The sequence below is a fragment of the Apodemus sylvaticus genome, chromosome 3 (assembly GCF_947179515.1).
Source record: "Apodemus sylvaticus chromosome 3, mApoSyl1.1, whole genome shotgun sequence".
Taxonomy (NCBI): Eukaryota; Metazoa; Chordata; class Mammalia; order Rodentia; family Muridae; genus Apodemus; species Apodemus sylvaticus.
The window spans coordinates 143,577,920-143,649,067 of NC_067474.1; the positions used below are offsets into that span (position 1 = coordinate 143,577,920).

Here is a 71,148-nt window from a genome sequence, read left to right on the forward strand (position 1 = left end):
ATGAATGAATAACAAAATAACTAAGTAAAATAGCAAATGGGTACCAGGGATTGAATTCAGGTTGTCAGTGCTTCTTAATGTGAGCTGTATTGCTGGCTCCTTTTCCTTCTCTTTTTCTTTTCTTTCTTTCTTTTTTTAATATAACGAATTTTTTTTTTAAGATATTTATTTATTTATCATATGCAAGTACACTGTAGCTGTCTTCAGACACCGGAAGAGGACGTCAGATCTCTTTACGGATGGTTGTGAGCTACCATGTGGGTGCTGGGATTTGAACTCATGATCTTTGGAAGAGCAGTTGGTGCTCTTAACCCGCTGAGCCATCTCTCCAGCCCCTCCTTCTCTTTTTCTTTTACTTCCTCTTTTCCCGAGACAGGGTTTCTCTGTGTAGCCCTGGCTGTCCTAGAACTCACTCTGAAGACCTCCAACTCAGAGATCCAACTGCCTCTGCCTCCCAAGTGCTGGGCTCAAAGGCATGCATCACCACTGCCCGGCCCTCCTCCTATGAGTTCATACATAAGGAGGCCCATGGGGTGGAGTCTACATGATGTGTGTGCACGTGAAGCCACACGCCATTGCTTGGGAGCCATCAGCTTGTCATCCTCCCTCCCCCCATACTTCCCCCCCTCCCGCAGGCTTTCTCTGTGTAGCTCTGGCTGTCCTGGAACTCTCTCTCTGTAGCCCAGGCTGGCCTCAAACTCACAGAGATCCTCCTGCTTCTGCCTCCTGAAGACTGGGATTAAAGACATGTCCCTCCACAGCTTGACAGCTTGCTTTCTGAGACAAGTTCTTTCCCCAACCTGGAGCCTGCAGATTCTAGACAGGTTGGAGAGCAGAGTCTATCTCCCTCTGCCTCCCCAGCTGGGGTTACAAGTGTGCACCACAGTTCCCAGACTTATGTCTGTGGTTCTGGGGACTGGACTTGGTCCTTGTGTTTCTAAGACAAGCACTTTACGGACTGAGCCAGCTTCTTAGGCCTCTAGAGACCAAGTTCTATCAGCCCGGCCTGACCTTCTAAGGACTCCACTGCCTCTCAAAGTTGAGCCTCACCAGGCAGGAGACAAGCACTCAGAGTCACAAACCCATCAAGTGTCATTAAATGCCATTGGAAGTATCTAGGTCACAACTCCTCATCCTGAGAATCAGCAATGAGGAAGGAAAGAATCAGGCCCTTAGCCTGTTCCCCCTCTGCCACTTCATCTCAACCTGAAAGTCCTGCCTTATGAGGAAAGTTTTATATATATATATATATATATATAACACACACACACTCTCTCTCTCTCTATATATATATATATATGATCCCAGCTAAGAAGGATTGATAGGATTTGGAAACCACTTTCTTTTTATATTCCTTAATAAAATAATTGATTCAGGCAATAATCACTGATGGATGGAACAATTAATCAAGGGAGGTTGATAACGAACGTTCTAATGGGAAGCAGGTCATTACCTCTGATGGTGCCAATGCTTGAGAACTTTGTGTGTCCCCTGAGATGCCGTGACACACAGAACTCTGCTTGTGAGGTGTTTCCCAAACAAGAGACCCTAGAGAAAGGGTCTGGGTCCAAGTAGTTTACCTGAGAGTTGAACGCAGGGGTACAAGAGAGGGCGGGTACTGGGGAGGAAGAAGGCTAACACCAGGGCTGCAGACATGGCTACACAAGCATGAAGACCTGGGTTCAGATCTCCAGCACCCACGTACAGCCGGGTGGAATGGGGTGTGCCTGTGATCACACACAGGGGAGGTGAAACCTGGGGAACTCCAGGTCATCACTGGCAGTCAGCCTAGCTACATGGATAAGCTCTAGGGTCAGCAGGAGACTCTGTCTCAGAAAAATAAGGTAGAGAGCAAATGAGGAAGACATCCAATATTGGTCTCTGGTTCTACATGCATTTACATACATGTCCACACACATCTACACACAGACACACACACACACACACACACACACACACACACACACACACGGTTAAAAATGAACTGTTTAGTGGGTTACACTCAGATAATGGAAGCTCAAGACTACAGAACATTTCAGAAGACTCCCCTAGAGAAACAGGGAGCTGGGGATTCCTCACTCTCTTCTTATCTAAGTGTCTTCCAGGGATAACCTCCCAGTCAGTCTCAGGACCAGAGAACTCCCTCGAGTGGCTGGTTCAGAACAGACAGGTGGAACATACTTGTGACCTCCAGGACTGGCCAAGGACATGTGGCCAGGCACTGCCAGCACTGCTGTGGAACCTGGAACCTCTCCAGAGGACCGAACCCCAGGCTGACCTCTAAGTACCGGAAATACAGGGCGCAGAGGAGGAAGTAAAGGGGACAATGAAGAATCTAGTAGATGCCGGGCGGTGGTGGTGCACACCTTTAGTCCCAGCACTTGGGAGGCAGAGGCAGGCGGATTTCTGAGTTTGAGGCCAGCCTGGTCTACAGAGTGAGTTCCAAGACAGCCAGGGCTATACAGAGAAACCCTGTCTCAGGAAAAAAAAAAAAAAAAAAAAAAGAATCCAGTAGATGTGTTCTGACCCTGACTGGGAACATCCCACAGTGCTCAGGATCCTCTGACAGGGTGGTCTCTGAGCTGGTTCCCACTGCGAGCAACTAGACTTGATCCCAGTGGGACTTCTCTGAGGAGTGTCAGGGAAAGCCCTCCCAAGGTTAGGAAGCTGAGGCATCCCTCCAGGACTCCAGTCTGGGCCTCTACTTTCTGGATTTCCCAAGCCATGCTGCTCCAGATTGAGTGACTTCTCAGGTAAGCCCTACTACAGAAAAGCTGAGGAGAACTGTAGGGCATGGTCAAAGTGGGTCTCAGGCAAGCAATGGTTTCCTCAGCGTCTGTGGCATCCTGACAGATTCTCACAGGAGTCTGAAACTCAATTATTACTTCTAGGCACAGTACTTGCTCCCTCTTTCCATTCCTCCCCCACCCCCGCCCTATCCCGCCCTTGCCTGGACACCCTAGGTAGGTGTCTTCACTAAGCACAAGCACTTCTTTCTTTCTTTCTTTCTTTCTTTCTTTCTTTCTTTCTTTCTTTCTTTCTTTCTTTCTTTCTTTCTTTCTTTCTTGGGGGGTGTTCTTTTCCAGACAGGGTTACTCTGTATAGCCCTGGCTGTCCTGGAACTCACTCTGTAGACCAGGCTGGCCTTGAACTCAGAAATCTGCCTGCCTCTGCCTCGCAAGTGCTGGGACTAAAGGCATGTGCCACCACTGCCCGGCTGAGTCATTGGCTTCTGCTACACTATCAATACTGGATCCTCACCGGGACTCCTTTGGGATATCCTGTGTTGCCCTGTGCCATGGAGATCTTGCTGCTTTAGATCTGCAGGGCTGGCCCCTTTATGAGCTCTAGCAGTTCATAGATGGGGTAGATGCTGGGGTGGGCCAACTCACAGCCCTGGATCTGGGTCTGCGTGGTAGCTGAGTTGGTCAGCCCCCCAGCTCTCCCGCACTCAAACCACTAGAGAGAACTCTCCAGCACTGCCTTGGCCAGCTCACCCAGTGCCACAGACAGCAAGGGGCAGGGTCAACTCTCCTACTCTCATGCCCTTGGGCTGACTCGCCCATCTCCATGCCACCAGGGCCAGTTTTCGTGTGCTACCCAGGCAAGATGCAGGGCCTGCTCTCCTGACTGCTGCAGATGTTGAGGGGTGGAGCCAGCTCTCCTGCTCTACCGACCTCTGGCCTAACATAGGCAGGCTTCATGGGATGAGGAGGGAAGGGCATCTGTCCTGTGGCCACCCCACCTCTTGGCAGATGAGGGGTGGGGCCATCCCTTCCCCACACACCCATGGGCCCCTCACTTGTCTCTCCCCACACTCCCTACCTCCAGCTCTATTGTGCTACCTGAGCAAGGTGCAGGGTGCACTCTCCTGATTGCCTCAGTGAGGAGCAGGACCAACTCTGCACAACCCTTGGCCATCAATAACATGGTCCCAGGTAGCAAGGCAGACTAGGGATATGTGCATGGACTTTGGTGGTAGTATGAGCTATAAGCATGGACACAGACCTCTGTGGCTGCTCTGCCGTGGACCCAGACATGGCCCTCAGTGGCAGCTTGGGCTGGGACTTCCCGTGGCCTCAGGTAGCAGGGCAGGCTGCTCCCATCAGGCAGTCCCTCTCCACCCTCTCTCTACCACATGTTCCCACATTCATTGTGGTGGCTTCTGCGGTGGGCTGGGTCTGCAGACTTTATCTGCTGAGCTGTGTCATTAGCTGTCACTGTGGGGTTTGGAGACAGGGCCTCCAGATGTAGTTCAAGTCAGCCTTGAACTTGGAATCCTGCTTTAGCTGCCCAAGTGCTGGGATTCCAGGTGTGGCTTTAATGCCAAGGTTTCATTTTGTATCTTTTCTCCATTTTTCTCTTGAGTTGAGGGTCTTTCCATTGATTAGGTGAGGCCTTTTCTGAACGGTAGAGCTACTTAGCCAGGGTAGATTTTTTTTTTTTTTTACTATGATTCACCCTCTTCTACCCAGGTACAGGTTGCAGGGAGATCCTCACTTCCATACCATGACTTCTCCTGTGGTTGTCAACCATCCTGCTCTCTGGTAAGTGGGTGAGGAGAGCATTCATTGGCCGATGAGGCTCCTCAGAAAAGCCCAAGCCCTGGGTGGGCGGGCATCCCTCCAGATGAACGCCCCAGGCACCTGTCTTGGAGGTCCTCAGCAGATAGTGAAGAGCAGTGTTGTTAGTGTCACCCTCAAGATAAAGTGGCCTGCTGCAGACACTTGAGAGGCCACAGAGAGGTTCATGGGAGGTGGGTGGCCTGGATCCTAGAAGTTCCAGATGTTTATGGGGCACAGGGGGAGGTTAGTGACCTGTAAGCACTGACCGCCCCACTTTGAAGTCCCGAGACTATTTCTTCCTCCCACATCCTGTGACCTCTGACAAGGTCACGGCTCACTCCCACTTGCCTGCCCAGTGCCCAGCGCACTTCCCCAGGGGCACACAGCCCGGTCTTCTCAAGTCATGTTCGATATCTAGTTAAAGCGTACATTTATCTCCGGCTTTCCCCGGGACCTTCCCTTTTGATTTTCAAGAACATTTTCTTCCCTCTGCCAAAGCAGCCCTTTCAAATCAAAGGCTCCGCATTTCTAAAGCGTGGTTTCTGATGTGGGCTTCAGTGGACTGGCTGCGAAGTTCCTGAGACAATGATAGGAGCGCTGGCTGTCTCTGTCTCTTTATCTTCTTGCTGTAAAGCTCCAGTTCTCCTTGAGGTAAAGCAGAGCCTCTGATTGACAGGAGGACGCGGGGAAAATGAAAGCCAAATTATTATTATTTCAAGTTGTGTTCTTGCGGCGTTCCCGGATGTCTGTGGTGTGTTTGTGTTCCTTGTGTGTTTGTCGTCTTTTAACTTTATTCACAGTCTTCTGTCACTTGCAAGTTAACTGTTTTTAGTCAAATCTGGATTTTTTTTTCTTATTTTTCTTCTAATCCTGTTCTGGGGTTTGCTTTTTACATTTAGTTCTTAAAATCAAAGGGATTTTGTATGAGTGTTGAATGCCTGAGGTGGAGTTTTTCGAATTTTGTATTTTTCTAATTGTATTTATTAAATAATATCTTCATCCAGGGGTCAGAATTCTTCACTTCCAGTACATAGATGGATAGATGGAATTCATCTTGTTTTATAAGATATTTTTACTTAGGGTTTGATCAGTTCCTCATTTTTCCCTGTGTGTGTGTATGTGTGTGTGTGTGTGTGTGAGTGTGTGTGTGTGTGTGTGTGTGTGTGTGTGTGTATTTGGAGGCCAGAGGAGGAGGTCAGATGTCCTCTATAACTCTCTGCCTTACTTCACTTTTTTTTTTTTTTTTAATTTCCAGCAAGGCTAGCTAGCCACTCCCAGCTATCCCAGCTATCCTCCTGTCTCTGACACTCGCAGCCACTGGGGTTGTCGACACATGTGGCCAATTCCACTTCTTTGTATATGTGTTTGAGATTCAAACTCGTATCTTCAATCTTGAGTAGTGAGCACTCTTACCCACTGACCCAGCTCTCCATCCCTGACTTCCCTCCGTTTTTTTTTCTAGGGAAAAATGTTTTTTTTTTTTTTTTTTTTCTAAATAACCTTTGATGACCTAGAATTCACTGTGTAGACCAGGATGATCTGGGACTCACAGGGATCCCCCTGCCTCTGCCTCCTGAGGGCGTCACTCAGTTTTTTTCCTTCATTGGTCCTGGTGGCACATGCCTGTAATCCTAGCGCTCTGGAGGCCGGAGCAGGAAGTTCTGAAGAGTCAGGCTTATATACTGAGGACTACTTAGTGAGTCTGAGGCCAGTCTGGGCTACATAGCAAACCCTATCTCAAAACATAAAAATAGGACTGGGGAGTGGGTAAAAAGCACTTTTACCCTCAGCCAAATCCTCAGAGCCCATGTGGTCTAGTTATTTTCTGTTGCTGTGGCCAGAAGCAATTTCGGAGGAAAGGGTTTGTTTGGCTCATGTATCCCAATCACAGCCCATCATGGAGGGAAGCTAAGAGAGGAACTCAAAGTAGGAACTTGGGGGCAGGAGCTGATGCAGAGACCATGGAGGAGTGCTGCTTACTGGCTTGCTCCCATGGCTTGCTCAGGCCTATTTTGTTTGTTTGTATGTTTGTTTTTTATAAAACTCAGATCCACCTGCCCAGGAGTGGTGCTGTCCACTGTGGGCTGGTCCCTCCCACACCAATCACTATCAAAAAAAAAAAAAAATGCCGCTGGGGGCTGGTGAGATAGCTCAGCAGTTAAGAGCACAGACGGCTCTTCTGGAGATCATGAGTTCAAATCCCAGCAACCACATGGTGGCTCACAATCATCCGTAATGAGAAAACAAAGAACCTATGGGGCCAGAGTAAGCAGGGGCCAGAGCAAGAGGGAGAAAGGGAAGGGGGAAAAGTGTCCCTCAGACAAGCTGGTGGAAGTAATTCTTCATATCAGTTCCCTCTTCCCAGGTGACCCTAGCTTGTGTAAAGTCAACAAAATTAACCGGCGCATCATCTGTAATGCCACAGCAGGATGGAGATGGGAGGAGACTCCTTGGACGCTCAAGGGTGGATGGCTGGTATACTAAGCCCCTTAGCATCAGGCAAACACGACAGGTCATCCTCCAATCACCTCGTCTGTGCACTCACACACAGGAGTGCATACAAACATATGCGCACATATGTCAGACACTCAAAAATAAATAAAGCACATTTTTTCCCCTTTCTTGCAGGAGGAGTGTGGGATGGGAGTCAGTGCTTAATAGGCTCGAAGTTTCCATTTGGTTCTGGAGACGATGGTACTGACGGCGATAAGGCGTCTTGAATGTGTTGAATGCCACCAAATTGCACAATTAAAACAGTTAAGATGGTGAAAGTTGTGTGTATTTTCCTTTCACAGAATACTGTATTTTTTTCCAGTATGTTTTATTCTTGTATAATCAGCTTTGTGGGTTTTTTTTTCCCCTTCCAGATTAACTTGAGAATCAACTTGTCACATTCTATTAAAAGTCCCTTTGATATTTTTACTGCAGTTACATCAAGTTTATGGATTGCCTTGGGGAGAAGTGACATTTTTATGGCCCTGAACCTTCCCTCAGGTGGAGGCCTCCTCACTGACTGGGATCCCTCTTTATGCTTTTCAGTGAAGTTGTATAATTCTGTTTCTATCAGCTTATTCTTGGCTATGTGACAGTTTTAGTTGCTCCTGTGAATGGAATCTTGGGTCCAGCACAGCTCTTGCTCCCATGATTCCAGCCCAGTTCTGGGGTACATGGTTGGCTCTGCAGGGACCTAGGACAGGGAGCACACACTTTGGGAGTCATTTCACCTAGGCCCCCAGGAAGGTGGCATGTGGGTCTGCCCAAGGTTTCATCGCAAAAGGGAGAGGAGAGTTGAGCTGAGGGGGTTGGCAAGGTCAAGAGGAGGGACTTTCTGGAAGGATCTTCTAGATCATAGGAACCTGAATTTGTCACCACAGGGGTCTCAAAGAGGATGGACTGAGGCTGAGCCACTCTTGAGGGTGTGACTCAAACTGTGGCACCAAGAGATCCTTCAAGTGCTTATTTTCTTAGTTTCTCAGAAACCTTCTGTCCTCACCAGCAAGTAAGGGTGAACTCTAAGGGTAGGCTACACTGTCTCCGCGGCACATGGCAGGAACTGTGTGAGTTGAGTTCATTCTGGGGCAGGGTTCCTGCTGTCCTCCAGGGGACACAGATGGCTTTGGGTCCACAGCTTGGCAAATGGCGGGGCTGGGGCTGTGCCCCCATTTACTCTTGGGCCAGGTTCCTACCCTGTGCACAGTGTGCACTCTGTTGAACACAGGGTGGTGTGTGGGCAGTGTGCAGGAAAGATGGCTAGACGGATGCGAGGCTTTGAGAGATGGAGGAGGTAGTCTACCCCTCCCCCAAGGGTCCTAACTTGTGCCCCGAAGGAAAGATGTATGAGAAGGATACAGGCTGGGCGTGCTGGCCCACACCTTTAATCTCAGCACTGGAGAGGCAGAGGCAAGCTGTCTCTCTGATTTAGAGGCTAGCCTCGTCTACACAGTGAGTTCCAGGACAGCCAGGACTATTTAGAGAGACAAAATAAATAAATAGGTAGATAATCAGGAAATAAACAAATGAGAATTTGAAAGAAAATCTCAGCTGAAGGATAAGGAGGCGCCATGCTGAGAAGAGGCTGGAAGGAGGGATGGAGGCTCTGGGACCTTTGGAGAGCTCAACTTTTTTTTTTAAAGCCAGACAGAGTGGCTCGCCCTCTATAATTGGGATTTCTGCAATAGTGAATTTGAAGAACTGATACACACCTGACAGAGTCATCCCACAAATCAGGTAACAACAGCTCCGTGCTGCCCACGGACCCCGCCAGCACCCAGCGGCCTCCTCCTTCATCTGTAAAATGGAAGGAAGAATGACTATTGAGTTGGAATTTTCTGCTCTCAGTGAGGCACGGGCAGAAGGCCTTCCTCAGTCAGGACAGTGCTGGCTGTCATTTGTGAGGACCAAGGTGCTGGCTGTCACTCGGTATTATCCTCAGCCCAACAGAAAAAGCTGGGCTTCGTGGTGCACACATGTGATCCCAGCACAGGGGAGGCAGAGACAGGACAGTCCTTAGGGCTTCCAGCCCAGCAGCTGAGCTTACTCAGGGCATTCCAGTCGCAGTGAGAGACCCGGACTCCAGAAACAAGCTGCATAGCCTCAGAAGAACAGAGGTTGACCTCTGGCCTCCGTGTGCATAAGCATGTATACACACACACACACACTCACACTCACACATGCTCTCACACACACTCATACTCACACATGCTATCACACACACACTCACACACATGCTCTCACACACACATACACTCACACACTCACACATATATACTCATGTATACACACACACACATGCTCTCACACACACACACTCATACACTCACACATATACACTCATGTACACACACACACTCACACATGCTCTCACACACACACTCACACGTGCTCTCATACACATACACACACTCTCACACACTCACTTACACATATACACTCATGTACACACACACTCACACTCACACATGCTCTCACATACACACTCACACTCACACATATACATTCATGTAGACACACTCACACACACACATATACTCAAAAAAAGCTCTCTCCATTTGTCAGATGACCTCCTGGCCTGGCCACACTCTTCTTATCTTCTTTCCCTCTGTCATGAGCTAGCTCACCCCTCAGGGATGCTTTTTCCTTAACTTTATAGCATTTCTAAATGCTACAAAGAACTCATTTATAGCCTTGAACCTGGGGCCCAGCACGCACTCACACCTTCAAGCGCCAGAGAACCAGGGAAGGACCTTGGACTAAGACTTCAGGTCAAGAAGAAACTGGGCTCTTCCATCAAAGCCTTGACATGCTGTTCCTCAGCCTCCAGACTTCTGGCAAACCTCAGACATTTTTCCTTTGCTTTTTTATATGCAAACAACAGTTTGGCTGAAAATTAAGTTCTTGAGTCACACACACACACACACACACACACACACACACACACTTCCCACCTGGTGTAACTTGTTCCATTCTGTTTAGGCACCCAAAGGATTACTTATTAGCTTTACAACCTAATAATTTTTTTAACAGCCAGTTTTTCTGGGTCGCATTAACTTTTCAATACATCTCCCTTTTCTTCTAGAACACTTCTTTATGTCTTAAAATATTTATTTTATGCTATCTTAGTTGATTTCTTCAAAGACTTCTTATGCATATATGACTCATGTTAGTTCTTTGTCTCTGTAATGAAATATCCAAGGCAAGCTACTTTATAGAGCAAAGAGGTTTATCGATTTTTACAGTTCTGAACTGCATGACACAGACTCTGTAAGGGTCCTCCTGGGATATGTCACAAGGGAAACATCAATCAGTTTGTTTCTGTGTCCTGTCTCCCCTCCCCATGCGAAGCCACTTGGATCCAGTCATTTGAATTTCACCCAAAGGACTTAATCTAATCGATTTGCACAGGGCACTCTTCATAGTCAGCCTGAGATTCTACCCTCTTCATATCATTAACTTGTCACACTATGGCTTAAACTCCCGCATGAGCTTGTGGTCCCTGATTGCTATTACTTTTGTAATGTTGTAACAAAATACCCCAATCTGGGATACTTTATTTAAAGAAAGAAAGAAAGAAAGAAAGAAAGAAAGAAAGAAAGAAAGAAGAGAAGAGAAGAGAAGAGAAAAGAAAAGAAAAGAAAAAAAGAAGTTGGTTTTCTGCTCATGTCCAAACGAGCTAAGCACACAGCACTTGTCTGCCGGCTCGCCGACTCTGGTGACGGACGGATGGACGGACGGACAGTCATCTCCAGCCCGGCACCTGAGCAGTGGGTCCTGGGACCTTGACTAGAACCATCAAAGGAATGAAAAAATTACAGCCACACACAGAGAAGAGGTCAGGTGGTCTGCTGCTGCTACACCAGCATCTTAATCCTCAGGGGACTCTGTGACTGAGCACTCTGGGGCAGTGAACACCAGAGGAGGAAACTGCAGTTGCTATCGAAGTGATCTGTAGGGGTTCAGGACCCCCAAGTTCTCAACACAAAGAGATGTATTTGCTGCAGAGAAACAGAGGGAATAAGAGACAGAAACAGGAGGTAGAGGACGAGGGAGAAGGGGAGGGGAACAAGGGAGAGGGGAAGGGTATTTGTCCCCAGGGGTAGAGACAAAAGACTACCTCTGGATGGAGAGGAGACAGACGTGGCCCACAGGCAAATGACAGATTATAAAGGGGAAAGGGGGAAACTCCAGGGTTAGGATGAGTTGGTTTGTTTTGATTGGGCATGTTAATTAGGGCAGCCAAAGGGGACTTTTGATCGCTGAACTTCAATACTTTGATAGCTGGACCCTGGTAGTCAGCCTCAGGAGGAGGAAGTGGCCAAATAAGGAAACAGACCTTAAGGGCTAGCTTTAGGAATGTAATCTAATGGATTTTTAGTAAGGCAGAGGGAACTGGGGAGAAGGGCAAGGTCTGCCAGAGTCCTGTCTGCCATGCTCGGGCTGGCTAGAGTTCCTACAGCTAGTCTATGCACGCACTGGTCAATCGTTTATAAACACACTCCTGAGGAAAGGCGACAGTGTTACCCTGGGGATAGCTTCCAGAAGCTGTGCCACATATTCAAAGCTCCCCCAACCCCCGTCCCCCTCTAATCAATTAAATTTAAAATGGCTCACCTTCCTTTCCCTCCCCCCCCCCCCCCCCCCCCGCATCCCCCTTTCCTCCCGGGCTGGGATTGAACTCGAGGCCTCACACATGTTCTGCAAGCCCTCTGCCACTTCACTCTATACTCAGCCCATCTCCTCCCCCTCTCCTGTGTCCCCCCTTTCCTTTGTGATTGGTTTTGGTGGAGTGTTATTTTGTGCTGTGTTCACACTGACTGACTTCTGTTCCGCAGTCCCTGCCATCTTCCTTCCGCCTTCTGCTTGTTGTTGTCTCCCAGCTCTCCTAGCAAGCACTTTATCTGGGCATCTGCTTTGGTGTGTTTCTGCTCCAGTGTCCTGTGTTTATTTGACTGCTTGGTGCCTCTTTTCATCTCCTTGCTTGTCCTTGCCCTCCAAGGCTCTGGTATCTGTGTCCAGATCTGGAGGAGGCTCACTGTTGATTGCTAATATTTGACTGATGTGAACTTTCTCTCGACAAGCACTGGCAAGAGGTCGGGGGTGGGGGGAGGTGGGGGGGTGGGGAGGGGGGTGGGGGAGGAGCCAAGGGCGGTTTCGGATTGCAGAATTTTCCTTTTCTGAATGCGTTCTTTGAGCCTTTGTTTCTAATTGAGAACCCTCCTTCTCTCCACGCCTTGGCTGCCTGAGTGTGATTTTTATGTTTCTATTGTTTTAAGATTAAACAAACTTGAACTCTGTATGTGCATGCATGCATGCATGCATGTGTGTGTGTGTGTGTCTGGATGTGGGTTCTCTATGAGAGTGGAGAGTCCGTGGAGGCCAGAAGAAGGTATTGGGTCCTCTGGGGTTACAGGTGATTGCATGGCAGTGGGACCTGGAGACCAAACTTGGTTCCTCTGTAAGATCAGTATGCGCCCTTAACCCATGAGCTATGGCTTTTTCCAGCTCAGGTTTCTTGAATTGGATGTGGTTTGTGTGTGCACATGTGTGTGATTGTGTGTATATGTGCACAGGTGTGTGCATTTGAATATGGAGGACAATCTTCGGTGACTTCCCCAGGAATATTGTGCCTTCCCTCCTTCCTTCCTTCCTTCCTTCCTTCCTTCCTTCCTTCCTTCTTTCTTTTCTTTCTTTCTTTCTTTCTTTCTTTCTTTCTTTCTTTCTTTCTTTCTTTCTTTCTTTCTTTCTTTCTTTCTTTCTTTCTTTCTTTCTTTTTTTTGTTTTTTTTTTTTAAGACAGTGTTTCTCTGTGTAGCCCTGGCTGTCCTGGAACTCACTCTGTAGACCAGGCTGGCCTCAAACTCAGAAATCTGCCTGCCTCTGCCTCCCAAGTGCTGGGATTACAGGCGTGCATCACCACTGTCCGGCTCCTTCTTTCTTTTTCTCTTTCTTTCTTTCTTTCTTTCTTTCTTTCTTTCTTTCTTTCTTTCTTTCTTTCTTTCTTTCTCTCTCTCTCTCTCTCTCTCTCTCTCTCTCTCTCTCTCTCTCTCTCTCTCTCTCTCTCTCTCTCTCTCTTATTGGTCTGGAGCTGGCCAATGGGGCTAGGCTGGCTGTCCAGCCTTGAGGGTTCTCCTGTCCCCAACTCCCAACTGCTGTGCCACCATGTCTCATGTTTGCAAGGCAAGCACTTTATTTCTAGGCTGCCTCCCAGCCCCTCACGCACACGCACAGGATGCCTGTGGAGGTCGAAGGACAACTTTGCAGAATCAGTTTTCTCTGTCCACCTTTACATGAATTTCCGGCATCCGTATGAGGTTGCTGGGTTTGCCCCTTGCCTTTCCTCGCTGAGGCATCTTACGGAGCCTGTTTTGCTTTCTCACACAGCATTTTTTGTTTGTTTTTTTAAACTCTGTCACGCTATATAGGTTGACCTGGAATTCACTATGTAGCTCAGGCTCTCCTTGAACTCGGAGCCTCCAACTTCTGAGTGCTGGGATTACAAGTCCGGGTTTCTATGCCCAGAATGTGAATGGTTTCTAATTCAGCATTAGTTCCTGTTTGATGAAAACCAGTCAGGATCTGGAAGTCCACCATTCCTCAGGTGGGCCTCTATGTTGTGTGTCCAGGTCCCCTCCCATCCTGCTCTGAAAGGGGAACTCCCTGCCGCTCCCCCCCAGTTTCCTTCTGTGGCTTCCCATTGTCTTCCTGGGGCTACACAACTCTGCACTCTGTTGAGGTAGCCGGCCTCACCTCCTGTGGGCTGTGCTTGGCTGACATCCTTCCCTTCTGGCCTCAGTTTCACCCCAGTGCTTCTGCCCTGATTCTATTCAACCTCCAGTCCTCAGCTGAGAAGCTCAATCCCCCAGGACACCAGACTCCCAGCAAGACTCAGCCAAGGCTACACAGAGTTAGGACAAACAGGACTCTGAGTCCACCCAGGGAGTGACTGGCCTCATGACTGTGGTGTTCACAGTGAAAGGTCACTATCCAACAGTAGCCTTGGGATTCCTGTCAGCGGGGTCCAGGCAGCTCCTGGAAGAAGGAGAATGTGGCTGGGTAGGTGGAGAGGAAGCGCTTCCTGTCTCCCACAGGCTTTAGTTTCTAATTTTTTTCTTTCTTTCTTTTTTAGGAATAGAATCTTATAATGTAGTCCAGGCTGGCCTTGAACTTGTTTTTCTACCTCAGCCTCCCAGTTTCCTGGGGGCTGTACACCAACGAAGAGGAACAGAGGATAACGCAGTGCTGTCTCATAGTTTGTACTTCTGACTTGACCATGGGCAATGGCGGGCTGTGGCTGTACCCTGTGGAGATCTCTGAGGGAACAGGGCCAAACTGCAGCCTAGAGACAGCTTTGGTTTTCCTTTGAATTGTGTTTGCACTGTGCAAACAGCATTCGGAGAGCAAAAGGCTATGCTCAAGAAGCAGGAAAAGCATCTGGCCCCATCTGTCTTCCACATCTGATATGGCGGGAGAGCACCGGACCTGGAGTCCAGTTCCAAGACTATTCTCTGTGTGCGGTTCGGGCCGGGCCACCTCTGGCAGGCTTTGCCACCTATCTCCGTGCCTTGCTGTCTCCGTTGCCTGGCTCACAAGTAGAAGAAGGCAGCTGGGGGGTGAACTGAGACAGTGCGCATTTGCAAGCCCTTGGCGGAGCGCCCGAGAGTCCAGCGCAGGGTGGGCGCCCCGTTCAGTTTCTTTTTTTATCAAAGCAGCTGCTTTAATTTCTTCTCGTATTTTCCGCCAGGCTTTCATCAAGTCCAGATGAGTGTCTAGCGCACTGTGGCCATGCTTTAACTGTAACTTTGCAGTTATCCTTGCCTATACCAAGGCAACAGCTTTGACGTTTTCCTAATTATTTTGTGGCGGAACACCTTGCCCTGGATTGATCCATCCTTATTGACGCAGCCGTCCTTCCGCTCCTGGACTCTTTCTGGTGTTATAAAAGCTTCTGGGCTGAATTCTGCACTCTGAGTTAGCAATCCTTTCATTTGTATCTAGTTCGTATCTATTCTGTTGAAGCCAGACTATTCTTCTGTTCTTAGTTACTGTTTCTGTCTCCTTTCTGGAATTGTCTGTTCATGGCCTTGGGGTAAATATCACTTAGCAACTCAGATTTTTTTTTAGTGGTTTTTAGAATCTATGAAATGCAAATGCTCAGGTGGAATTTTTTTCTATTATTATTATTTTTTATTTTGAGACTGGGCTTCTCTGTGTAATCCTGACTGTCCTGGAATTCACTCTATAGACCAGGCTGGCCTAGAATTCAGAGATCCACCTGTCTGTCTCCAGAGCACTGGAATTAAAGACCTGGGCCACACCACACCTGGCAGTTTTAGTTATTTTTATGTTACATAAATGTTAAAATTTTTGTCTTACCATCTTTGCATTTGTAATTTTCTCTGATTCTCTCACCTCTCTTTTCTTTTTTCTTTTCTTTTCCTTTTCTTTCTTTCTTTCTTTCTTTCTTTCTTTCTTTCTTTCTTTCTTTCTTTCTTTCTTTCTTTCTTTCTTTCTTTCTTTCTTTTTTCGAGACAGGGTTTCTCTGTGTAGCCCTGGCTGTCCTGGAATTCACTCTGTAGAACCAGGCTGGCCTCAAATTCAGAAATCTGCCTACCTCCCAAGTGCTGGGATTAAAAGCATGTGCCATCACTGCCGGGTTCCTCTCTCACCTTTCAACATCCACCCCTTCGTTCACTTTGTAGTCCAGGCTGGCCCCACAGAGATCCACCTGCCTGTCTCCTGAATTCTGGGATTAACGGTGTGTGCCACCATATCTTCTCCCTTCGCTCTCTCCTTCTTTCTTTTCCAATGACCTCCTCATCTCTTTCTTCCTCTTCCTCTCTTTCTCTCTCTCTTTTGGGTATCGTTGATCCCAGACCAGCTTCAAACTTGCTGAGTAGCTGGAAATGACTTTGAACTTGATTATCTCACATCTCCCTCCTGAGTGCCCGGATGATAGGAACACACCACCACACGCAGCTGCTGGGGACTGACCCCAGGGCTTTGTGCTGGAAACACGAACACTCTACCAACTAAGCTACATCCCAGACCTAGTTTAGAGTTTCTTTTATTGAATTTGTTCAACAGACAGGATGTAGGCTTCTGATCTGTGAGCCAAGTGCATGAAGAGGCGTGAGGTAAGAGACAGGGCAGGCTCTGGTTTGCAGAATGGGGTTACAGCTGCGAAGACCATTGCAGTGTAGCCTGTGAATACAGCCATGGAAACCATTGCAGTGTAGCCTGAGGATACAGCCACAGAAACCATTGCAGTGTAGCCTGAGGATTCAGCCACAGAAACCATTGCAGTGTAGCCTGTGAATACAGCCATGGAAACCATTGCAGTGTAGCCTGAGGATACAGCCACAGAAACCATTGCAGTGTAGCCTGAGGATTCAGCCACAGAAACCATTACAGTGTAGCCTGGGGATACAGCCATGGAAACCATTGCAGTGTAGCCTGATAATTAGATATGGAAGAGCAGCAGCAGGGGTTGTGGGCCTCTGCCAGCCTCATCCTAAGAACTTCCATGTGTTAGCTCCCTCAAATCTCACAAAAGTCCTGAGGCTTGATATCTATTTTATTTACCCCATTCTGAAGGAGAAGAGGATGGTTACATGGTTTCCCAAGCTCCAAAAGCAAGTCACAGACAAGCCAATATCATTTGAGATCGAATAAGGGGACTTCAGAGTTTGCCCTCTTCATCAGCTCACCATCAATGATGAGTAGCTAGTGACACTGTGGTGGTGGCCTCACTGTCAATGGAGTCCCCTCAAGGGAATGCCTCCAGGGATGGGTGAGTCAAAACTGAGCACTGGAAAACAGAAGACAACTTCAGGAGCAGGTGAGGGACCAGAGAGGAGGGACACAAAGCAGGGCAACCCAAAGGCGTGAAGAGCCTTCCCTTGGGACGCAGAGTGGCCGGAGGCCTAGGCCCCCCCCATGGGTTCTAACTGCCTACCTTTCAGTAATCTGATTATTCACCGCAGGTGCCATGTGAGACACTAAGGACGGGGAGGCAAGGCCGACACTCAAGGTCCCGGAGTTTACAGTTCTGGAAGAGACAAGAAAGAAGCTGGATGGAGGATATTTGCCTTTCATCAGTGCTCAACAGACTTTAAGATTTTTCCCCCCTGGGGCCAGAGAGATGGCTCAGCAGTAATGAGCACTGGATACGCTTCCAGAGGGCCTGAGTTTGATTCCCAGCACCAACATGGCAGACCAACAGTCTGTAATTGTACTCCTGGTCAGATCTGCAGGCACTGCATGTGCACAAGGGGCATAGACTTACATGAAGGCAGAACACTCATTGCATGTGAAATTAAAAAATTAATATTGTTTAATAAGATTGTCTCCTGCATTTTGGATCATTCCCAGGAACTTGAATTGTTCTTTATCAAAGCCCAAGGCAGCCTCTCTTGCAGCTGCAGCCTCCCTTGCAGCCACAGCCTCCCTTGCAGCGGCATGCAGGTGTGTGATCTAGACTCTTCCAGTTGATGTTTTGGCTATGAGGACATGCTGTCATCTCTGTTCTAGAATCAGCAATGGCTCTCCCATGGGTCCTTGCAGTGTGTGACTTGGAGAGATCATCTCCAAAGCTGCATCTAGAGCCTGTTACTCTGACATTCCCAATATATTCTGCTTAAATGAGCTGCTTTTTTAAAAAAGAGGTAGTCTCGGGGCTGGAGAGATGGCTCAGAGGTTAAGAGCACTGACTGCTCTTCCAAAGGTCCTGAGTTCAAATCCCAGCAACCACATGGTGGCTCACAACCATCCTTAACAAGATATGACACCCTCTTCTGGAGTGTCTGAAGACAGCTACAGTGTACTTACATATAATAAATAAATAAAAAAAAGAGGTAGTCTTTTTTTAAAAAGATTTATTTATTTATTATATATAAGTACCCTATAGTTGTCTTCAGACACACCAGAAAAGGGCATTAGATTTCATTACAGATGGTTGTGAACCACCATGTGGTTGCTGGGATTTGAACTCAGGGCCTCTGGAAGAACAGTCAGTGTTCTTAACTATTGAGCCACCTCTCTAGCTCACAAGCTGCTTTCAAGCAGGTGTGAACTAACAAGTGTGTGAAGAGAGAAAGCATCTATTTAGATACTCAGAGGAACTCAGCTAACAGCCTGGTCCTACTCACAGAACCCAAACCCACTAGAATACAGAGAACAGATGCTCCCACCTGGGTGCTGTCGGGTGGACACTCTGCTGTTACACTCAGTCCATCTCCCCACCCTGGTGCTCCCAGGAGGACACTCCTAGTGTACTCAGTCCCTCAGGGGTTCCTCACAAAGTTGACCATTGAGTCTCCCTTCTTTGATGCTCATGTTGGATGGACAGAACAAGGTTTTTCTCTCCCCTAGTGAGGCACTCAGGCTGTCACTGGCTGGAAAGAGCCTCTGTTCGTGGTACCAAGGCACAAGACTCTGGATCTTTTGCAGTGTGTGTTGTCATGTGATCCTGTATCCAGGTCAAGAGTCATGAGCAAAAGGCTAAGAGTTTGAAGCCTCATGGACATGTCCCAGGAAAAAAGGACAAGTAGGGTCAGTTCAAGGCTGCAGCCCTGGGCTGGAGCTGTCAGTTCTAAGCTTGTCTCGAAACAGGCTGGCTCAGTGCCCCTGGGAGCCAGACTTGTACCCTTGAAATCACTGTGCTGATCAGCTGTGGAGAGATAGCAGGGGCCCCTCACCCACCATTCTGCTTTAATGAAATCATATCCTGGGGGAGAAAATAACTAGGAGGGAGTTAGGGAATCACACAAATGGGTTTATCCACAGGCCCACAGCCTGTTAGCAGCCCGAGAAGCAAAGCTTTTTTTTTTTCTGTCGGATATATTTCTCTGCATTTCCCAAGGCTGGTGGATCAATAGCTACAAACAGCCAAAATAAATTTCTGTCTCTGCTCCTTGTGCCCTCAGATGGAGGGGTGGGCTACTAGAAACCCAGGCTCACATCAGGAGTTATGGCCTTTTATGAGTGGACACGGCGAGTCAGGGCAACGGTTTGCAAGTCAGGGCTCCAGTGCTTGTTTCAAAGACACAGAGACTGAGCATAGGAGAAGAGGTACCTGCACCTGCCCTGTTGGCCTCAAGGCCTCTGTGAGTGTCAGTGATTCTGAACACTGCCGTTGTTTGCAGCTGGAAGCTGTACCCGTCCTCTGGGAAGGGAAGGCCTCTGTTCAAGGTCATATAGTTAGTGCATGACAGAGCTGGGCAGAAGTCATCGTGTGGGCTTCTTACAGTATCCTTGTCTGAAAGCTTGCCCTTTTGGGCCATCTGGCCACTGCACACAGGCTGGGGGAGAGGCTGGAGTCATTCTACAAGTCTATGCAGGAAGAAGAGCCTCCTCCTTCTGGTTGTAGCACCAAGGGTGTGGAGAGAGATACCAGGCTTCAGAAGAACCTGCTCCCCAGGGCTGCAGCTCTATTTTTAGCCTCAAATCTATCAATAAATGGAGCCTGGTGGAGCCAGAGACTCCTGGCTGCCTGATACTGAGAGCAAGAGGATCATTTATTTAGTACTTCCCGTGCCGGGCATCATGTGGTGTCTCGCTAGACTGCCAGCTCCGGTCCACACACCCTTCCTGTAGTCGCCAGGATAATCCCTACCATTGCAACACAGATGGAAATCAAAGCTCAAAGGTTGGGGAAGCCCGGAACCTTCTGTGCTGAGCCATGATCCAAATGCACATTATACTCTGTAGGCCTGTGACCTCCTTGTCTGTGTCCTGTGGTCCTCATAGCTACTCTGATAAACTAGGCCCTGGCTAGTGGCAGTCTGGTCAGTGAATAGTCATGATTCTTAGAAGGTGTTGTCACATGGGAGGAGACACTAGCTATCTGGGAATGGTTTCCAGCTGGCCTGAACCCTGGGAGTCCCCAGATAGAGGGAGCCTGGGGGTGTGAGGCAGGAGAGTGCAGCAAAGATAAAGATCGGATGTGCCAGCATGTATTGGGTTCAGGAAACAGTCCACTGAGATCGGGGTACTAAGGGTGTAGGCAGGACAAGATGGAGAAAGATCCTGAAGACAGGCCCAGGGAATCGGCTGCTCGTAAAGTGCTTACTGTGTAAGCCTGAGGACCCGAGTTCAGATCCCCGGAACCCACGTAAAAGCCAAGAAACGCAGTGTGCACCTACAGTCTCAGGGCTGGGAGACAGAGATGGGAAGATATCTGGAGCTCACTGGTCAATGAGTCTAGCTGAGTCGGGGATCTTCAGGGTCAGCGAGAGACCTTGTCCCAAGGAAGAACATGGAGAGTGACCGAGGAAGACACTGAACTCCAGGAATGGGCGCACGTGATCACACACACACACTCAGACACATGTGTGTGCACAGAGGATCTTGAACATAGGAAGCTGTCAAGTCTGCACTTTATGTGGACCTCGGGTAGACCTGGGGTTTGAGGGAAAGACTCGAGAGAAGTTGAGACTTCGGAGAATGACAACAGCAGTTTGTTAACTACCCGCTGTGTGCGCTGTGTGTCCTGTTAGGAGCTTTCCAGAGATATCACGGGATTCCCAGATCAGGTGCCGATATCAGCCATTTGGAGACCTTGTTATCCCCTCTTAGACAAATGAGGAAACCGAGGCCATGAGAGATTAATGATGTTCTGATCACCACAGTGGGATTGGACTCCATTAGGATGATTCTGGAAATGCTGCCCTGTCAAGGGAGAGCACCTGTGACAGATGTTCTCAAGGGAGAGGGTGAATACCTGAGATCCAGGAATGGGAACGACACAGCAGGCTCCAGAGGTGACAGAGAGGCCAATTCTGTTATCTAGCTACCTTCCTTTCTCCTCCCTCATCCCTCTTCCCTCCTCCTCCCCTTGCTCCTCCTCTTCCTCCTCCTTTTTAAAGGTAGGATCTCACATATTCCGTTTGCCAAGAGCTCTCGGGTAGCTAAGGGTGACCTTGAGCTCACTCCACAACCTGTGATCTATATAAGTCTGGGGATCAGATACAGGGCCTCACACATGCTGGGTGAGCACTCTGAGGAGTAAGCCACACCCATAACTCTCCTGTAGTCTTTTAAATAAGTTTGTTCATACCCTCAGAGGGTGGCAGGTAGGTTCTCTTACCTCGAAGTTCCCTGGGGCTGAGGTGGACGAAAGATTATTTCTGCAGGGGTGAGGAGGAGGAGGGGAAAGGGCAGAGTCTCAAGTTCCCGCTACAGGGGTGTAGCCAGGGGTCGGGGGTCAGACCTTGTAGCAAGCCCGGGAGTGAGTGGAATCAGTCTTTTTTCTTAACTGCATTCAAAATCAGGGTGACATCAAGGGTCACTCTCACCATCTCACACACACACACACACACAGAGAGCTGTGTACAAAGGTCAACGGGATTACAGTCAACTGAACGAGCAGTTGGCCCAAACACAATTTTTGTTTGCTTTGCTTTTTAAAATGTATTTATTCATGTGTTTTATGTATATGAGTGCTCTGTCTTCATGCACACCAGAAGAGGGCATCAGATCCCCTTACAGATGGTTGTGAGCCACCATGTGGTTGCTGGGATTTGAACTCAGGACCCCTGAAAGAGCAGCCAGTGCTCTTAACCATCAAGCTATATCTCTAGCCCCATTTGCTTTGTTTTTGAAACAGAATAGCTCAAGCTGGCCTCTAACTTACTCTGTGGCTGAAGGCGACCTTGAATGTCTATGCCTCCTGCCTCTACCCCCTGAGTGCTGGCTTTGCAAGCGTGGGTCACCATCACCAATTTACCTCATGCTGGAGAGCAAACTCAAAGCATCATGCATGCTAGGCAAATACTGTGTCAACTGAGCTATCCCTCTAGCCCCCAAACTGGATTATTTTTAACACAAAATAAAGTACTATTGAATTACGTTCCATAGATAAAGCATCTCCAAGTCCCCACTGAGATAAACCCCTGAATGATATAATCAAGGAATTGGGACAGAACTCGCCTGTGACATTCCAAATGACGGATGCAGTTTCTGCACCTGTGGGGAGGTGGGGCACAGTTATTCCCCCCCACCCCCCACCCCCGTGGAAGACTGTGCTTGTGTGCAGTGACCTCCCCTCCCTGGCAGTCATAGTTCATAGTGGGAAGGGGGAGGGAGAAGAATCTGTTTAGTGGAGAAAGCTGACCAGGTATTCGGGTCAGCGTCAACAGTGAAGCTCTATGTGTCCACTGGCAGCCTCGGTCAGGGTGCCAGCATACCTAGCCATCTTGGAAAAGGGCCACCTGTCATACACACACACACACACACACACACACACACACACACATGTAGCCACCAGCAGCAGTCGCAGTCTCCGTTGGTTGTGACTGTCAATGTCCTTGCAGGATGAGGACCCCCAAATCCCTGACTGTGAACTCAGAGGACTCAGAGGTGTAGCCCTGTGTGTGACATCTTCAGAGGTCGAGGGCAGTGTCATCTGGTGATTTGTAGTTATGGCACTGAAACCTTTCAGTGGCAGCAGGTGTGACCCTGAGTGTACAGTTGTGTCTACAAGAGTCCCCAAAGGGTCAGAAGGACAGTGCCACTTGTTAACCTTGGAAGTTCCTGGGTACAGTTATGTCTGGTCATAGGACCGAGCTTCGGGACACAGAGCCTCTGGCTGGAAGCTTCCGGGGTCTGTTTTTCTGGTTTCTAGTTCATGAGTTTGGCCACTATGAATGCGTCTGTCAGCAAGGGCAGGAGCCTGGGAGTATGCCTGTCCCACCCTCACCCCTGCTTGCTTCCTGTGTTGGTCGGATTAAGAATGATCCCCGGAGGCTCATAGGAATGACCCCCAAGGCTCATGGCCTTGTTGGAGGAAGTATAGCACTTGGATTGGGCTTTGAGGTTTCAAAAGTTCACACCCAGGCCCTGGCCCAGACCCAGGCTCAGTCTTTCTCTCTCTCTCCCTGTCTGTGTCTCACGGTGCGGCTCTCAGCTCCGGTGCCCTGTGCACGCCATGCTCCCTGCCGTGATGACAATGATAATGGACTAGACCTCTGAAACCACGAGCAAGCCCTCAGCTGAGTTGCCTTGGTCATGACATGTCAGTCTTGACATCTCTTCACAGCAATAGAATGCGTGCTAAGACTCCTCTCCCTTGGGTGTGAATTCTGTCCTGTTTCCTGGAGGTCATTCGTTTGTGTCCTTCTCGTCCCTCAAGCCTCTAGCTTGCTCCCATCTGTGGCACCCCTGTTTTTACACACTCTCCCTCAGTTCCTCTGACGGTCCAGCCTTCCAGACCTGCCCAGCCACTCCTCCTACAGCCTCCGATAACCCAGGGCCTCACAAGCCCTACCTTAGTCTTTTATTTCCGGAGCCTAATGCCACAATTGTTATTTAATAGAAAATATTTGGAAACATAAAATTTATTTCTACTTTGGTAAGCTGGGTGTGGTGGCACTCTCCTTAAATCCCAGCACTTAGGAGACAGAGAGGCAGAGGCAGAGAGGGGGAGGGGGGAGGGGAAGGAATGGAAGGGGAGGGGGAGAGAACACCAAGTTGGGCAGTGGTGGCGCACGCCTTTAATCCCACCACTTGGGAGGCAGAGGCAGGGGGATTTCTGAGTTCAAGGCCAGCCTGGTCTGCCGAGTGAGTTCCAGGACAGCCAAGGCTACACAGAGAAACCCTGTCTGGAAAAACCAACCAAAACAAACAACCAAGCAAGCATACCACCATGTATGCCAGATACTGTGTAAGCCCAAGGATCCAGATGTTGCGGAGGGTGTGCTAACTGCTGACAGAGTGTAAATTGCAGCATCCTTTTGGGAGCATAGTTAGGTGTCAGTAGGAGTAGAGCCCTGGTCATTTCCACCTGGAAGTGGCCTCTGGTGCCAGGGTCACCTGCCCTCACCTCCCTCTAGTTTAAGCAGCTAAGAGCATGTGCTGTTCTTTCAGAGGACCTGAGTTCAATCCCCAGCACCCATGTCTGGCAGTTCCCACCTGCCTATCATTCCAGCTCCAGGGACCTGGCATTCTTATGGCTTCTGGAGGCACACACATACACACACACACACACACATACACGCACAGGTACAAACACTGACACACAGGTACATAGACACACACACACACAGATACACACACAGGCACACATACACACTGCATGTGCACACAAAGACATGTATTTAAAAATAAAGCAAAACCAAAACAACCTCAACAACAACAAAAACCAAAACCTTTTCTTCTGAGAGAAGGTCTAGAGAGACCTTCTAGAACTCATTCTGTAGACCAGGCCAGCCTCAAACTCGCAGAGATCTGCCTGCCTCTGCCTCCTCGGGACTGGGGTCAAAGGTGTGGGCCAACGCTGGCCAGCAGAAATAAATTAAATCTTAACAAAAGCCAAAGAAAAGAAAAAAGAAATTTAACTCCAGCAAGGAGGAGGCAGAGGTAGGTAGGTCTTTGTGTGTCAAGAACAGCCTGGTCTACATGGTGAGTCAGAGCTACATATAATGACACTCTTCTCAAAATAAATAAATAAATAGATAAATACATTTCACATCACATATATTAATTGTGGAACAAGGAAAATACAGAAAGCAAAGGCAGAATGTGAGGAGGAGGCCGCAGCAGGAGCCTTTCACCCGGGCCTTCCTCCATTGTTTTCCTGTTTGACAGTCATAGACTGCCACTTTGAAACAGCCTTTGAAAATACTACCTTTCTCCATCTTAAGCCTCTTAAAATAGCAACTTGACTGTGGCCAAGTCTGGAAAGCATTCTACTGGTGGTGAAGGTTAATGTCACTGGTAGCTGTCACCTGCTCCAGTAGGACGTGACAGAAGACACTTCCCCTCAGAAGCACTCTGAAAAAAACACTGAAAGCAGGAGGAAGCCATTAGAGAAACCTCAACTGATAAACACTATACAGGAGTATGGGTACCCCTCAAAAACTGTCAAGGTCATGAGAAACAAGGAGTGACTGGGACACTGTAGAACAGGAGATGACAGAGCCAAGGGCATGTCTGCGCACAAGCTGGAGCCCAGGACCCAAAGGTCACAGGGGATTCAGAGCTTAGCAGACAGCCCTGTGCCAGGGCTGTGGAGCTGTAGGGAGTGCTCCTTGACAGCACACAGAGCAAACAGGCAGGAGGGCAGGCCAGGAGTGCACGGAGCTTCTAGAAATAAATCATTTGCACCTTTCTTTTTCCCAGGCTGGAAATTACTCTGAAATAAATAAACTTTTAGGACAAGCATTATCCTTAGGACACACACACACACACACACACACACAAAATGCTTCTAAAAAATGGTTTTGAAATATCTAAAGCAGGAACTTAGAATCATAAATCCACAATAGTAATGTGAGATTTAAAAATACCCCACATCAGCGGGGTATTTTTAACCCATGACTGATATTTAAAAATACCCACTGAGGGCCAGGCTATGTGGCTTAGTGGGCAGAATGCTTGCCCAGCATGCCTGAAACCCCAGTTCCATCCCTAGCACCACATAGACCACGGTGTGGTGATCCGCCCTGGAAAGGAGAAGACTAAGGCTCCCTTTGGCTACTTACTGCTTTCTAAGCCCTGTCTCCAAGAACCAAAACAAATCAAACCAAGATCCATAAGAGAGAGGAAGAAATTGATATATCAATTAGATGAAAGATATTTTCAAATATTGCTTCTATTCTCCTATTCCAGTGTGCCTTCTTGCTCTCTTCAGAGGAGAGGAGGTGGAAGTTGCTTCCCAGAATCCCTTGCAACTGATATTTTATTAGTTGTAGCTATTTAATTCGGGTCAGGGTCTTATACATCCAGGCTGGCCTCTGAACCTGAAGACAGAAGACAGTCCTGTGTGGCCTTCATTCTTTTCTTTTCTTTTTTCTTTTCTTTTTCTTTCTTCTTCTTTTTAAACCAAATAGCTTTGGCTGTCTTGGAACCTACTATATAGCCAGGCTGACCTAGAACTGACCTCCGGAGTGCTGAGATTAAAGGTGTGGACCACCATGCCCTATAAATGCAATTTTGAAAAATTAAAAACTATGCAAAAACTAAAAACTGGGTGGAGGGGGGGAAGAAAGGTCACCGCATTTGGGATCAATAACTATTTAATTAATCATAAGTTATAATATATAATCAACAACTAATTATACTATTAATAATACATATAGATAATAATTATTAATAATTTAACGAATTATTAAGTACCATATCGCTTGGTTTTTAACTTTTAAGAACCAAGTGATATGGGCATGGGAGTGTTCCTATAGTCATGAAGTCAGGCAAACTAAATCGACCACAAAGAAAAACCCCAAAGTTCCCCAGAGTAGAGGGTTGAGAAATGAGAGGAAGTTTAAACTTTTCTATTTCTAGACACTCTATTGGACTGGAAGGGACACATGTGTCTAGATACATTGTATTCCAGACAATATTAAGTTATCTAATTAGGAAAAATAATCAGATTTGAGTTTAACAATCCCCAGGGGTTTTAGACACCTCCTCCACTCTGTTTATGTTCTCAGGCAGCTTTCAGCGTCCAGGGGGCCTGGGACGCCTTTGCCCACGCATCCCGCACCCCGCCCCGTCGCGTGGAGGCAGGATGATTGGCACCTCCTCCCAGAAGCCCTCGGCAGGGAGCGAGCGCCTCCTGCTGGACAGCAAAGTCAGCAGCCCTAGGGAGCCGTTGTTGCGCACCGCCAGGCCCCGCCTCCCACCCCCACACCGGCCCAGGATCAAGGACCCGCTCCCCCGCATCACGTGCTCTGTCCCCCCCCCCCCCAAGGAGTAGAAGGAGAGGGAATTGTAACTTCTCAGGAGCAAGCGGCCTGAGATCCTAGGGCGTTCAGGGAGTGGCTTGATTCAGAGTCGGGTCTGTAGGACTGGGGTATAGGACTGATGGTTTCTGCTCCGTGTGGAGTTTAGATTTGGGCTTTGCATCTCAGGGAGAATCTCCTCTCTTCTGCTCTCTGTGTGCTCTTGGACAGACAGTCTCTGAATCAGCTAGGGATAAAGTGAGATGCCTCATTTCACAGTGTCACTGATAAGTAGTGACTTTTACCCTATTCCATTTAAGCAGAAAGCTTAAAGGGGAAAAGCTCTGGGAAAGCTCAGAGGCACTGGCCCTGTCTGGATAGCTTCCCTTCTGCGGGCGGGCGGGCGGGGGCACCGGGGTACTTCCAGGAGGTGAGGTTGCAGCTCAGGAGGCTTTCCCTGAGTCCTCTCTCTTTTCTGCATAGGTCTGTTGACAAGCTTTTGGCCAGGACTGGTGGACAGACAGAGGACCTTGTCTAGGTTCCAGGACTCTCTGTGTGACTTCTTAGTTACCAGAAGCTCTAGAAGTCTTTGTGATATATCACTGCACTTCCCAAATAGAGGACTGGTCTGTACCTAGGGCCCAGCAGGGATGGAAGGGGCCTGCAACCTTAGACAAGCCACTACTGTCTTAGGAATGTTTTCCCCAGAGGATGATGAAAGAGTCCCTACACTCAGTAAAGAAGGGCTCAGTGAAAAGAATCTGTCTCCCTCTCTAGACCTATCCACTCGCCGCCAAAGGAAATGCAGGAAGTGTGGAATCTGTTCTCAGGAGGAAGAGTCGGAGTCAGGCTTTTCCCTGAGGCTTGGTCAGAGACCAGATGGGCACTGCCATCCTATGCAAGACCCTCCTGAGAGTGCTTCTCCGGAAGCCTTTGCAGGTCCCCAAAGGCTTCTTTCTTCTAAGGACACTGAGCCTGGAGAGCCAGGTGGAAGTTGGATGGACCGTGCTCTAGAAACTGAGGTAGAAAATATGTTCTTTTCTAAGGATGTGGTTCCGCCAGACAGCCTCGATCACCTTTTTGAATTCCCAGGGCTCTTTGGAGGTGAGCCCCTTAGTCTAGTCAGCCAGGACCCTCCCCAGAGTCCAGCACTGTACCCAGAGGTGCTGACTGAGGAGTCTACAGAGCAGCAGGAAATGCAGCCCGGGTTTGTGGTCGGCAGCCCACCTGAGCCGCCCGGGCCAGAGGACAAGGCCCAGACAGGGTCGGGAATGGAGCTGGAACAAGGGCTTACTGCTCCAGCCGATTCCTGTGCCAGCTCCCCAGAGCCCTTGGGTGGGCGCCATGATGGACCCCTGGAGCAGAGACGACCTATGCATGTGAGGAAGCGGCCTTGGACAAATCCAGATGACTCAAGCCAGGGTCACCCAGATGGAGCCAGTAAAAATGATTTCCACAGACTGGTAAGGTTTTTTTTTTTTTTTTTTTTTTTTTTTTTTTATGTGTTTGTTTGTTGAGGCAGGGTTTCTCTGTGTAGCCTTGGCTGTCCTAGAACTCATTCTGTAGACCAGGCTGGCCTCGAACTCAGAAATCTGCCTGTTTCTACCTCCCGAGTGTTGGAATTAAAGGCGTGCGGCACCACCGCCCGGCCACAGACTGGTCAGTTGAAGCTGACAGTTTGGGACAGGATGGCTCCCACCTCTCTTCTCCAGGGAGTGACACTTAACAGAGGTGAACTTCAGTGTTCAGTGTCCCTTAGAGAGCATTTTCTCATGTACTTGTTTTGTTTGGTTTGCTGGGGACTGAACCCAGGGCCTCACACACACTAAGCAGACATTCTCTGACTAAACTATAGTCCCCCAAGCCCCTATTATTTTGATATCGGGGTTCTTGCTAAGTTGCCTAGGCTGGCTTTGAACTCACTGTAGCCTACGATAACTTTGACTTTTTTCTTTTAAAGATTTATTTATTATATTTAAGTACACTGTAGCTGTCTTCAGACACTCCAGAAGAGGGAGTCAGATCTCATTACAGATGGTTGTGAGCCACCATGTGATTGCTGGGATTTGAACTCAGGACCTTCAGAAGAACAGTCAGTGCTCTTAACTGCTGAGCCATCTCCCCAGCCCCACCTTTGACCTTTTGATTCTAATGCTTCAGTTTCCTAGTCTCTGGGATTGCAGACGTGTGCTGACTAAGCCCAGCTTCCCAGATTCTGTAAATTGAAATTCTGGAGTCAGGAAACGAAAAATAAACTATATTACTGAGTTCCTGTGAAGGCCCATTATCTGTCGGAGGCAGCAAGTCCTGGGTTCAAATCTTGCTTTAGCCTATGTCCTGGAGGAATCACCTCCCACTATTCTTCAGTAACTTTTCTTCCATTTAGCAAGATATTAATAATATATGTAATAAGCTGGGTGAGATGGCAAATGCCTTTGATTCCAGCACACTGAGGCAGAGGCAGGCCAAAAGGTAGATCGCTGTGAATTTGAGGTCAGCCTGGTCTACAGAGCGAGTTCCAGGCCAGTCAGCACTACCTAGTGAGACCCTGTCTGAAATAAAAAGGACATGCATGCCCCTCTTTAGTGGGATCATGAGACACGATATGAAATAATGTGCCCAGCTCAAGATGGGAGGGAAATCACTCCATTCCCAGTATGTTTGCTGTTTTCAGTGTTAGTAATAGTCCTGCAAGACAGGAATTAGCCCACTTTATCAGATAGGGAAACTGAGGCTCAGGGGAATTAACAGGCTTCTCCAGGTTCACACGGGGATGAGTTGGTGCTTAGCCATGGTCTCTCTGGTCACTGTTACTCTTTGCCTTCATCGCCTGCTTAATTATGATACTAATTTTGTTAATAATCATATCCAATGCCTATGAGCCAGGGGTAGAAGATGGTACTTATTTTTCCACATAGTGGATTGTTTTTATATTTATTGAACATGTGTTATGTGCTAGATACTTTTGATGTAGTTATATGTAGCATGGAGGAGGAAATGGCAGTGGGTACCAAGTCCAGGACGTTTGTTGTGTGTGCTTGTGCGGTCAGTGTCACAGGCTTGCTTGTTGAACATGCTGGGTGCTGAGTGTGTCGTCTGAGATCTACGTACAACCTCTGAGGTAGACGCTGATGATATAGACCCATTGCACTGATTTGGCCACAGAGGTTCTAAGAGAGAAAATGACCAGTCAGGGTCAAAGAGCTCGTTAGTAACATTGAGGCCGGAGACAATGAGCAGCCTGGGTGTTTACCCTTATTTGTAGGATAATTCCATCCCGACTCTGTGATACTGTTCTTGCAAGCATCTATATTTTGGCTTTTGTTGAGATGGTGGGTCAGGGTCTTGGGTAGCCCAGGTTAGTCTCAAACTCCCTATGTAGCCAAGTCTGGCCTGAATTCCTGGCCCTCTGGCCTTCACCTCCTTGATGGTGGGATTGCATGTGCCGCTACACTGACTCTAAACCATTGCTCTGCCGGGGAGTTTAACCTTGTTTATTATTCACATATTTGCATACTCTGTGTGTAGGAGTGCGTGTTCTTGAGCGCAGGAGTAGGCCAGAAGAGGGATTCTTGAGCTGGAGTTTCAGGTGGTTGTAAATTTTGAAGTGGGTGCTGGGAACCCAACTTTGGTTCTCTGGAAGAGTAAAAAGCTTAATCTCTGAGCCGTCTCTCTAGTCCTCCAACTAGTCATTCTTAATCTCAAAAGTAATTTTAATTTGTCTTAGAAAATAAAGAGGAGCCAGGGGTGGTGGCACATGCCTTTAATCCTAGCACTCTGGAGGCAGAGGCCGGTGGATCTCTGGTGAGTTTGAGGCCAGCTTGGTGTACAGAGTGAGTTCCAGGACAGCCAGGGCTACACAGAGAAACCTTGTCTCAATAAACAAACAAAACAAACAAAAATCAACAGCAAAAAACAAAACAACAACCACAATAAAAAAGAAGATACGATGGAGAAGATGCAGACCCCGCCTGCCCAGCAGCCAACGCGACCTCATGTCCGAGTTCAGAACAGGCCTTCTTTTTCCTATACACTGTCTTGTCTTACCCTAAACTAGCATAATTGTATCGTTTTGTTTTTCCTTTTGATATTTAAAATATGTCCCAGTTGGGGTGAGACTTGGCTCCGTTGGCAGGGCCTTTGTTTACCATGCACAAAGCTCTAGTTTCACCATGGGGGGGGGGACACTGTGTAAATAGGGTAAAGTGGGGGTACACCTCTGATTCCAGTGCTTGGGAGGTGGAAGGAGGAAGATCAGGAGTTTAAAGTTACCCTTGGCTACAGGGCCAGTTAGAACTCAGTTTGTGAAATGTGAGAGAGCTTGTCCCCAAAAAAACAAAAAAGAAAAACAGAACAGAACCCTGTAGGCATAATGTTTTTTGCAATCTGCTTTTGATAAGGGTTCAACCTCTCCTCTAGCCTACCACCCAGCAGAAGTAGTGGAAGAGAAACATTATTAGAGTCTGGGAGAAGTGGACTTGTTCAGCAATAGTTCTTTGGGGGTGAGCTCCATCTTCTTGGGCAGCAGTTCAGTCTTGTAGCAAACAACAAATACGAATCAGCAGCGGCAGACCAGTCCTCTAGGCAGGCAGGCAGACAGAACACACAAACTGACAGCTATGGACCAGTCTTCTTAGCAGGCTGACACCAAGCCTGAACCAGCAGCTGTTGTTCAATCCTGAGGAACCATTAGGCTTGCCAGCCAGCCAGAGGTGAGGCCGTGGAAACAGAAAATGGCTGCAGGAACCTCACAAGACGTTCTTGGGCCAGCTTCTCTCCATGGCTGCCTAGCAATGCATAGCGAATAGCGATGAGAGGCGGAGAAAACCAGTCACTGCTCAGTGCTTGTCTCCCCGTCTGTGGGGTCATAGTTATACCCCTTCATCAAGCGTCCTTTCGCCTGTGTCTGCTTCAGGAAAGCATTCATTCGTGTGTCTGCTTTAGCGAGACATTCTTTCACCTGTGTGCCCCAGCAAAACATCATTTGACGTGACCGACTTTCCAAAGAAGCTAGAAGTGTCCACTTCAGAACCCAGAGCTGGAGAAATGGCTCAGTGAGAGAGGTCCTGCAAACGCGTGAGACCTGAGGAAGAATCTGAGTACCATTCTGAGTACCAGTATGCCCGTGTCTCCCCCTGTGCTGAGGGATGGAGACAGGAGGCTCACTGGGACTCGCTGGCAGCCTACCTCCAGGGTCAGTGAGAGACCTTGCCTCAGAAAATAAGGTGGAGGTGTTAGAGGGAGACATTTTGCTCCTTCCTTGGGCCTCTGCACCTTCAAGGATGCTCAGCCCCGGGCCCATGTGCACACACACACACACACACACAAATTCATAATTTGTAGTAGAGTAGGAAGCTTTTTTTGGATGCCTTTGAGACGACCATTTGTTGGGAAGTCACAACTGTTTGTGGTCTGGGCCCTTCAGGCCCCTTTCACAAGGATCTGTATAGATGTGAACATCCGCTGTTGGCCTTTTTGGGTGTGAATAGGTTGTCAGACTGCACGGCGTGGTGCCGGGCTGCTTCGCCTTTTAGACTCTGTACCATTTAAAGTTCTTTCCAGGTTGGCTCACATGGTTCTGCAGTCTGCCTTTCCTGACCCTGCATCAGAGCTGTGTCTAGCTGTATCTGTCACGGCCGTGGGCACATTGATGAGAGAATGAGCAGGGACTTCCTTTCCTCCGAGTCAGCCACTGGCGGGTTCTGAGAGCTGCCACTCAGCCTCGCTTTGCCTGATGACCCAAGCCAGCGCCTTCACCTTCTGGGATGTCACGCGGGTGTTAATAATCCTTACCTCGTGGGGTGGTGGTGAGGAGTCACTGTGATGACACATTTGCCATTTAACTTGATGCTTGTGACAAGAACTACGCAGTTTTGTTGTGCAGGCAGGAATGCTGGGGAAAGGTTTCTGATACATCTGGCTTCTCCCCATTTCAGACAACTTATTTGGATTGAACGCCAGGGTTGGGTTCCTGGGGTTACAGTGTTTTCAGGAGGGGAAGGCTTGTTGGAGCGTGGTGTCGTAACCAGGTTTCCTGCCTGACTTGGCTGGATGCAGCTCACGACTGTGTGTCGCTCCGAGCATCATTCTGGATCATACTGCAGCTCAGCCTACCATCCCACAGCTGCCCAAACAACCCGTTTCCATGGAAACCGGTGCCAGCTGCAGGAGAAGAATTGGGGCTGGGTTGTGACAGGGACCGGCAGTGGGTGGTGGAGGGCAAGCCGAGTGGGGTGTGGGCAAGCGTGGGCATAGGGCCCAGCTAGTCATCTGCCAGAGCCCTTGGCAGGAGGGGAAGACCCCACAACTTTTCCCTGGAGGCTGCCTGGGTGGAGGCAGAGCCAGACTGCAGAGTTCAAGGTCAGGCTCTAGGTACACAGAGACTTTAGGCAGAGCTTTTCCTCTCTGCCTCGTAATTGCCTCCACTGTGAAACAGAGAGCATCTACTCAGCCGGAGGACCACCCAGCTCTGACAGGAGAGCTTAGCCACCTTGTATTCTACCTCAAAACAGAGACTCTTGGAGGGGGAGGGGTCAAGATGCCATTCTTCCCTCTGTCTTGCAGTATCCAGAGAGGTCAGGAGCTGCTCTGGGGGTGGGGTAGAAGGAGGTATGGGAGGGCGGCTCTGCTGGTTCGCCCTCTGCCCTGGGGATGCTGTCATAGCTCCTCTGGCCCGGCCCAGACACCCATGCACAAGGTGCAGCCTGCAGCTGCCAAGTGTCAGGAGGCAGGGAGGGAGGAGAGTGTTCCCAATGGGTGACCTAAGAATGCTGCTTTATCTGGGACTGTAGCTCAGGGGTAGAGTACTTATCTAGCATGCACAAGGTCCTGGGTTTGATTCCCAGCACTGAAAACAACCAAACAACCAATTTCTCTCTCCCCTCCTCAACTGTGTGTGTTTGTGATACAGTCTCCTGTATCTTAGGCTGGCCTCAGCCTCACTGCGGAGCTAAGGATAACTGTGCTCGCTTCCAAACCTCCTGTTCCTACTACTTCCAGTGAACTGAACTTGCTGGCTTGTGCTACCAAGTCTGTCCCATGAGGTGCTGGCGACTGAGCCCAAGGGTTCGCAGAAGGGAGGCCAACACTCCTCTGGCGAAGCCACACCACAGCCCCCAGCTCCTTTTTGACTAGCAAGTTTGTTAGCTCTAACGGGCGTTTCAGACACATCATCTGATTTAATCCTCACAAGAGCATGAAAGTCAACATTAATATCTCTGTCCAACCGATATAAGAAAATTGGCTTTCAGAGGTCATTGACTTAGTCAGTTTCGCATGGCAGGAGGGTGTGGAGCTGGGGTTTGTATTTAGGCCTGTGCGAGTCTTACCAGGCTGCCAAAGCCTGGGTAAGAGGTTCAGATGTATCTGGGACTTTATTGTAATTTGTGGGATGATTGGAGCAGAGCAGGGGGCAGGGAGGGTTCCTAGCTGGATTTCCCAGTCTGAGAGGGGCACAGACAGGGTAATCAGAAAGTTGAAGTTCAGAAGTCTGTGGATGCCCAGAAGGTAGGGTAGGGTAGAGGGCCCCGCGGTCTGAGCTAGGTGGGTCTGGACAAGGGAAATAGATGCTCGGCAAACAGGAGGAATATGCCAGGAAGGGGGGAGGCTGGGGCAGCTGGGCATGTTACAGGGGTACAGTGGTAGGTGGGTCAGGGAAGAAAGGCGGAGAAAGATCAGCATACAGCATTGACTGGAGGAAGGGCAGAGGTGTATGCCAGGAGGGAGACCGTCTGAGGCAGGCACCAACGAGCGCTGGTACAGAGAGCTTGCATGTCTCAGGTGCTGATGGCACCTTGATGCCTCGGTCCTCCAGTCAACACTCTGAGAAGGTTGCTGGCATTATCCCCATTTTGCTGATAGGAAAACCGAGGCACAGAAAGACTTAGTAATGTTCTCTTTAGGATGTTTCAGCAATCCTAAATGCTGGCAGCAGGTACCCACTGCATGCCCATGCCACAGACATATTTATAGCATATGGGACTTTGTAGTGTTGTTGTTGTTTGTTTTTTTGCTATTACACATAGAGAAGCTGTGAACAGTTTAGAATATGTCCTTTGGCATAGTTGACCAAGAATATCTTCAGAGGGCATAACCTCTGGAGATGGATTTCTAGCTTACAGAGCATGCACATCTTCAGGGCTGGGTACTCACCAAAGTGTTCGGGGTGGTGTGACCACAGAGTTACTGAAGCAGTGTGCACCCCACCTCCCTGTCGGCATGTTCTGGTCATTTCACATCTTTGCTGACACTTGATGCTGTCAGCTTTTGATTTTTGCCAAAGTAGAGATAGATAGCATGTCTCTGTGGTCTTGGTTTTGCCTTCATGTTAATTTCTTAATATAAAAAAACTTTTCATCTATTTTAGCCATCCCTGTTAAAACCTTGTCCAATATATACATGTATGTACATGTGTATATATACACACATACACATATATACATAATCATATATATATACATACATACATATATATATTAACGTCTTATGAACTCATAGGAATCCTTTATGTATTCTGGATACTATTCCTTTCCAGGTGTGTTTTATTGTTATTTTGTGGATGTGTGTGTATCTGTGTGTGAGTTTGTGCATGAGAGTGGTTACCTTGGAGACCAGAAGAAGGCATCGTGTCCCTAGGAGCTGGAGTTTCAGGAGACTGTGAGCCACCATGTGGGTGCTAAGAACTGAACTCAGCTCCTCTATGAGAATAGCGAGCATTTTTAACCACTGAGCCAAAGTCTCTCCAGCCCATCATTTTGCTTTTCTTACAGTATCTGTTGACGAAAGAAATTCTAAAATTTTTTATTGTGTAAAATATATATAATATAAAATTTGCCTCTTAAGCAGTCCCCCCTCCAAAGACAGGGTTTCTCTGTATAACCCTGGCTGTCCTGGAACTCACTCTGTAGATCAGGCTGGCCTCGAACTCAGAAATCCACCTGCCTCTGCCTCCCAAGTGCTGGGATTAAAGGTGTGCACCACCACTGCCTGGCTCTCAATCAGCTTTTAAGTGTATAGGTCTGTGGCATTTAGCACACATACACACACACACACACACACACACACACACACACACACACACACACACACCTGCAACTGAACCCACCTATCAGATGGTCATTCCCCATTCCCATTCCTGCTTACAGCTAGACCCTGGTAACTGCATCCACCTTTCTTCCTTCCTTCCTTCCTTCCTTCCTTCCTTCCTTCCTTCCTTCCTTCCTTCCTTCCTTCCTTCTTCCTCCTCCCCCTTTCTTCTTCTTGGCTTTTTGAGATAGGGTTTCTCTGTACAGCCCTGGCTGTCCTGGAACTCGCTCTGTAGACCAGGTTGGCCTTGAATTCAGAGATCTTCCTGTTCCTGCCTACTGAGTGCTGGGATTAAAGACATGCATTGCTGCCTCCACTGCTGCCACCACTGAACCCTCTCAGCTCCTTTCTGTACAGAAACAATTGTGTGTTTAAAGAACAGGGACAGGGCAGGCAGGGACTTGGTCAGGGAAGTGAAAATCTCAAAGGGTTGGTTGGTGTTAGTGTCAGCAGATTAATTTCTCTTCTAGACTACAAATATCAAGTCTGGGAGACTGGCCCTGTCTGCAGATGTTGGCAGAACTAGCAGTGAACTTGAGGGTCTCCACTGGGTTTCCTCGGGCAAGTGCTTTAAGCCTCGGGTCATATTTAGGGGGGTGGTATTGAGCTTATAAATCCTTATCGACATGAGTTTGAGAACGGGGTAAGAAGAACCCTTGCAGGAACCTGGATCAAGGGGACACAGTCTTTGTCACTGGCTGTGTTCTCTGTGTAGCTCTTTACAGAATGTAATTTCTGATTCCTGAGATGGAATCTCTCTTCTCCCACCCCACTTTAGCCACCAAGTGTCACCTTTCTTTCAAGATGGCAGCAATTCCTCAATAGTATTAACAATTAAATACTCATTCAGTCCACAAGGTGGTGACATGCACCTTTAATCCCAGCACTCAGGAGGCAGAGACAAGCGAATCTCTATCTCTATCTCTACCTCTACCCCTACATCTATATCTCCATCCCCATCCCCATCCCCATTTCCATCCCCATATCTATATCTATATCTATATCTATATCTATATCTATATCTATATCTATATCTATATCTATATCTATATCTATATCTATATCTATATCTATATCTATATCTCTACACCTACACCTACACCTACACCTATATCATCTATCTATATCTATAATCTCCAGGGTCTCCCTGTGTAGACCAGGCTGGCCTCAAACTTATACTCCACATGCCTCTGCCTCCTGCGTGCTGGGATAAAGGTACGTGCCCCCACGCCCAGCTCCTGATTTATTTTTATAGTCTGCTTTTTAATGTTGGATCTAAATGAAGTCTGTCCATTTTAAGTGGTTGATAAGTCTTTCGTGTTTCTTTTAAACCACTGGCTCCCCTGTCTCTTGTGGGGTTTTCTTCCTTTTCCTTGAAGCTGAAGAAATGAGGTAGGTGGCTTATTCTGTAATTTTTGCATTCCTGGTCTATAGTTAAACACAGTCCTTCTGTGTGGTGTTTGTTTGTTTGTTTGTTTGTTTTCTCCTGGCTGTCCTGGAACTTGCTCTAATAGACCAGGCTGGCCTCGAACTCAGGCTGCCTCTGCCTCCTGAGTGCTGAGATTAAAGGCCCACACCACCACTGCCCAGCTTTGTGTGTGTTTTTCTATGGCTATGACAATCCTGGAGAAGAACCACCCCTGGCAAGTGTTTTCAGAGGTTCAAGTCTATCACTACAGGGAGGGCAGGGTTGGGCAGAGCCAGTGGCCAGGAAGCTGAGTGGTATCCCTTGCTACGGCCCTCTCATGTGTTTGGTGTGTCTAGGCCCCCAGCCAATGGGATGGCCCTGCTCACATTTAGGGTGCTCTTCCCTATCTGTGCATCTTCTTGGGGGACCCCCAACACAGGCCTCCAAGAAGTGTCCTCAGAATTCTCTCCCGGTGTTCCTTGTGCTGCTGGTGGGCTAACTCCCTTTCCCTATGTTCCCTGCAGACCTTCCAAGATGGTGTCGACATCAGAGGTTCTGGGCCTCATGTCACTTCCCAGGGCCTGGGGTGAGGTCTTCCCATCAGAGGCCTCACAATAACCACTCATACTACTTGATATTTTCCATGGCTTTCTAATGTGGTAACTTTAAAAATTGCAGTGCCTGGTTGTTGCTAGAATATTAAAAAAAAAGATTGATTTTTTTGCTCATTGATTTTGTATGTAGGAATCTTGCTGAACTCTTAACCAATTCGTATAATTTATCTGTTAGGCAGTTGCTGTGTTCTATAGACACAGCTCCATGCAGACAAATGCCAGTTGTATTATTAGTTCCTTACAGTCCCCCCCCCCTCTCTCTCTCACACACACACATACACACACCCTTCCTTACCTGCTACATTAATATAACCCTGGATAAAGTCGACTTTGAGGAGCTTGACTTGTTGTGAGTGTTAAAGTGAGATTTGTTCCCTGTTTCATGTCACAGTGTTTTCCTATTGATGTTCCTTAGCATGCTGGGGAAGTTTTCTTCTGTCCCTGGATTGCTAATTATTCTGAATTCACAGTGCATTTGGGGAGATAATCATATGATTTTCACCCCCTAATTTATTAATGTAGTAGAGTTAATGAGTTTTTAAACATTAAGCCAATCTTGCCTTAGTGAAGCAAACCTGCCTTGATAATGTCCTGGTGGGGTTTTTCTGTGTATTCTTCCTATTTGCTAAGTTCTTATTAATAATTTGCTCATAATTTTCTTTTTGCATTTCAGTTGATGAGTTAACTGTCCCGAAATGACTGACTTGTGGGTTGTACTGTCTTCTGGAGTAATTTCTATGAGGTCGGAATTATTTGATTTTTGAACATTGTGGGAATAGAGTATTGGTTTAAAAAAAAACCCACAATCCTTAGAATGATATTTTCTTCAGGAGAGATGTTTCCTCCCCGTGGATTGGTGTATCCTATGGTTGTAGGTGTGTTATGAGTCAGATGTGACTTTACAGAGAGGTGGGCCAAGTGCTGGTTCCTGGTAGCATCAAGAGAGGCAGCAGGCAGGTGGGAACCCCAGCAAGGTACCTTTAGTCTTGGGTTCTCCTGTAGGCCTCAGGTACTGAAACCCTATGTCCTCTAAGGTGATGATTTGTGGATGGGCCTAAAAAGCTGGGATTCCTCAGCCCTTGCTTGCAAATGGCTTTGCAACTTCCAGACAAGCCTAGGTGGCAATAGTTGCAGGCTGGAACCCTGGCTGCTGTCAGTGGCTGAGCTCACTGGGATACGTGGTGGTGGCGTCGGACAGAGGCTGTGCCTTCAGGGCCTAGGCAGTGAGCCGGCACAGCCTGTGGTTAGCTTGTTTGAAAGACTTACTCATTTTTATTTCTTACGTGCTTGGTGTTTTGCTTGCATATCCAGCCGTGCTCCACAGGCATGCATGATGTCCACAGAGTCTGGAGGAGAACATCAGATCCCCTGGAACTGAAGTTACAGATTGTGAGCGTCCATGTGGGGCTTAAAATCAAACCCAGGTCCTCTGGAAGAGTGTCCAGCGCTCTTTTCTGTTGAGCTTTCTGAAGGCCATCCTCCTCCTCCTCCTTTTTTTCTTTTTTAAAGATTTATTTATTCATTTTATTTAAGGGAGTACACTGTAGCTGTCTTCAGACTCACCAAAAGAGGGCATCAGATCCCATTACAGATGGTTGTGAGTCACTGTGTGGATGCTGGGAATTGAACTCAGGACCTCTGGAAGAGCAGTCAGTGCTCTTAACCCCTGAGTCATCTCTCCAGCCCCGCCCTATCCTGCATTTTTTAAAAAAGACATTTACGGGATATTCTGGTCCAGATGTTAGGTTGCCTGTTGGACTGATCGTTTGTTCGAGGCCGTGAGCCAGAGTCCCAGTAACTGTTAACTCCGGAGTCAGATTGCTTTAACACCAGCATCTTGTCAACTAGAAAATGAACCTCAGAAGGGGTCCTCACAGTACAGACTTACAGAATATGGGGCCAGTGAGGTGGCTTTGTAAGTCAGGGTACCTGCTGCCACCTGAGGGACCTGAGTTTGATCTCTGACATCCAGATGGCAGAAGGAGAGAGCACACACAGGTCCATCATGTCCACAGCACGCCCTCCCCACTAAATAAACAGATGTAATAAAATTAAAGCAACCCCCTTTTATCAGAGCACTAACACTGACTGTGACTTTGAGCAGATTGTTTGCTTTGGGAGACAGGGTTTCTCTGTGTAGCCCTGGTTGTCCTGGAACTCCCTCTGTAGACCAGGCTGGCCTCGAACTCACAAGATAATTTGCCTTCTGACCGCTGGGCTCAAAGGTATGCACCACTGTGCCTGGCTGACTTGAACAGATTTTTAACAGCACCTTACCAATGCTTCGCACCTGCCCTGTGCTTCAGGAAGTGGGGCGGGGGGGATTCTCTTCTCATATCCATCTTAATGTATTATGTTTTGAACCAATTTTGTTGATCTGTATTTTTCTAGATACAAGTTCATATTATCTGCATTTATAGATTCATTGGCTTGTTGGTGCGAATATTTCACAATGGCTTCTTGCCACTGAGACACCTCCTCCAACAAGACCACACCTTCAAATCCTTCCAAACAAGTCCGACTGGGGACCAAGTATTCAAACATGTGACCCTATGGGGACCATTCTCATTCAAACGGCCACGGATGGTTTAATATTGAGAGTACTTCCTGCTTTGCAAAGGCTCCAAGTTCAGTTCTCAACGCCCACATGAGGGTTTACAGCTATCTCTTAACTCTAGTTCCAGGGGTCCGGCACCCTCTTCTGGCCACCTTAAGCACAGGTACAAACTTATTTCATTTACATGCCAACAAACACCCATTAAGTAAAGAATACTAATCTTTTGAAATTTGCTAACTTTCGGTTTATGGCTCGGGCTGTGCAGTGTATTCATGTTTGTTACGTGTATGCTTGAAAAGAATGTGTGTTCGGTGCTGTTGGGGCAGTGTTAGCCTTGTAGGGGAAAGCAGCTGGTTATTTGGGTTGCCAGATCTTTTTTTTATTCCCACTGATTGTCTTGTCAGCTTGACTCAGAGACACGGGCTCCTTGTGATAGTGAACTTGTCTTTTTCTTGTGGCTTTGTCAACTTTTGCTTCCTAGCTTTTTAGATTATGCTATTTGATGCTTATAAGTTCCGAGCTGTAGCTCTGTGGTAGACCCGAGTCTCACTGAGTTGTGAAGTCTTTGGAATGATGGTATTCTGGCTTTGAAGCCTCTTCTTTTTGCTGTTTAAATCACCCCAGTGTTTCATTGTGCTTGGCATACACAACCAATCTCACGTTACTCAATTTTTGTTTCTTCACCTCATTATATTTTAGAAATAGCATTTATTTTTCATAACAGGATTTTCTTTTTTTCTGCCCCCCCCCCGAAACTCCTTGAAGTGCAGCAAATTAACATTTTTCCCCTAATCAGTGAATATATAACTAAAAGCCTGATCATTTTTATAATTGTCTGGAATACTAATTCATGTATGTGTTAGTTCTTTTCATTTGAGACATGACTTGGATATACAGCCTAAGCAGGCCTCTAACTCATAATCCTCCTGCCTCAGCTTCTGAGACTGTAGGTATGTGCCATAGACCTGAGTGCATTTTCAGACCTAAGCACTGCTGGCTTATCTGCATCTGTCCCGTCTTACTGTGTCTTGCTTGGACCTGTTCCCTGGCTCTCCTGGGAATTTTAACACAAATAATTCACTTAGCCAAGGATACATCTTCCCCTGAATGGAACAAGGGTCTTGGGATGTTTTAATTCCAAGCACGCTCCTTCCCAATTTGTGTAACATTGTTATCCAGTAAATTGGTCCTTTCTTAGGTTTTTAATCCCCCAAATTACATGCCATCATTGTAATTCTAGGCAATGTTTAGGTTCAACACAGTATCTTTCCTTTTCCTGGCTCAAAGTTTCTCATTGCAACTCATCTTTCCTATGTGGGATAATTTGTTTTTCTCTCCAACTCAGGTTCATCCTTTAGCATTTTTACATTTTTTTGGGGGGGTCTTTTTGGTTCATTTTGCCTTAAGTACATTTTGTTTACTGAGTAACATGCAATTATCAAGAAGGGTAACTTCTGTTTTTCTCTGCTGTGTCTTTTCTCATTGTATTCTCAAAAAAGATTTTGCCCTGATCTACAGTGCCTGGGGATGATTACACCTTAAAAATAATATCCCGCTGTCTTCTGCTTTTCCTTATCGACACTGGGGAGCCAGCTGTTTGGCTAAGTGCCTGTCCGTTCCTAGGCACAGTGTCATTTAGTGAATCCTGGGTCATGATGGGTGAAGGTAGCACCTTCCAGAATCAGGCTGGCTGGGCTTAAATGTCAGCTCTTTGGTCTGCTACCTAACTAGCCAATCTCTGTGCTTCAGTCTCCTGTTGTGTAAGATGTGTTAAAGACAGGATTGATTGCCCACTTGGGCATGGTGAAGGGCATTCAGAGCACAGTAGCAGACCATTTTCATATTCTTGCTGGCCATTATTTTTTTTTTGATTTTTAAAATTATATTTTTATTTTTTTTAAAGATGTATGTGTCTATATATGTATGCACCTGAGTACACCCCATCTGTGCAGTGCCTGTGGAGCCAGGAAAGGGTGTCAGATCCCCTGGAATCTCAGGTACAGGTGGTTAGTGAGTTGCTGAATGTGGTGCTGGGAACTGAGCCCCAGTCCTCTGCAAGAGCATCAAGTGCTCCTAATCCCTGAGCCATCTCACCAGCCTCTCTTGCTCTTTAAATTGTGAGTCTGCTTGTGTGTGCTTGTGAGTATATGTGTGTATGTGTGAATGCATATATATGTGTGTGAGTGTGTGTGTATGTTCATGTGGATGTATGTGTGTGCATGTGTGAGTATGAGTATGTATATATGTGTATGTGTGAGTGTGTGTGTATGTATGTGTGTGTATATGTGTGTGAGTGTGTGTTTGTATATGTTTATGTGTGCAAGTGTGTGTGTTTGTGTGTTTGTATATGTTTATGTGTGCAAGTGTGTGTGTTTGTGTGTTTGTATATGTTTATGTGTGTGGGTGTGTGTATGTTTATGTGTGTGTGTGAGCGTGTGTTTGTGTATGTTTGTGTGTGAATGTGAGTATGTGTATGTTTATGTGTATATGTGTGTGTGAGTGTGTGTTTGTGTATGTTTATGTGTGTGAGTGTGTGTGTATGTTTATGTGTATATGTGTGTGTGTTTATGTGTGTGAGTGTGTGTGTATGTTTATGTGTGTATGTGTGTGTGTGTATGTTTATGTGTGTGAGTGTGTGTGTATTTATGTGTGTATGTGTGTGTGAGTGTTTGTGTATGTTTATGTGTGTGTTTGTGTATGTTTATGTATGTGAGTGTGTGTGTGTGTTTATGTGTGTATGTGTGTGTGAGTGTTTGTGTATGTTTATGTGTGTGTGTGCGTGCATGTGTTTGGAGGTCAGGAGAGGCCACGCACTCTGCCTGGAGCTGAAGTTCCCAGCAGTTAGTGTGAGTCTTCAGATGTGGGTGCTGGAAACAGAACTCAGGGCTTCTGACAGGGCAGCTGAGCCGCCTCTCCAGCTGCCCTTTCTTGATGGATTTTTTGAATTTTCTTATTCCTGGGGATTGACGTCTATAGGTGTGAGATTCCTTTAATTTTCCTGTCTGGACTCCACAGAACTTTTTAAAACTGTGAATTGTCCTCCTTTATCAGTCGGGGAGAAATCCTTAGCTGTGTACCTTCAAGTGCTGCTTCTACTGCGTTTTCTTCTCTCCCCTAATTAGTTAGATTAATTAGTCCTGCTCGCTCCTATCATTTGCATCTTCTTGACTTTGCTCCACGGTCTCTGTGCTGCGACTGTTCTGGATAATTTCCTGAGATCCATCTCCCCGCTCATTAATTGGCTTCAACTGAGTCTAATATGCTACTGAACCTAGACACTGAGGGTTTTTTATTTTATTTTAATTATGTTTTTATTTCCAGAAGTTGTGTTTGGTTCCCAACTGAATCTGATTGTTTTTGTCTTTCCCCTTCTACCCCTGTCTCCCTTTAACTATATCATATGTTCGTCCTGATCTGTGTTCTGTCTCGTACAGCAAAAGACTGAGCACAGCCGGGCAGTGGTGGCGCACGCCTGTAATCCCAGCACTTGGGAGGCAGAGGCAGGCAGATTTCTGAGTTCGAGGCCAGCCTGGTTTACAGAGTGAGTTCCAGGACAGCCAGGACTACACAGAGAAACCCTGTCTTGAAAAAACCAAATCCAAAAAAACAAAACAAAAGAAAGACTGAGCCTTGTGCGGGGTGGAAGGACCCCTGAATCCAGAGCCAGCCCACTGCGAAGGGCAGGCTGGGCTTAAACCTCTCCCACTTCCCCCACGGCATCGCGTTTTCCTCCTTTCTCCCTTGTCACTTTTTTTGAAAGGCTTATTCATCTCATGGTTTGAAAAAGAAACCAAATGCAGAGCTTCTATCCCAGCACCCTGGGCCTTCCCTGCTGACAGTCAGGACTATTAGGATCTGTAGAGACTTCCAGATATATTTTATGTGTAGCCAAGCAAATACACATTTAAAAATTCATTCTCCCTGTAATGCAAACGGTAGCATGCTACATATATTGTTCTGCACTCGCTTTTTAATAAAAAATATGTTTCTGGTTATGAAAGAAATACGTGTTCATTTTGAATAACATCAATTCCCAAGTGTACACATGTAGAAAATGAAAGTCTCCCCGGAATTCATTCCCTAGAGATAACATCTATTTTGCATCTATAAATATATATTTACATAAATGGGCTTATGCAACAGACAATGTTTTCTAACCTATTTTCCCCCTTTCCTCCCAATAACACATCACGACATCATTCCATGAATCTTTCCATAGCTCTACATAGGGCTGGGGCTGTGGAATCAGGGAGAATTAAGTTTCAACCTTAACGGCACAGCTGAGTACCTTAGGACTCTCTACAGCTAACTGAAGCCTCAGGTTCTTTGTCTGTGAAGTGGTAGCATATGCCCACTTCCTCATAGTCTGGGATGGCTGAGAGTTCATGCGGGCTATGTACCCGCTCTCTAGGTCCCAGGAGAAGGTCGTCTTTCAATGACTCCCTCCCCTGATTAATGTCCACATAGCATCTATAGTCTGGATGTGTTATAATGTATTAACAATGCTTTGTTAGTAGATGCTGGTGTCTTTACAAATGTTAGCCCCGTGAGCACACTGTTCCTGGGAGTTCTCTGGGCTGTGGATTACTGGGGCCTCTGGATTCTAATCTCTGGACCTTCTTTCTTTTTCCTCCAAGGAGGAGACACGAGTGCCCTGCGGGGTGAAGCTGGTGAGCTGTGTAGGTGCTGCTTCTGCATCCTAATCCTTCACCCGGCTTTGCTCTGGGGTGTGGGCAGGCCAGCCCCCCCCCTCAGCAAAGGCTCTCTGAGCCCTCTCTCCTGCCCTCTCCCCTTGCCTCAGTGATGCTAAAGCTAGACTTCAGGTTTCTCTCAGACCTTGCAGTTCAACACCCCCCCTCCACACACACACACAACTCACTTCCAACAAAATTCCTGTGATTTGCTACATATTGAAAAAGATGTTCCTTTGAAAAAGAGAAGAGTCCAAAGGAAGCAAGAAGAGGAAAGAATTGAAAATCTTATACAACAACCCCTCACCCCCTATCTACCAATCAGAAAAGCTTCTGGGCCCCAGCGGAACAGAGGTTCCTGGCCTTAGTGGTGAAAGTGCATAATATGCTAGCAGCACTCAAAGTACTCACCACCTTTAGATAGCCATAAGGAACTTTCTCTCAGGAACAGTGCATGAGTGATAGGAGCTCTAGCTTCACAGAGAGTCCCCAAAAGAGACAGGGGACATGTTTGAGCAGGAGGGGGTGGAGTGAGGACAACTGTTCTTCCTGATGAAGGTGACAGTGTCCTCGTGCAGGACCTGTCGATAGCAAACGGGGCTGGGAGTTAGAGGGGACGCGAGAGGGTCAGCACAAGAACAGGTGGCTTCGTGCCTGGGACAGAGGCTAGCCAGGCAGCAGACACTTAGTGAGCCCTACTATGTGCAAGGCCTTTGTGGATACTAGTGGGTAGTCCTGACCCTGTGCTTATTGAAGTAACTGGCTGGTGGGAGCCACAGACAGTAAATGATTGAAGCCAAGGCAGGAAGGATTTCAGACAGCGCCTTGACATGACCTCTCTCACTCAGGTCTTCTCTGGGTCAGGGATCAAGCTTCTGGGAGCCATCAGCAGCAGGCATCCAGGACAAATCGAACCCCTGGAGGAGTTGGAGGCTAATTCAGCCAGGGGGAAGAGAAGGCCCATGACCGGACACCATGCCCCTTGTCAGGTACCAAGCTGACTTCCTTGCCAGGGGCTAGTGATTAACCCTTCCTCCATGGGGAACCTTCCACCTGTTGTCACTGAGGCCCAGGATGGGATGACTTGGCCAAGGTCACATTGAGGTAGGTTACCCCTATTTGGATGCTGGCCTGGCTTCTGTGGATGCGCTTTCTGCTGGGTTGGGAGTTTAGGGAACGGCCTTCCTCCTCTGTGTTTGGAAAAGCTCTATCGATGGTGGATCCCAGATCCACGTGCTCCCCTGTGCCAGGGTTTCCAGCCGTCCACTGGAATGGGACCACAGTGTGCTCGTACATGCTCCCTTTGCTCCAAAGCATCTTAGGGATCCCTCTGTAGGGGCCAAGTGGTCATAGATGACTGGAGTGCCCTCCCTCCCCCATCCCCCCCCAGGGCAGCGTCTCTGCCATGCTCCTCTCTCTCTGCAGAGTGACCCTTCAGAAACTGAGAACTCGGAGCCTCTCCAGCAGACGGCAGAGGACCCAGGTGACGTCCACAGAGCCGGGGAGAGTCTCAGCCTGTGTCTCACTTCCAGGGTCTTTTTCTTCATCCCTATCAGCCCGACACTCTTCTCCTTAGGAATGGGAGTCCTAGGGCCATGAGGGAAGGGTTCAAACTCCCTAAAATTTGCCCTTCCTCATGCTCCTTGTCCCCTGGGATTGCATGATGCATTGTCCCTCCCCCAGGTGAGCAGGAGATGATGCCTTTGGGTGCTGGAGTGCGATCCACCGTGGTCCGTGCAATGCAGGAGGCGCTGTGGACTCGGTAAGGCTTTGCCCCCTACCTCCCGGCTATGCTGACAGGCTATCCTGTATAGCTTCAGGCCAGATCACATTTGAGAGGGGCGTGGCGGTGGGCGCACAGAAAGAGACAGACAGAGACAGAGACGGTATGTATGTGTGTCTAAACCTGTTTGATACTGGGATGGTTACTGACCCACACAGCCAGTGGCGAGCTGAAGTGTGAACCTGCGCAACTGTTTCAGTTGCAGTGAGGGTCTCAGAGATCTGAGGGTTCTCCCTGACCGATGGAGAGACCAAGCTCAGAGAAGGCAGAGTCAGCAGTAGATCAGGATCGTGCCTGCCCTTCCCTTGGTTGATCTTTTACTGTACCAACCTCAGCTTGGTTCTTTTCTCTGGTTGATTCCTTAACCCTCAACCCCAAGCTCGATCCTCTCCACACAGACCCAGCTGTCTAGCAGGACCAAGCACCATCATTTTGACCCTTGCTTTGCCACAGGTCTGTTGGGTAGCCTTAGGGGTGAGTCGTGAACTCTGAGCTCACCCTAGGTAAATGGAAGACGTACCATATCTCCCACCGCACAGAGCAGGGGTGGGAGTCAACAGGCCCGTGGGGGAACACCCATCAAAGAAAGGAGCTGGCCCAGTCCCTGTCTCCTACTCTTGCATCTCCCTCTCAGACCAAGTGGAAAACATCCTTGTTCAAGGCTTGCTTGTCCCCACAGTGCCCAGGAGCTTCCCGACCTGACACTGAGGGAAGAAGAGGTGGAGAGCATCGCAGAAGGCATCGAGGAGGCCCTCTTCCACCTGACGCAGGACACCAACCTCCGCTACAAGAACAAGTACCGCAGCCTGCTCTTCAACCTGCGAGATCCCCGAAATGTTGTGAGCTGGGGGGCGGGGTTTCAGCCCACTTAGCCCTCCCTTGGGGACACCAGGAGCAGACAGCAGGTGGGAGTGGGTGCTCTCTGGGCAGAATGGTGCGTTCTCTTCCCCGCACAGGACCTGTTTCTCAAAGTGGCTCACTGTGACGTCACCCCTAACGACCTGGTACAGATGAGCTCGCTCCAGTTGGCCTCCAAGGAGCTGTCCCGCTGGCGGGACCAGGAGGAGCAAAGGGTGAGTCACGCAGACAGATCCCGAGGAGGGCGGTGGAAGGTGGGAACGGAGGATGCAGGACAGATGGACAATCGGGACTGAGAAGGAGCTGGAGGAAAGAGAACTGAAGCTAGGGAGTCTCCCAGGACTGAGGTAGGAAGAGAGCCCACACTCGTGTTTCTCTGTGGAACTGGGCTGTGGGGGGTGAGCAGGGGTGGGGTGGGGAGGACTTGTGTGTGGGGATCAGGGAGGAAGACTTATGTGAGGAAGTCCCCGTGCTCTTCTTTCCACCACAACCTCAGGTCTGAAAAGGGTTCCCACCACCCCACCCTCCTCAGTCAAGTCCCCCTGTGCTCTGCCTGTGGGCCTGCCCTGCACAGAACTCTTGGGAGAAGGGAAGGCATACATTGCACTGGCCATTGGGAACGCTAGCCCAGTGCTTGGTGGGCAGAGGCAGTGGTCCAGCACTGAGGGGCTGAAGTGTAGAGGGTGCTGAGGTGCTGTTCCGGGAAATAGCACCACCTAAGCCCAGCCAGTGTGTCCATCCATTTAGCCAAGTGTCTGTCTAGGCAATGCGGGTGTCTAAGGATAGGAGCAGCTGTGCAGTTTAGGGGTCACTGCAGCCTCCGTGCAACAGCCATTAAGAATTCCAGGGTGGCAGAGAGATGGCTCAGTGATTAAGAGCACTGACTGCTCTTCCAAAGGTCCTGATTCAGTTCCCAGCAACCACACGGTGGCTCACAACCATCAGTAATGGGGTCTGGTGCCCTCTTCTGGCTTCCAGGTGTATATGCAGATAGAGCACTCATACAGAAAATAAATCTAAAAAATAGTAAATAAATAAAAGAATTCCAGGGTGCCCACCCCACTTATGTAGCAGATGTGCAGCTTGGTCTTCATGTGGGTCCCCCCCCCCAACAGCTGGAGCAGGGGCTGCCCCTAAGGCTGTTGCCTGCCTGTGGATCCCGGTCCCCTGACTGGCTGCCTTATCTGGGCTCAGTAGGAAAGGATGCATCTGACCCAAGGGAAGCGATGTGCCACGGTCAGGGGATTCCAGGGTGGGGGTGAGGGGGGTTCACCATCTCAGAAAAAATGAGGAGGGGAGGAAGATGGGGGTAGGGACTGTGTGAAGGAGGACTAGAAGAAAGGGGGGCAATGATCAGGATGCAAAATGAATGAATGAATGAATGAATAAATAAATGGGGGGAAAAGGAATTTCAGGGTGGGAACTGGGACGGAAGCTCAGCAGGTAGCGCGCTTACCATTCAAGCATGAGTTTGAGCTTCAGAATTCATGTAAAAAGTCAGCATGGTGGCACGTGTTAGCCCGTGTTGGCTGGGGAGGTAGAAACAGGCAGGCTTAGCCCTAACGAAAGCCTTGCCTCTAAATGTAAGGTGGGTGACTCCTAGGAAGGCCATCGAAAATCGATCTCTGGCTTCCACATGCATTTGTATACACGTGTACATGCATCTAGTCGTCCACTAACGTGCATACCCACATGTGCACGTGGGGCCTGACTCCATTCCGGGCCTGACCATGTGCGCCTTTTTGCGTACAGAGCCCAGTGTGTCATCATGGAGTCCCCCTGCCTGGGTGTGGGGGATTCAGGACTCCTATCTTCCTGCACCATTAGCAAAGGACAGGGCCTGGAGAGATGGCCCAGCAGTTAAGAGCACCGGCTGCTTTTCCAAAGAACCCTGGTTCAAGTCCCAGCAACCACACGGCAGCTCACAACTGTCTGTAATTCCAGTTCTAAGAGATTTGACACCCTCACACAGACGGACATGGAGGCAGAATACCAATCTAAATAAAATTTAAAAAGAGAGAGAGAGAGAAAGAGAATTTGCTTTAAAAAACAAAACAGAAAAGAAACAGAGAGCCTGGCTTCCAAGTCAGATGACTTTGCTCAACAAAGAGTTAGTATCACTATGGCGCTCAGGCTAGGCTGGGCCTCCTCCCGTGTTGCTTAATACCTTGTCCTTAATCCCCAGAGTAGGGATAAACTGAGGTTTAGGGCAGCTAAGTGGTGGCCCAAAGTCAATCTAACCCTTAAATCTTTATTAACAGCCCATCTGGGACTCAGCCCGCACGCTCGCAGGCTCACTCGTTCAGATGACACCACAGCCTCCCCGGGGACGGGTGGGTGGGGCAGCCAGAAGAAGCATGGTTGACTTAGGTGAAGGTCAAGTGCAGTGACATTTCTTAGGGGAGGCAAGACTTCACTGGGACCTGGAAGGGTAGGGCTGATGGGGGCTGGCTTTCTAAGCGAACAGAGAGAGGGGCTCACCAATGAAGGGTGCCCCCAAGGGAGGGGCCTTGACGAGGGAGAGGGGTGACCGGGTGCTGGCTGGCCACAGGCCCCTGGCTGAGTTTGACTTGGCTGCTGCAGGGCCTGAATATCATTGAGCGCCAACAGAAGGAGCTGTACAGACTTCCTGCCTCCAAACTGACTCACAAGGGCGAAGTAGAGATCCCACGGGACTCGGACCAGATGCTGACCTTGGAAGACCTGATGGTAAGGGGTGACTTGAGTTAGGCACAGGTACTCCTCACCCTGCTGACTGTGGGGCCCTGAGCAAGGCCATTGCCTACTCTCTGGGCCCCATGTTCAAGACAGTAGGTCTGGCCCTGGTCTCCCTTCTTTTAGCCTAACTCCAGAACACTTATGCCAGTGACACCAAGGACTTGTCATTGCAGTCACCCCAGCCCCAGCCACTCTAGCTTCAGGCAAAGGGTTTTCTAGAGGTGACAGGCAGAGACCTGTTTTATCAGTGGGTTTATTTGTTTGGAGTTGCCACAGGCAGGGAACCATCCACTGCCCTGGGCAGTAAAGCTAGAGGCCCTCCTGTCCTTGCCCCCCCCCAACCCCCCAACCCCCCAACACACACACACACACACACACACACACACACACACACACACGCTGGAGAAGGCCCAGGATTCAGATCTCTAACCAATGGGACAGCTGCATGCTCTGGCCCATCTGGCTTCATCCTCTAGTGGAGCACCTCCATCCTCTAGTGGAGCACCTCCATCCTCTAGTGGAGCACCTCCATCGTGCCCAGAACCTGCTCAGTACAGTAGCTCATCTGTGCCACATTGGTAAACCAGAATATCAGTATCCTTTAGTCAACAGGACCTTCCCCCTGTCCTCACATCCGTCACTCTCAGAAGGCCACTCTGGCCTGGTTGGGGTCTCTATGGGTCACTTGTCACCTGGTTCTGATTGGGAGATGGGTGGAGGGCAGGCAAGTCCTTTAGTTCATGTTCATTCCCTCAGTACAGATTTGTCAAGCTTTTCCTGGGTGCCAGGCCCTGGGGGAAATGACAGGGGTTTGACAAGACAATACTTGGGGGGTTTGCCACTTCCCCACCCCAAGTAGTCAAGCCAAGAAGAATCACTGTCTGTGAGAGGAGCCCTAGGGGGGTGCAGCTGCTCCCCAGCCCAAGCCAAGCACATTCCCTCGAGCGGGTGAATGTCAGCCTCGGAGAGGTGTCAGGAGAAGGGAAGAGAGGAGATGGCAGAGGAGAGGGGGAAGGCGACAGAGAAGTGCCCGCCATGTGGCCCTTCCTCAAACAGCACCTCGTTTGAACACGGCCATTACTGACGGTTCGTGTCCCCAAACAATTCCTGAGCCTTTGCCGCAGCTCTGTGTACTGGGCTGGGGAGGAGCGGGATGCGCACCCGACAGATTCAGAGATCTTTTCAAACCTTCCGAACGAAAGGGGGTTTCTGTTGCGAGCGCAAAGGTGGTTAGAATATTTGCTCTCCTGGGCTCTGACCTCTGCTTCTGATGACTTGACCCAAGGAAGAGATGCGAAAGTTAGGAAAACGCTTTGTGCACAAAGATGCCTTCGGGGCTTCTTGCTAGTGACAACTGAAGGTGACCAGAGTGTCTAGCAACAGTCTACTGTTGTCTAGCAACTGCCACACAGTCAGCCCACAGGGGATCTAGAGCAGGGGGCAAATGTGTCTACTGCAATGAATGGGATACAATATTTGACCAGCTATTATAGGAGGATCTCCCAGACCCTCTGCATAGAAAAACTATGAAAGAATACCCAGTGTACCAACAGTTGTCTGAACAATTGGTGGCTTTTTATTTTTTACAATTATTTATTTCCCAAGTTTGTTTTAAAATTTTCAGTTTTTGGAATGTAAAAAGCATATTTAGAAAAAATAAACCACATTTTTGAGGCTCTCTGCGTATAGAGGACTCCTGACCTTCAGGGTCACCTTGTCGTCTATCCTCTTCGACCTCTGTGCTTTCCAGGAACCCATTGTACCCAGAGAGTGCAGCCTGCAGGCCCTGACGACCCCCCTGGAGGACACCGCAGATTGGCACCGGCACCACCTCTGTGACTCTAACTGCCAAGCCTGCCCGGGTGGGGAAGAAGGCGTGAAGGCTGACGGTGGTAGCCAGCCGCAGCTCCAAGCGGGCATCAACCACAACATGGGTGGGTAGCCGAGTTAGTAGGTGGCAGAAAGGGAGTGCCTGTGTCTGCAGGTCACCTGGGGATGACGCTGCTTGGTTCAAGTCAGGCTGTGGGTTGGCTTCTCCCTCTGAATACGCAATTCAAGTCTTGCCTCTGTTCATTGCAGAGGAGAAATCCTCAACTGAACTGCCAGTCTTCTCGGGGGCCATTGTGAACAGGGAGGAAAATGCCATCCCCAAAGCCCCAAATCCAGCTCCTGCATCCTCTTCAGAGGTGCTCAGAGTTGGGGAGACACCCTCCAAGGAACCACAGGACAGGTATGGGGCTGGTAGCCAACAGGTGAGCATCCCAGCACCCTGGGTGGGAAAGGCCAGCTGCTGGAGTTACAGCATCCACACACTGCAGGGCTTCCGTCCTTGGTGTCTGTGGCATCCCTCGCCTGTGGGCTTCTGATTTTTTGTATCTGAAATGGGACTCATGCAGCTTCCTAGTTCTCTCCTGCCCGAGGCCCATGCTTGGGTCAGTGTTCAGCTCTCAGCATTGAGAACACAGTACTGGCTCTGCAAACGAAAGGGCCCGATGTATGACTCTGGTTGGTCCTGCCCTGTCCCTTCTTCTAGGCTCCAGATGCCTACTGGGCCCAAAAATGCCCTGCCCAGCCCCCCACTCTGGGAGGGCTTACTGGCCATGTTCTCCATCAAGCACTTTCGGGCCAAGGCACAACTGATCTCGGGGCACAGCTGTCAGCTTGTCCAGGTACTTATGTTCACAAGGACCCCCTTACGCCCTTCTCAGCCCAGTTGGCAATTCATCCGGTGAGCCTTGTGCTAAGCATGAGGGCAGATGATACCCTACCCTGATTCTGACGCACACTCAGGCTGATAACTCTACCCCAAGACAAAAGGAAAGAGAGTCTCAGGGGGAGCATCCTAGGGCCCCTCAGCTCACTGGAGGGTTTTAGGAGTGACTGTCGAGTGACTGTTAGTTAGCTGAGGAGTAACTGAGGGCTTATGGGACTTTGGCCAGGACAGGCTTAGGCCTGGGGGTGGGGTAGAGCTCTCTGGGGAGTCCCTGAGGGTTTGGATACACTGCCTGTCCTTCTCCTTCTCTGACTTTGGCCTGAGGTAATGGGAAAGGAATCTGCCTAAGAGGGTGGGGAGCTGGATGCTGCCTGATCACCTGTCCCCCAGGCTCTGCCAGAGGTCATTCGCTCAGCAGGCCGCCTCCCTCCAAACCATGTCTGGGATCTTCTAGATAGTATGGGCCCATTGAGGGCAAAGGTAAGCTGCCTGCTCTTAGGGTATCCTCTCCTCTGCCCCACACTTCTCAGCCCCTTCCCTCCCATCTAGCTCACTAATGACCCCTGGGCAAGAATCCCCCGTTCCTGCTTCTTCCTAGAGCAGCCGTTCTCAACCTGTGACTTTCACAGGGGTCGCACATCAGCTATCCTGCATATCAGATATTTACATTACGATTCATAACAGTAGCAAAATTAGAGTTATGCAGTAGCAACAAAAATGTTAGGGTTGGGGTCGCCAGTTCTCAGAGGTCTGGTCTGAGTGTGCCTGCAGGCCCAGCGGTTGACTGCTCCTCTGTCACTTCCTCTATACCCTCCAGGACATCTGTGTGGTGAGACTGTGTCCCCACGGGTCTCGGGACATCCAGAACTACCGTCTGCTGTACTCCTACCTCAACAATAAGCAGTGCCATTGCCTGGCCACCGTGCAGCATGTGAAAATGGTCCTTCTGCCCCTGCCTGCCTTCGAGTCTCTGCCAGCCAGGCTGCGCTCCCTGGGGGGCCCAGGTGAGAACACTCCCAAATAGAACTCCAGAGCAGCCACATTTTTAAAAGAAGATTTATTATTATATATAAGTACACTGTATCTGTCTTCAGACACACCAGAAGAGAGTGCCAAACCTTACTACATTGTGAGCCACCATGTAGTTGCTAGGATTTGAACTCAGGACCTTTGGAAGAGCAGTCAGTGCTCTTAACCGCTGAGCCATCTCTCCGGCCCCAGAGCAGCCACATTTGATCCAAGTACACACAGCAGGACAGAGGCAGATCCTGACAACTTGCAGCAAAAGTCGTAGCAGCCAAGAGGAACAGGCATGCGTGTATGTGCGTGTGTGTGCGTGCAAGCATGTGTGTGTCTGCCGAGGCACTAGCTGGGTCTGACTTCGGGGCAGGGATCTACCTAGGCGTGGCCCTAGGAAATCACCTGTGGAAAAGGACTTTAGGGACTCACAAGCAGGATGTGCCTGCCTGATCTGAAGCAAAAAGCCTTAAGACCTTGCTGGGCTGCAGTTCCCCATATAGGAGGCAGGTTGGCATGTCTTCCATCAGGCGGTTCTGGGCAAAAACCCTGCTTGTGTTGGGACATGGCTGCCAGCTTGTCTGGGTACAGCTTTGTTCATGACGTCTCTCTCTCTCTGTATGATATATCCACCTCTCATTCATTCATTCATTCATTCATTCATTTTATAATAAACCATTTCCTCAATTTGTGGTAGGCTCAAAGAGAGATGATAACCAACTCTGGGGATGGTGTTGACCGTCTTCACTAAGCCTTGAGGTCAACCCACCTATGCCCTCGCCTCTGCCAGATGATCGTTGATTATCTAGACATTGATTACTCTGAGACAGGCTCATTGCCTGCTTGCTTCCCTCCCCCCACCCAACCCCCCTTCCCCTCCCCCCTTCTGCCACAGGATCAGGAAGTTCTCATGACCAAATCTCCAGATCCATTGCAGCTTTTGCTGGTGTGTGTGTGTGTGTGTGTGTGTGTGTGTGTGTGTTTACTTCTTCCAGGTCTTGGGACCCTTTTCCTCTTTTCAGGTCTTGAAACTACTCACACGAGTCTGTTACTAGCTGTACTGTTTCCTAAGGAAGAGCGTCCAGGCACAGCTATGTCCAGCCCCGTGTCGACGAACAAGGTCCCAAAGACCGTGTCCTTCAGCAAAAGAGTGGAAAGGATCTGCTACTCACCGGAGGATAGGAGATCAGAGGCCACCTCATCTCCCCTTGAAGGGGACCCAAAGCAGAGCTTGGCCAAGGGCAGCCTGGCTCCAAGGGGTGTTTGTCCTCCACAGAGCCTCCCCAGAGGCAGGGGGAGGCAGCACCCTGGGCGGGGACAGTGGTCTGCAGAAGCAGGCTGGCTCTACTCCCAGTATCCCAATTCAGCAGGTGCAGTGTTCCCTGGCATTGACCAAGGACAGCACCTCCACAGGGCCTCCTGTTTCCACCATGACCTACTCCAGCACCTCAAGGTCTTAGTGACCATGAGTCACCAGTTCCAGGCCTCACTGTGGCCCCAAAGCCAGGATTCCCTCCTCCCATCCACTGTAGTATCTGCAGTTCCAGATCCCCCTGGGCCTTCTTTGGGCCCCATGGATGGAGGTGGCTCTGACTGTCCCCTGCCAGAGGGGACAGACCCTTTAGAACCTCCAGAACAGGAGTGTTGATTCCTTTTATCAGTGCTGAGCCGGGGATGGGCAAGTGAGCACTCCCACACCTGGCTAGTTTGTATCTGTCCTGCAGTCTGTTTGATGTTGATTTTTGGTTCAATAAAAACTTGGCAGAGTTAAGAATTGCATCTGATGGCTGAGAAGGAGTCTCTAGTCCCATCCAGGTGTGGCTTGAAGTATCTTTGAATTTTTGTGCACAAATGCATGATCTCTCTAGTTGCTGACTGGGGGCTTCTGAACCATCACTTCATCCCAGGACGGAGCTCTTGTCATGTGGCTTTTGGAGACATTAAAAAACAAAAACACAAACAACAACAACAACAACAAAAACAACAACAAGCTGGGTGGTGGTGGCTCACGCCTGTAATCCCAGCACTCTGGGAGGCAGAGGCAGGTGGACTTCTGAGTTCGAGGCCAGCCTGGTCTACAGAGTGAGTTCCAGGACAGCCAGGGCTATACAGAGAAACCTTGTCTCGGAAAAAAAAAAACCAAATCCAAAAAACAAAACAAAACAAAACAAAAATAAACCAACAACAAGCCGGAGATGGTGGCGCACGCCTGTAATCTCAGCACACTGGGAGGTAGAGGCAGGCAGATTTCTGAGTTCAAGGCCAACCTGGTCTACAGAGTTCAGGACAGCCAGGGCTATACAGAGAAACCCTGGAAACCCTGTCTCAAAAAAACCAAAAAAAAAAACCAAAACCAAAACCAAACAAACAAACAAAACAAAACAAAAAAAACCCACCACCAACAAAATCCCTCTGAGCCTAGTGTGGGCATGCATATTTTTAATCCCAACACGCAGGAGGCAGAGGTGGGTAGCTCTCTGAAATAATCTAGACTGCTGTGCAGGGCCAATCCCGACCAGCCAGTGCCATACAGTAGAACCCTGCAGTGATGGTTATCCTTGCATGTCAACTTGATTACACCTGGAGTTAACGGAAATCTAAATGGCTGGGCGTGCCTTTCAACAATTTCTTAATTAAATAGTTCGAAGCAGGAAGACCCACCTAATTTAATCTGGATCTTTTGAGGTGGAAGGATCAACCTTTAATCTGGGCCACACCTTCTGCTGGTGCCCATAAAAGAACATGGGGGAAGGAAGCTTTCTCTTTGTTTGTTTGCTCTCTCTAGTAAGTCCATTCCCTCACTGGCATTAAAGCCTACTTCTCAGGGATTCTGGTGTATGCCGAAGACCAACTGAGACATCCAGCCTTGTGGACTGAACTGGATTCTTGTCTTTATATTGGTAGGCAGCCACTGTTAGACTAGCTGGACCACAGTCTGTAAGCCACTCTAATAAATTATATATATATTCATATATATTCATATATATTCATATATATTCATATATATTCATATATATATTCATATAAATAGTCATATATATTCATATAGTCATATATATAGTCATATATATAGTCATGTAGTCATATATATATAGTCATATATATAGTCATATATATAGTCATATATATAGTCATATATATATAGTCATGTATATATAGTCATATATATATATATATATATATATATACATATATATATATATATATATATTCTGTTCCTCTAGAGAGTGTCCCCATTAGAGTGTCCCCAACTAATAACACTGTCTAAAAACAGTGCTGATTTAAGGGGCAGAATCAGTGGTGGGCGTGGTTGGAGGAGAGGGAGACACAGGCAGGTAGAGGTGTTAGGAATGCTAAAGGGGTGACTTTGTTTTATTATTCATTTAGCTATGGTGTGCACACGCACCTGTGGGTCTCAGAGGTCAGAGAAGAGCATTGGCATCTTCCTCTTTCACCATCCACTTGATTGTTTTGAGACAGGCTCTCTCCCAGAACCGGAAGCTCACCATTCGGCTGGCTAGCCAGCCAGCCAGCTTTGATCATTGGTTGGTCGCTATCCACCCCCCCCCACCCCCCTTTCCTCTAATGCTGGTGTTAACAGTCTCTTAGCCACTGGGTTTTCTCTGCAGCTCCACGAGTGGTTTTGAACTTCTGAAGGCAGTAATTTTTCTTCTGGATAGGTTAGGGGTCGGTACAAAGCACCCTAAGATTCCCTAGGAGTCTATTTCTGTGTGCAACTGTGAGGGGCTTCTCAGTATATGTGTGTAACCTCGACTTGCTCTCAGTCTCTCTTTCTCTTTCTCTCTCTGTCTCTGTCTCTCTCTCCTCCCCCCTCTCTCCCCCCTATGGGATCTCTGTTGAAGGTGAATGCTTTATGCAGGTCTTGCTAACTGCTAGAGACAGCCAGGGTTTAGACCTGAGAAGACCTTCGCCGGTTCGGGGGTATAGAGGTTGACCACTGTTGCCTTGCCTTGGCTCTGGAGTGAGCGTTCTCACAGCAGCTTTGAGTCTGGGGATTGACTAGCTTCCCCAGACTGACCCCTACCCCCTACCCCCCCCCCCCGCCCCGCTACTCCTTCTACCCTACCGTTGCCCCTTCTTTCCTTTGCTGCAGTATCCAAAGCATACCTCATCCTGGAGCCCCTCTTTCTACCCCAAGAGCTCTGCGGCTGCCCTACCCCCAGCCGACAGCAGAGGGGGCCCTCTGCCTTGGGAATAGGATGGTGGTCGGGGATGGCAGGACCGAGTCTGAGCTGGGGGCGGATGAGAGAGAAAGTGGAAGGGTTGGAAGCGGGGATGGTGGGCGAGGGTGGGTTGTAAGTGGGAGCAAGGAGAGTAGGCTGGGTAGGTGAACCAGGGAAAGAAACGGGGCTCCTGAGGGAACTCCTCTGGCTCAGAGGGCACGGGATTGCCGCAGCCTCAGCGCTAAATGCAAATGATGCAAATTACTATGCAAACCTGCAGCTCCTCTTGGAGCCCGCAACTTGGGTGGCTTTCCTAACGCCGTTGGGGTTGGGGAAACCGCAGCACACGTCTCTCCCTGGCCGTGGCTTTCTCCTGAGGAGACAGCAGAGGCATTGGGGGAAGAGCTAGCCTCTATCCACCTCCGGGACCTGCCCTAAGAGGTTCAGTTTGCCCTTCCATAAGCGGGGGTGCAAATGTGGCCTTCTGACAACTCGTCCCGGGGAGCATGATACAGAGGGACCCTGAAATCCTGCATCCTGCCTCGGGGTGGGGGCTAGGCATATGACACCCCTCCACACACACACCTTCTGCTCCTAGTTCTCAAGCCCTTTGCTTATCTCTTGATAGGGACCAGGAACGCAGCTTGGCATGACGTTGCTAGGGGGTGTGATCGGCGGTTGCTAGGTTCTAGGAATGTTGCTATGCAACGCCGGGCAGGGCCCTGGTTGCTAGGCCGAGGAGGAGTCGCCCGCTGCCCAAAGGGTTTTAGCGAACTGCGCCCGCCCCCACCAGGACCGGCCTTGGCACCCCCAGACTGGGCGCAGTCTCCAGGGTTCCTTCCGGTTCACACCCTCTGTCACTCCGTGATCCTCTGGGCTCCAGAGCGAGGAACCCTGGGTCTTTGTACACGTGTCTGTGCGCCTGCTGGTGCGGGGGGTGGGGGTAAAATGTCTCTTTTGAATTTCCATAGCAACTGCTCCCGTGTCACCCTATTGCTCCCAAAGGTTTAAGCAGTTGCGTTCAAATTTACATATATCTGCATGTCATTAACATAGAGGCGGAGCCGGAACTTGTTTGGACAACTATCCCTGGACAGTTCCCCTCGCTTTGCTTTCATCCCGTCCGATGGCCACCTGGACTGCGCATGCGTGAGTGTTTTGCGTCTCGGTTTGAGGTGGGTGGGAGACTTTTGACGGTGGCCATCAGCTCTGGTCCACTTCACCTTACAGAAATATCCTAACCGAAGACTCAGTTCCTTAAGCAACAATGAGACTTGTTGGCCCCCAGTTCTACCTTCCCTGGCTGTGTCATCTTAGGTTTGTGCCCTTCTCTGTGACTCAGCTTCCCTCTCTGTAAACAGGCGAACTAATCTTTAACTTACTAGGTTATGTGAGGATTCGTGGACTGCAACTTTGGGCGCACACTCGTTGATGTCCTGGTTCCCAGTAGGCAGTGCGTGGTTGTTTTCCGCCTCCCTCCTTAGAGCCCAGTTCCACTCAGAACCCAGACATAAAGCAAATGAACTTGCGTTGCAGCCTCTGACATGGCAGGAGGAACTTCCAGATGTCAGGGCAGACTGGATTCCAGGCTTGAGATGAGAACTCTTGGCCAGACCATGTTGGTGTGCGTGGACCCTGTCCTCCATTCCACGGCCACTCTCAAGGAGTACAATGTGTAGTCTTAATCCAGCACTGGAGTTTAAGGTGGCTGCTGCTGCAGCAGCTGGCTGGGAGGCTGGACTAACAGGCCTGTGATGGAGATGGGGTCAGAAGAATGGAGAGTTCCTGTCTGAGCTTTCAACTAAGAGAGGAGCTGTGGGACAACTCTGTTGTCCTTCTTGGACCTCAGTTTCCCTACTGAGGACACTTGGGAGTCATGGCTACAACCCCAGGGTGGGGTGGGGGTGGGGGGCTCTCTTGCTACTGAGGCAGTGCAGGGAGTGAGTCCCCATTCTTGGGACTATGCAAGCAGAAGCGTGGCTGGAGCAGAGCAGAATTTTGAGCTGCCTCCCCAGAAGATGGGGAGTCCTTCCTGAGCCTGTTCTCTGCCCTTCTTGTTCTGGTAGAGGCTCTTCTGCTCACCCTCCTTTCTCCCAGTGACCTCCTAACCTCAACAGCCTTGACTGCTACAGCCACATAAAGGCAGAAGAAGCACTAAAGGGCAAACCCCAGTTGCATTCCGTGCTGGGGATAGCTCTTATTAGGCTTAATTAAAATAAATGGGATTGCTTCCTGTCCAGTGTTGAATATGTGGCTGGCCATGAAGAAGGACATAGGAGTTTGACTCTGATCGGTCATTTGGCTTCGGGGAGGAGCTAGGGCTACATGCAGACCATACTTTGTGATTGTCATTCTGACCGCTGTATCCAGGACTGCTCTCTGCCTGGAGTAGACCAGCCCGTTCTTCTCGGGAGCCACCTGTGCTCCACAGGTGAGAGTTCCAGGGACAGGCCGAGAAGCTGGCACTGCCCGGCTGGCCTGCCTGTGTCCCACTCCAGGGGCCAATTAAGTCTCTATCCCTGGCTGCGCCGATTAACAGCTAATAAGGCAGCAAACACCTGCAGCTATGGAGGCGAATTAAGAGCAACAGTCGGCATAATACACAAGCCGATAAGTGAGCAATTAACAACCGGAGAAAGATTAATAGAAGCAATTATGTCCTACTCGGAGCTCTGTAAATACGACTGTCAACCACTGGGGAATTCAGTCCAGTCTCACCTGGCCCCACCCTGGCCATAGCCTCTGCTGGCAGTGGAGACGCTTGAGCTAGTCTGTAGAGACTGGACTACATAGCCTTTGACAGATGGGGCACACCCAGATATGTACACATAAGTATGTATATCCAGGCATATATATGAGAAACGGCCCATAGGACAGAGTTACACAGACATACCCCAACCGTAAAACTCACACTCCCACAGATGGAGATGGGTAGACACAGACACATAGAAATCCTTCCAGAAATATACATAGTCCTGCAGAAAAATGTCTCCTGTGTTACAAAGAGACACTCCCATGCCGCGCAAAGCTAGAAATACACACACAGTATATGTGACATATAATAACCTAATCATAGACATATGAACACATAGCTTCATACATGTGGGGTCATATTTGCAATCCATGTTTGCCATCTCCTGATGGCTACCTTGTTTAGGGTCATCTTAGTGACAGTTAAAGCTTGCGAGCCGTGGACTGAGGGTGGGAAGGGACACGAGGGGACAGAAAGTGCGTGAATATATATGCAAGAGTGATGCATGCTTCTGGTTCTAAGCATTCACAGTGCTGACATGTGCAGACATGTCATCAGTTTGTCGATATGTTCCAGCATGTCAGCATGCATGCACCTGTATATTTACAATAATATTGACCTATATTGGTGTGTCATGATGTAAGCATGATTGTGTATTCTTCATGTGCTTGGGTCTGGTAGATCTGTGACTGTGTGTGTGTGTGTGTGTGCATGTATGTGCATGTGTGACTCATGCTCAGTTCTGCATAGTACCACTGTACATAAGAGGGGATTTACATGGGACCTGTCTCTCTATGGGGCTGATTGAGGGGCCGATGCCTTGAGGAACCTAGGATCTCTGGTGATCCGTGAACCCGTGAAGCTAGAGTCTACCTCCAGGGAGTGGAGCTCCAGAAGAGTTAGGGATTCCTTAGGGTTGACATGGATTTCCTTATAGGATCTTCCATCTGCTCTAAAGAAATGGACCTGAAGGCTCTTCTGATCTGAAAGGAGTCCCCATGGAAAACCCTCAAACTGGGAAGCTGAGGCAGGAGGATGCTGTCTTGGTCAGTGTTACTATTGCTGTAATGGCCAAAAGCAAGCTGGGGAAGGAAAGGTTTCTTTGGGTTACACTTCCTCATGAACTCACACAAGGCAGGAACCTGGAGGCAGGAGTTGGTGTGGAGGCCATGGGGGATGCTGCTTACTGGCTTGCTCCCCATGGCTTGCTCAGCCTGCTTTCTTAAAGAACCCAGGACACCAGCCCAGGGATGGCCCGTCCACCATGGAATGGACCCTCCCACATCGATCACTAATTGGGAAAAATGACCTACAGCCGAATCTTATGCAGGCATTTTCTCAATTGAAGTTCCCTCCTTTCAGATAACTCTAGCTTGTTTCAAGTTGACCTGAGACTAGCTATCACAGTGGCAAAGTTCAAGGCCAGTCGAACCTACAGAATGAGTTTTAGGCGGAAATTATACAAACAAAACTAATATCCAAGACCGGGAAGACAGTTCAGCTAGATAGCTGTTGAGCCTGAGATCAACCTTTGGAACCCACAGTGCAAGAAAGGCAGAGTCAGGAGGATCCCTGACCGCGTTGGCCAGTCGGCCTCACATCATGTGCAAGTCCCACGTTCCCTTGAGACACCCTGCCTTGTTTCAAAAACAAAGCAAAAGCCAAAATGAGCAGTTCCTGGGAAACACTGCCTAAGCTTGCTCTCCTGCCTTGATACACACACACACACACACACACACACTAATACTGCTCCCCCTACAAAAAAACCTATCCACACCAATCTGGGGCACACACCACCATACACAGAAATCCTGCTGTAAAAGGATGCAGGCCGACATGTAAACATAGGAAGTCATGACTGTAGATGTAAGGGATGCTCCTTGCAGGCACACCAGGACTTAGCCACTATGCCTCAGCTCTCTCTCACACAATATCACACCCATGGGCCCACACACTCTCATTGTCTGAAGTGAGCTAAGGCTAGACCTAGGAGCACAGAGGGTGTCCATTGACAGGTCCTCCCACCTCCCTCAACCTCCGGCTGGCCAGGTGGTGGGAGCTGCTAGATCCCAAGAGGGCTCTCCATCACTGCTAGCCTGCCTGCTGACAGGCAGGTACGCTAAGGCCTGGCTGTGCTGCGGGGGTGGGAGGCTCACCAGCATCTCCTGCAGCCTCCATGCCCCACACCAGGATAGACAGTGAGTTAACTCAGAGCCACCCCTATACTCAGGCCTCTGCGTGACACAAAAGCACCTCGGGCTTGGATAGACACTAATTCCCATAGGGAAGAGGGAAGAGCCACCTCCCAAAGCCAGGATTGGCTTGCAGAGACCACAGAGACCGCTGTTCCCCTGCTGACCACTGACCAATGAAAGTCAACAGTGAGTCAGAGAGGAAGCAGATCTGGGGACCCCACAAATCTATCACAAAACATCTGCCTGTGGGATTTTCCCACCCAGTCCCTCCAGCCTGTGACTCCCTTAGTCTCTGTTTTCGTTCATTCGTTCATTCATTCATTCATTCATTCATTCATTCGTTTGTCTTCTCCCTTATTCAGCCAATAAAGATGTGAAGGAAACTATGGCATTTAGTGACCCTGTTTTTCTGGATGCTGGCCTGGACTCACAGAGTGGGTGAGGGGCAGAGATGGTCTGAACCGGCAGGGGCAGGGGCGAGTGGAAGGGATATCTCAGACTCTGCTTCTTCCTCGGCTTCTTGAGATGAAGGAGGAGGGAGGGGCCGCTTCTGCAGCTGGAGGGAAAAGCACCAAATCCCAGGGTGATGGGTGACAATAGCTGATGAGATGCACGGTTCTAAGTGCTTTCTGTGAATTAACTGAGTACATCGGTGCGGCAACCCACAGAGGCACTACTATTATTAACCCCATTTGTGGTCACAGGGAGGTTAAGTAACTTGGCCAAGGTCAAACAGCTTGTTAGAGCCACCCTAAGTGTTTAAAGCGTTCCAAAGGAAGCAGCTAGCCCTCCGGCCCCTCCCCTAGCCTGCAGCTCCTGGGGCCTTCTGTGTATGCCCACAGACACCTCTGCACCCCAGGTCATCGCTAGGCCCCATTCCTGCCAAATAGCCCCTCTTTGAAGTGGGGAAATGACCCCACAAGCTCTATTGGCTAGCTTCTGGCAGTTTGGGGGTGGTGGTGGATCTCTGGGGTCCCAGGTTGAAGTTCAGGCTATCCAAGGGGACTGATGTCGCAGGTGACACAACCCTTTGTTTCTGTGGACCCATGAAACCTTTAACTCTAGCAGAAAAGGGCCTAAGTGGAGGCATCTGAAGTGTCAGGACCCAGGGAAGAGGTGTCTTTCAGAGTCTGGGAGATAGTTTGTAAGTGACTGCTCTAGAGTGTAAGCAGAGAGTCAGTCATGCTGCCGGAGTTGGTGGCGAGGGGTGGGCGCGACTGAGTATTTCCTCTCCCATCTCAGACCAGACCCTGCCAACTTCAAGCTGCTTGGCTTCAAGCACCCAGGAAGGCATTTTAGGTCCAGTTGCATGCTAGAAGACACGGTGGGTCTCTGAAGGGAGACTTAGTTCCTAATTTTGTCACCCCTCCCACTTCTTTCTTACTGCTCCTGCCCCAGGGGTTGGGGAGGAAGTGGGGATCCCAGGGTGGATCTGCTGGGGTCCCTCAGCGTCCACCGGCAACACGCAGGCTCCGCTTGCTCCGGAGGGCCCCAGGATTCCTGCTCAGTCTCCGGAGGCCTTTTCACACAATTACCCAGGCCAGGAATTTCGATCCCTGGTGCCAGCGAGGCTCTTGTTATGCAAATGTAGGCAAATGAGATGCAAACAGAGCAGTCCCAGATTAACAGAGAAATCCCCAGCAGCTGGAGGAGTCACCACAAAGTCAGCTTGCTCTGGCGTCCCTATTACCCTCCTGTCAGGCTTCACCTGGATCCGCCCGGGCCACCACCCTATCCTTCTACTCTCTAAACCAGCGGTCCTCAGTCTTCCTAATGCTGCGACCCTTTAATACAGATCCTCACGTTGTGGTGACCCCAACAGCAAAATCACTTCTTTGCTACTTCATAACTGTCATCTTGCTACTGTTACGAATCGCAATATAAATACCTGTGCATTCTGATGGTTTTAGGCGACCCCTGTAAAAGGGTTAATCTATCCCCAAAGGGGTCACGACCCACAGGTGGAGAACTGCTGATCTAAAAGCTGTCTTCTCAGACATAAGAAGGCTCTCCACCCTTCCAGCCTCTCTCCTCACGTTTACCAAATCGTGGCAGGTGTTTCCCAATTTTGTTCATGTGGAAGAGGGAATCTTTCTCTGTCTCTCTCAGTCTCTCTCTCTCTCTCTCTCTCTCTCTCTCACACACACACACACACACACACACACACACACACAGAGAGAGAGAGGATAGAAGAGTCCCTGCTAAGTACACACAAATACACTCATTCAGACCCAATTACACACAGCCTTGCCCACTGTACTGTATAAATCAACCCAGGCCTTTTCCTCTTCCTTCTCCTGATCACTATAAATTAAGCCACTGTCATTCACAGGCTACAGTGCGGTGGGTCATCCTCCCGTGTCCTCTCTCTGGGATGACAGGATGAAAGGTACTCCTGATAGAAGGGCCACTAGTCATGATGAGGAAGCCCTCTCCTGGCCATGACCCTGGAGAAGGATCCCAGTGTGGGCAGTGCCTACCAGAGCCCTTGGAGGTGCTGGCTAGTGTCTGTGCCTGTGGGAACCTGGCCCCTGGCAGGCCCAACCAGTCCAGGCCCAACTTCTAAAAATAAGAGCCGAGGAGCAAAGCCTCTGGTTGGTTCTGTGGGAGCCTGTTGCCGTGGCAACCCTTCTCAGAGGCCTCCCTCCTGGCTGGGCTGCCCCGTTTGGCTTCAGGTCTCCGTGCCAGTCCCCCTGTGCTGGCCCCCTTTGCCAACCAACCCTCTTGGTGGGGGGAGCAGGTGTGGGGCGGGGCCGGTGCAAGCGGGAGAACCTTGGGAACCCTGACAGAGCACAATGGCCTGTGTGTGAGACCCAGGCTGAATCTCTTTGCGTGAGGCTGTGTGGCAGTGGGGTGTGTGACTGTGTGCTGGCCTCTGTTGAGCTGTTTGTTCCCTGGGTGTGCATCAAAGCCTGTGATCTGACTGTCAGAGTCCCTGGGGATGACTCTGAATCTGCACCATGTGTGACAGGATGTGTCTGTGCGCTGAGCAAGGGACTTGGCCATGGCTTCCTGGGAATGTCCCTACCCTGTCCCTCATCTTCTGGAGTTATAAGGCAGGCAGTACAGAGGAGAAGGCACCACAGAGGTGCCAGGAGTAAGCCAGAGGTCAGCAGGACATGGCGGGGTTAACTTCTCCTAGGACCTGCTATCAAATAAACTCCAAGTCTTCTCCATGTGGGAGCTCCGGAGGGGGGGATAGGCGAGGGTGAGAACTAAGCCTAGGAGTTAATGAATGCGCATGTGCGTGTGCGTGTGCGTGTGTGTGTGTGTGTGTGTGTGTGTGTGTCTGCGAATGTGTGCTACAGTCGCTCAGTGGTACAGCTCCCCTCCCCCAGCCCATCTCTCCTTTCCAATCAATCATCAAGTCCTGTCAAATCTGCCGCAATCACTGTTCCAGCAATCCCCTCTCATTTTCCTCTCAGCCGCCACGGCCCACCCATTCTTACCCTCTCTTACCTGCTCTTCCACAGCAGGCTGCACGACAGCATCTTCCGGATAGCCTCCCGTTTTGGAAGCTTCCTGTGTTGCCTCGGGCATGCATCCCCCACAAGACTCACCCTCATTTGACTTTGTACTCAAGGCCAAGTGCGTCTTCAGTCTGCTCTTTGGGCCTTTCCGTGCTAGATTCTTCTCCCAAGTTCTTGCAGGGTGAACTGAGAACTCCCAGGAGTGATCAGTCTGTCTTTGGTCTCCGTGCCTTTGTACATGACTTTCTTGCCTAGAACATGGAATCTTCCTGTGCTAGTCTCCCTTTGGGACTGGGGTAGACATTACTTTTGTTCCCAAGGTGGGTTTGTGATTTTCTGGCACCCGGGCAGCCCTCTCTCCAGACACAATGCTGCTGCCTCTCTTTATGGGATTGAACCTGGGACCCTGCACATGCTGCCGCTGATCCTTTTATTTTTATTTTGAGACATGGTTTTACTGAATTGCCCAACCTGGTCTTGAAATCACTCTGAACCTAGGCATGGCCTGTACTTTGAATCCTCCTACTTCAGCTTCCTAAATAGCTGAGATTCCAGGCCTGGTGGCACATGGCAAGGGAGTGTGTGTGTGTTTGTGTATTGTGTGTGTGTGTGTGTGTGCCAGAGGTGACATCAAGTATATCTTTTTAAATTTATTTATTTTTGTATGTGCACTGGTGTTCTGCCCACATGTCTGTGTGAGGGTATCAGATAGTGGAGACACAGACAGTTTTGAACTACAGCGGGCCCTCTGGAAGAGCAGTCGGTGCTCTTAACTGCTGAGCCGTCTTTCCCTCTCACCCACGGGTGCATTTTAAGTTGCTCTCTATCTTGTTTTTACTTCTAATTTTATTTTATTTTTCTGCCTTTTTTGTTTTGTGAGTCAGTCTCACTGGCTTGGCAGGCTACTCGACCAGCAAGCCCCTGAGGCACTCTCCGTCTGTGCTTCCTTTCTTTTTGAGAATACAGGTATATACTGCTGCAGTGAGCTTCTCACAGTGCATGCTTGGGTTTCGAACTCAGATCTTTGTGCTTGCGCACCAAGCACCGACCACCACCTCCCCAGCCTGAATGTATTTCTAGTAACATTTCCCCTGAACATCTGTAGATTTGAAGGAAAGATAAAAGTTTAAGTTGGAACAAAGAAATCACCAGTAATCCTCTCAGATCAACTGTGTTTATTTCTTGCAGACTGTCTACATATTGATTACCTATTTCCTGTGAGCCTCTGGTACCCTCCCCTTCCTGAAGTTTTCTTTTTCTTGCTTCATTTCTCTGATACAGTGACCAGTCCCCGCCCCAGGTGATTAAAAATTCCTCAAGAACATGACTTTTAATGTTTGTACAATATTCTTCTATATGAATGGATCATAATTTATTTAACCAACCCTCCACCACTAGACGGTTTTGTCAGCTATAATTTTTCATGGTTATAAATAATAGCACTGAACATTGTCCTATGTGGTAATCTTTTATTTATTTATTTTAAACACCTCTGGTTACTTCTTAGATTGAGCCCCTAAAAGTAGACCGATGGGGTGAAAGCTCTTGACACCAGTTACCCAGTGGTCTTCCAGGACCGTGCTTCTAACTCCCTTCATCCGCAGAGCCTGGCTTCCGGGACTTCAGCTGTCATCCACTCTGCAGCTGTCTTTAAACAACAAAACAAAGCAAAACAAAAACCTGGATTAATTTCAGTCGGAGGAAACGCGCATTGTGCCTGTTGTTCTAATTTGCATTTCTTTGGCTCCCGGTGAGATGAGCCCTTTGTAAGCCTTACTAGCAGGAACTGTAATCATATCCATACTCCTGGCCTCTGCCACACCCTCCTCAGCCCAGGACTGGAGCAGGAGGAGCATTGTGCTCCTGGATTACCTGGTAGACTGAAGTGATCGATCAGCCTGGGCTTCCGGCTAGCTCAGCTCTGAGACTCGGGCAGAGTTTGAACTTGGGCCTGGGATTCATGGTGCTGAGCAGGCTTGAATGTGGCCTAATGTGATGTGGGAATAGGTGTGTGAACAGCGGCTCCTGCTCCAGGGGGAGGAGACTGCTTGTGTTCCTATTCATGGACACAGGCTACCCCAGTGAAGAACCAAGGTGTAAGAATAGCTAGTTCCTCTCTTCCAGAGGCTGGAAGGTTCTCAGATTGGTTTGAGAACCTTTTGGTTCAGAGATTGGGCAGGAGCTTAGTTAGGGAAAGGGTGCAAGGGAGACTTGGAAAGGCGGTGGCAGCAGACAGGCCTGGCTTCAAGTTCTGCTGAGACTAGGAGGTCTGTGTCTTTGTGTAAATGTAGGCACAGCTCTGTTAGAGTCAGCAAGCTTTGTGTGCTGTGTATTTTTTTGGCCAGTGCCTTTGGCTGGAAGGATTTAATTACTGTCTTCGATGCCCACAGAACAGAGAAGGAGAGCACCTCTCTCTGGGTGGCACAGCATCTCTTCGGGAGTTGGCCCTCTGCCACAGGGAACATCTTGGAGGCAAACCTCGGCCGGGGTGCCCTCACCCATTCTGGCTCAGGACATGTTCCAAGACAGACACGCACAATTTCTCTGCACATTACCAGCCTAATGATACTGTCGTTTGGAGTCTGGGAATGAGGAGAAATCGGCTTTTTCTAGGTAATTAACGTGAGTGATGGGCCCTGAGCTGGTACTGTAGCCCCCTCCAAGTAAGAGAAAGAAGATCTCAGGAAAGTCAGCTGGGTCATCCCCCTGCCTCAAGGAAGGTCTGCGTTCTGGCCCTGACCTCTTCCTGGGCTCCCTGGGACTGAGTGGCCCCTCTCCCCAATTCTCCTTGGTTATTGGTCATTCCTCTGAGAATCACTAAACACTAAGCACTAAGATAGCCAAGAGTTTTCTCTTTAAGGCTGCTACCCACAGTCCTTCATGCTGCAGTCTAGTGTGTGTGTGTGTGTGTGTGTGTGTGTCTGTCTGTCTGTCTGTCTGTCTATCTGCTGCATCCACTCAGTCTTCATATGTGTGCTGGGGATCTGAACTAAGGGTGGTCACAGTCCTCACCCTTCCACAGCAAGTGCTTTATCTGCTGAGCCATCTCCTCAGGCCCTCCCTGTAGGGATTTTTTTTTCCCCTTCTGTATTTATTGAAGGCTGAAGTGAAGACGCTTGGGTGGGAGCGAGTGGGAGCGGCTCCCGCAGGCTTTGTAAGACTGTTCAGGAATAAGGTGGGCGGGGCCGGGGAACAGGGAACAGGGGTGGGGGCAAGGCTGGGCAGAGGGCTGAACACTGACCTGGCTCTGCTTCCTAAGAGAAACTTGACTTGTGACATTCTCTCTGGATCTCTGCCTCAGTGGGCGGGTGTGGGGGTGGAAACGACACTCTGAGACCCACTAATCGTCCTCTCCAGTCACTCTCTGTCCTCCATGCTGGGCCATTCAGGGGTGATAATGTCAGCTCCACACTTTGTCCCTAAACAGCTCAACTCCAGGGACCCCGGGGAGCCCAGCGCACACAGCTCAATTACAAGTGACCAGGGTGCAGAAGAAGGGAGCCCAGAGAAGAGAGTGACGTCTGGGGAGGGCGTGGCGAGCTGGAGGAGGGGCCAGGAAGCCGCACTTGCTGAGGAGCAAGGGCTTATTGGCAAACAGCCTGGGTACCGGGAGTAGCGAGGACTCGAGGACTCGGAGGGGGCATGTGCCTGGCCCAGTTTGTACTACGCATCCCTGAAGCACAAGGGAGGGTGGCAGGAAGGATAAGGAGGATTCTGGAAGTCCCCAGGGAGCAGGCGGAGGTCAGCCGTGTGTGCAGAGGGCAAAAGCTCGAACTCATTCTCACAGCACTAGGGAGCGTGGAGGCTTTAAATAAAGAATATGCTTGGATTTGGGACCGAGTGATGGCTCCGAAGAGACATGGGTAAGAAGTGGCGTGGGAGGGAGGGGCAGGGAAATGGCTTGGCAAAAGTGCTTGCCACAACCTGAGTCTGGGATTCCCAGAACCTATATAAAAAGCCTGCCACCGTAGGCCACATTTGTAATCCCAGAACTCTAATGGGTAAATGAGAGGTGGAGGCAGGGGGATTTTCTGGAAGCTCACTGGCCAGCTAGCCTGGAGTACACAGCACAGCGACAGGAACAAGAGAGACCCTGCCTGGATGAGGTGGAAAGTTGTCCTCTGACCTACACATGCCACATGCAAGCGCGCGCGTGCGTGAACATGCACACGGGGGGGGGGGGAGAGGGTGCGCGCGCGTGTGCACACACACACACACACACACACACACACACACACACGCACGCACGCACTCCAGCGTGTAGTTGGGAAGTACATAATATGGGCTGAGGGCTGGAAAAGGCATGAGAAGCTTGGGAATAGGAAGAAGGGGGGCTAGCCCGTGCTCCATGAACCTGAAGATGGGCTCCGTGATTGCTGGTGATCT

General features: G+C 49.2%; 1 protein-coding gene across 1 annotated transcript; it reads left to right on the forward strand.

Moving 5' to 3' along the window:
• Positions 1 to 27,716: 27,716 nt before the first annotated feature.
• On the forward strand, positions 27,717 to 55,809 carry Spocd1 (SPOC domain containing 1). The gene is made up of 14 exons (XM_052175847.1): positions 27,717 to 28,181; positions 45,019 to 45,051; positions 45,921 to 46,061; positions 46,498 to 46,555; positions 46,756 to 46,834; positions 47,535 to 47,694; positions 47,812 to 47,928; positions 50,297 to 50,422; positions 52,182 to 52,365; positions 52,511 to 52,661; positions 52,965 to 53,100; positions 53,535 to 53,624; positions 53,962 to 54,148; positions 55,184 to 55,809. Exons 1-14 carry the CDS (start codon positions 27,717 to 27,719, stop codon positions 55,807 to 55,809), a joined length of 2,553 nt encoding a protein of 850 aa, XP_052031807.1.
• The last annotated feature ends 15,339 nt before the right edge of the window (positions 55,810 to 71,148 follow it).

What these genes read in the sequence shown, in the direction of transcription:
- Spocd1 (XM_052175847.1), top strand. Translation starts at nt 27,717, where the DNA reads ATGGACCGTGCTCTAGAAACTGAGGTAGAAAATATGTTCTTTTCTAAG. An exon ending in GCAGACGGCAGAGGACCCAG is followed by an intron (nt 46,556 to 46,755) that starts GTGACGTCCACA and finishes TCCCTCCCCCAG; the next exon opens with GTGAGCAGGAGATGATGCCT. An exon ending in TGGGCCCATTGAGGGCAAAG is followed by an intron (nt 53,625 to 53,961) that starts GTAAGCTGCCTG and finishes TATACCCTCCAG; the next exon opens with GACATCTGTGTGGTGAGACT.